Source organism: Cryptomeria japonica, chromosome 10, assembly GCF_030272615.1.
Source record: "Cryptomeria japonica chromosome 10, Sugi_1.0, whole genome shotgun sequence".
Taxonomy (NCBI): Eukaryota; Viridiplantae; Streptophyta; class Pinopsida; order Cupressales; family Cupressaceae; genus Cryptomeria; species Cryptomeria japonica.
In genome coordinates this window covers 628,078,014-628,150,102 of record NC_081414.1, presented here as the reverse complement: position 1 = coordinate 628,150,102, position 72,089 = coordinate 628,078,014, and positions in this window count along the sequence as shown.

Sequence of the window (72,089 nt, the reverse complement as noted above, 5' to 3'; positions counted from 1 at the left end):
TTTGAATACCAGTTGCAATCTCCAAACCAATCTTGTTTATGATTTTGCATTTTCTATCATTAAACTGAAGTTGAAAACCCTTATCAACCAATTGACCAACACTCAAAAGATTATTCTTTAAACCTTCTATATAATAGACATTATCAATATTATGCTTGTCATCCAAAGAAATAATACCTCTACCTTTGATCATACATGCCTTGTCATCTCCAAATCTGACTTGACCACCATTGTATTCTTGTAGGGACATAAATTTCCCTTTATCTCCAGTCATATGATGTGAGCATCCACTATCAATTACCCATTCATCCTTATCTTCAACTTTTGCTACCAGGGCCTTTTCTTCATTTTTGATAAAAGGTTCCCATTCATCTTCTTTCAAAGCATAGAACACTCATTCTTTTCGATTGCCAGATCCACTAGCAGAGTCTTCGGCCGGTTCATCTCCAGAGTCATCAGTTACTCCTTCCTCATCTTCTACGTAGTATTATTTGCTTTTCTTGAATCTATATCTGTTCTGGTTAGGCTTAAAAGATTCCTTAACTCTTTCCTGAAACCTTGCATTCCTTTCAGGACATCTAGATGCAAAATGACCAATCTTATTACATGCAAAACATTTAAAAGGTTCTTTTCCTTCATACTTACTTCCCGTTGGTCTTTTAGGTACTCTTCTAGCAAATAAGGCTTCAAGTTCCTCAAGTTCTTCATCTTCTTTCCTCATGCCTTCCAATTCTTTTGCATATAGGGCTTTCCAATCACTTTTGTTGGTAGATGTTGATGATGATGATGATGTATGAAAAGTAGGTTCAAATTTTACAGCTCCAGAAGATCCAAATTCTTCTAGCTCAAAATTAGATAATTTCCCAATCAGAATGTCTTTGTTAACTGAAGTGTTTGCCATTGTCCTTAACTCATTAATTGCAGTTGCCTTCATCTTGTAAGCCGGTGGAAGGGATCTCAAGACTTTGGAAAGTATTTCATCTTCACTTAGAAATCCTCCACAACATTGAATTCCCATAACAATCTCATTTACTCTTTCCATTAATACAACAATTCTTTCATTATCTTCCATTTTCAAGTTTTCATATCTTACCCGGTAACCATCAAGTTTAGCAATTTTGACAGTAGGATCACCTTCATTCAAAGTTTATAATTTGTCCCACATAACCTTAGCCGATGATTTATTAGTCAATCCCATGATCTGCTGATCAATAAGTGCACACAAGAGGGCTTATCTAGCTCTGTAATGATTTTCAATATTCTTATCCAACTCTACAAGAGCAGGATTGCCAGATGCCGAATCATAAGGCGTGTATCCATTCTCAGTGATCTCCCAAATATCTTTTCCAAGACATCTAAGATGAGTCTCCATTCGAATTTTCCATATCCCATAATTTGTTCCATCAAGCTTAGGGATTTCTCTTCTGAAAATAGTTGCTGGTGGATTAGAAGTGTTACTTGCCATAGGATCTACCTCAAGCGGTTAAGCTTCTGCAAAAGAGGACCAAAGTTATGATACTAATTGCTAGGATAACCAGTGAACAATTGAGAGGGGGGGTGAATCAACTGTTAACAGATTATAAATTTTAATCCACAATACAACCTTAAACAAATCAAGTATCGGTAAAGCACATACAAATGTCGGTAGGAATAGATACTGGTAAACAAAACAACTTAACAATTAACCATATAATCAATGTAAAGAAACCATGCTACATAACACCATGATTTGTACATGGAAAACCCGAAAAGGGAAAAACCACGGTGGGAAGCCTACCCACAGTCAGATTATACTTCTGTAGAAAGTATGTGTTACAATGAGGGACCTGCACTTGCAGGAAGGCGCATTGCCTAGAGCGTACTAATTACAAAAGAGTCTCACTGACTACAGAGAGGCTACAACCATCTCAAGATAAATGGACAACAATCCAATAGAGTGAACTGCCAGAAATAACATCTACCATGCCTGATTACAGTCCCGGTTAAGCTCAATACCGGAGGACTAAATCCTCTTCTGAATCCAATTCGATCACCAATGATTGACCAACTCCTCTGCCTGAATGATATTACAATATTCACACATTACATTCCTTGGCCATGACCTTTTCAATAACCATGATACTTTACAAAGAGTTTCTACCTCTTATTTATACAAGCCCTAAGGCCTAAACCAATTAGGTCGGCCACCTAAAAGATATTATAATAAGATCATTACATCTTTCCATATTACAATGATATGCCATGTTGACTTAAGACCAAAAAAATAATAACAAATCCATAAATCCTTTCGAAACATGCCGGTAACGTGTAGAGTACACGCTAGAATGATACCGATCCATAACCTAGACAGGTACTAGACCTATTCTTGGTCCACCACGCCAAAGAAATATCTTTAAATATTTGAAGCACGATCAAATAACATCTTCAGCATCCTGAAATCCATGAAGAAGCTGCACCAACACCAATTATGCATCCTATCTCGATTCCTCGTTGAAAGCTCTGTCGATAAAGCCTTAAACTAGTGTCGGTAAGGGTTTAATAGAGTGTAAAATAGCATCTGATTACCAAGCCAATACCAAAAAACCAAAACAAGCTCATGGAACATATAACACATGAAATCAAATATACTTCACTGATCCAAACATGTCGGAATTGTCCAACAAATAGTCTCTTGTGCCGGTAACACTAGATCTCCTACCGGTAACAAAAACTTGACTGCCGGTAACCAACCATAAAAGCTAGTGTTGACATCAATGACAAAACATCAATGCAACACATAATCAATTCATTCATTATGCCAACACATCCACAGATACATCTTCTAGTCACGGGGTGGTTGATTTAGATCAGTATGTTATTGCTGGTATCCCTTCACCAAATGATGTAGCAGCTATAGCAGTAGGTGCTATACATATACAGATGTCACAATATTTTTCTAAGGACCTATTACATGCATACCATTTTATTTCATCTCGACTTCAGATAACATTAGCTCATGTTAGAGATGAGATTCTTAGAGACACACAGGCTACTTCATCGACTCATATACCAGGACAATCATAACATTCTCATCACTCTATGTAGCTCCAGATGACCCACCTACAAATCACTCTGTTACTATAGAGGAAGAGATATAGGTTGATGATGTCCATATCACAGATGAGGGATTGGATTCATTTGAGGCGAAACTACGAGATTTGAGCTAGACTGGTTACATGGATATGCTACTAGGTGTATCAGACACTTCATGAAGGCCTAGTCATTTACATATCCCCTTACACTCCTCACTCATTCGTACCACCAGAGAGATAATAAAATGCAACTGACATGGCTGATATGGTCACATGATATGATTAGACTATACAGGCTCTTGATACATAGGTACATGTGCATGTAATTTTTAATCACATGGTGTCCATACAATTTCTATATAATTTAACTAAGTATCATTTATTACATTCAAACTAATATTGAAATACATTTATGTAACATTTACCTCATGTCACTCCTAGCTTGAGCTCAGAGAGTGTATGTAGGCGAGATTCTTACGATGCTACACCTACTAGTGGACATGTTAGTTATGGATTTTGTATATATATGTACATGTTACAGTATATTCTAATAGTCTATTTGATTAAATAATATTCATACATGTAGAGATATTTAATTTATATTCTACTTTTGCAGGGGTTCATTGGACATCCATTAGACAAGGACTCTCACTCAAAGGGTTGCTCTGTTCGTGGCCGACATGATGCAAACTGATCTGCCACTTTATTATAGCATGTGTTTTTTTATATATACATGGAGTTTCATAGACATGTATTGCTACATTCAGACTTACTTTAGATTGAGCTATATTTAGACATATACATTTGGTATACTTTATATGCTTGGCATTTATTATTTACATGTGTGTGTATCTGATATATACTTTATATCACATGTGTGTTTGATTAGATGTTAAGTTCAAGAATATTTTGTGTTCTTAATTTAATATTTAGAATTTCATACTACATAAATGCATATAACTAAATGAATACATGGTCCTAATTTACTTAAATACAAATACAACATGTACAAGTTACGTCCTATAGATTAGATGTTTACTTAAATGAACTCATATATCATTCAAACTTATGTCCTATAGATTAGATGTTTATTTTAAAATTAGATATATATACATTTCTTCAATTTTCTACATGTCCCTTAACACATACATGTATTCAAAATTACACATTTACATACATCTTAATTTAATATTAAAAAATATATAATAAAATGAACACATCCTAATTTACCTAAATACAAATACATGTACTTACGTCCTATAGATTAGATTTTTATTTTGAAATTAGATATATATGCATGTCTTAAATTTTCTACATGTCTCCTTAAGACACACCTATATTCAAATTTACACATTTACATACATCTTAATTTAATATTAAAATTTCATAGTGGACATAAACACATATATAATTAAATGAATACATCCTAATTTACTTAAATACAAATACATGTAGTAATAATTTGAATAACAAGTACAAATTATGAATGTGCACTTAAAATTAGATTGTACACATATATTCAAATTTACACACACGTCCTAATTTAAATCAAATTTCATACAAATGCATTTGTAATTAAATGTTCATACATATGTATGTCCTAATTTACTTTATCTAGATACATGCTAAAAATTTGAATAACTTACAAATTACATGCATGTGCATTTAAAATTAGATATATATATCGTAAGGGGTCATACGACCCCCTTAAGACATCTTCAAATTTACACACATGTCCTAATTTAAATCAAATTTCATACAAATGCATTTTTAATTAACTGAATACAAGCCATATAAAAATCACACTTGAGCCATGTATAACTAAACAATATGGTCTAGAAAAGCCATATGTATAAAAATCACAAATGTATTAAATTCAAACACTTTAATGTATTTAAAAATTTATCCTGGAAGTTTCAAAACAAGTTAAGTTCTAAAGTCTTATTAAATCAATTCATGGGTCAAACACATGTATTTTGGTGTACTAAATAGTTCATGCCACATCAAGTGGTTCAGACTGCTCTTCAATAACACTTAATATTTTCTCATGATCTTCACTATCTAGTCTCCACTTTTGAGACCGTCTGGTATGTGGAACTATATTAATAATTAGGCCAACAACAATGACCAAGTGGCTATACTGATATAACTTGTTCTCAATTTGGTATTCAATGAAATGAATCCCATGTTGAACAATTTTAACTTGTTTGAAATATGTCCCTTGCACTACAACTGAGCCTGCATGAATAAGAAACAACAAATTCCTCTAGGTTCAAAAATTTGTGAAAGTGTATAAAAATTAAAATTTGCATGTGCATAAAATAAATTAATTAATTTATACATGAATTGAAGTTCAAATCTGTGGGAAAGGACATTATGTCATACAATTCAGATTTTGTTAACTTCTTTCTCTCATCTGTGCAACACAATAAATAATAACTAACACCTTCTATATTTCCAGCTTCTGCTATTACTGCAAAAAAATCTCCTCCAATTCAAATTTACACATGTGGAAAATTAAAACTTATAAATAAAATGCACGTGAATAAAAAATTCCATGCAACATTCTGTAAAGGTATATATATAATAATTTTACCTTTTTAAATTCCTGAAATATGATCATAATCAATAGAAATCAAAGGAACGTCTTCAAACATTTCCTCCTCATTTTTTTCGTATGTGTCAGTAACAACTAGTGGCACCAAATTCCATTCACTGACATATCCAAGCTCTTGGTTCTTGCAATTAACTAAGTTTTCCAAAATGCAATCAAAACAAAAACATGAACAATCCCTAGTGTAAAATATCCGTGGGCGATTATCTGTACTCATGACACAATGCAAAGATCTTGTCTTGTCCACACTCTTGCATCCATGCATAGATCTTCTATCGACATCTACAAAATATATGTATGTGTACACTAACATCTTTGTAAAAAATGAACTAAAAATTTAAATTTAATTAAATTTATTTATACTTCTAATCTACAAAATTCCCTTTTTATTTATATATTTTGAACAATTTTTTTTTTTTTGAATAGAAATCGCGTACCTGATATCTCCCAAAACACTCTACATGGAATGGGCTTGTATGTTTCTTGGATGATGAACCAGGATAATTTGGTTGCACAAAGTGTTTCTTACACCATTAAACAAAATCATGTGCATCATATATATGATCTCTTGTATAATTTATTTGATGCTTTCTTAGAGCATGTTTGATACAAGCTCCTGCACCATCATGTTCACCCTATCCATGTCCACTCTAAAAAAAACTCCAAACATTTGGTATTTTGTCTCTTCGATGATATCTACATAGTGTATAAAATGGCCTCAAAGATTTGAATTGCGCCGCACATCCATTAGACCAAACAAAATGTTTAACTATTGTTATGCCCCTCTCTTTCAAATATTCAAAAATTTCTTAAAGCAATGTTGTACAAATTTTTTGTAATGCTCCTTATCATCACTAATATAGAAGTGGTAGTCTTTCTTAATGGCAAGATTTTCTAATTTACTATCGACACCATCCAAATCCATTTGTGCATGTCAACAACACACATGCACCATAATAGTGATTTGCTTTGAAAAGCAATACTCTAATTGAATCTCTTTTTGATGTGCAAAAGAGTAATTTTCTGTGAAGTCCATTATTGATAGAATAGTTCCAGGTGGGAAAATTTCTCTTAATGTTTGAAATTGTTGTGCTTGCCACTTGGCAAAAAAACCATGGCATATGTATTGTTTTATCAACTTATAAAATTTTTCCATAAATGTTCCATTAGGTATCTCCTCTTCTACATAATCTAACCTTGTAGATTCCTTTTTTAAATTTTGTTTCAAATTTTTGGTACTTGTAACTCTTGCAATTTACTATCTTCGTCATGTTAGTATCTTCATCTTTCAAAGGTAATTTATCCAACTCCCCACATGTTCCACAAATTACTTTTATGCAATCTAGTTGACCAGTTGCATTAACATTTGATTTGTCACATAAGATGGATGCTATGAATTGACTTGTTCATTTAGGAGGAGCATTTTCATAACCATCACTATCTTCTCTGATCTTTAGAAACACCTAATAGCATAGATCAAATTCTACGTGATAACAAAAACAACAAGTTTCAAAGACTTTGTTTACCTTGACATAATATGGCCTTAACCTTTCAAACATTGTTTGTCCAATCTTTATATGAGGGTTTGATTTAGTAAACGACACATACAATTCATGTTTTGTTGCATCTAGACAATATTTTACATCGAGATCATAACGATCGGGGCCAATCCTCTGCTTGATAACTTTGATGAAGGATGAGTATTAACATTTCAAAAACTTGTCACCAAGTTCCTATCAACATCTTCAATCCTATCATACCAAGGATCTCTACACATAATTGCTCAATTCCCTTCTGAGGTAGTTTCATCTAAACTCTTTCTCTTAAAAAGATGTCCTAATAAGACAAATTGGGGAGATAGAGAGGGAGAGAGGTCACATAAATTAAAGAATACATTAAGGACCTATTTATAGATAACATAGAGTCTAGGGGTAGAGAGAGAGAAGGGTTTAAAGGAGAGAGTGAGAGAGAGAAAGAGAGAGAGAGGACTAAGACTTGGATTAAAGGGAGAGAGAGGGACCGTAAAGATAAGTTAAATGAATTAAACTAGAGAGGTTCTAAATGAACTTAAGGGGAGAGAGAGAGGGGCACTAAAAAGAAATAAGAGAGAGAGCTAGAGAGAGGTTCTAAAAAGACTTAAGGGGAGGGAGAAAGAGAGAGAGAGTGAAAGAGAAGTTTAAAAATTAAGACAATCTAATATTTTTTTAATACTTAAGGGGAGAGAGAGGGATCCTAATTTAGATAAGTTGAATAATTTAAACTAGAGAGGTCCTAAATAGACTTAAGGGGGGAGAGAGGGACACTAATAAGAAATAAGAGCTCGAGAGAGGTTCTAAATGGAATTAAGGGGAGGAAAAAATAAAGAGAGTGAAAAATAGGTGTTGACTTGAAATGTCCAAGAGTGTAAGTCCAAAATATGTATGTTGTAAAGAGAGAGAGAGAGGTCTTAAACACTTTTAAGGAGAGAGAGAAGGGTTTTAAGGAGAGAGTGATATGGAGAAAGATAGAGAGGACTAAGACTTGGCTTAAAGGGAGAGGGAGGGATCCTAAAGACAAGTTAAATGAATTAAACTAGAGAGGTCCTAAATGAACTTAAGGGGAGAGAGAGGGGAACTAAAAAGAAATAAGAGAGAGAGAGAGCTAGAGAGAGGTTCTAAAAATACTTAAGGGGAGGGAGAAAGAGAGAGAGTGAAAGAGAAGTTAAATTAAGACAATCTAATAATTTTTTAATACTTAAGGGGAGAGAGAGGGATCCTAAAGATATGTTAAATAATTTAAACTAGAGAGGTCCTAATGTTGGCCATTCGATGTAATTGATTATGTGTTGCAACGATGTTTTGTCATTGATGTCAACACTAGCTGTTTGGATGCTTTATCGACACCCTTCTGGTCTCGGTAGGTTGAGTAGTTCTTGGTTAACTTGGATCTGACATGATCTGGTTGACTCCGGTATAATTTGGTGATGTAATTGGCTTGTTCATGATGCTTATACTTATATTTGGTTAGTTGGTTTTGGTCTGGTGATTGGATGCTATCCTGCTTACCTAGAAGATTGGATTCTGGTTTCGGCGAGGGTTTCACCGGCAGAGCTTTTGATGGAGATCTTTGATGCATTTCATAATTGGTGTTGGTGCAGCTTCTGATGGAGTTTCAGAATGCTGTTAGTGATCATGTTCGAGATTTGGTGTTGGGAGATCATTGCTTAAGCGTGTGGACCTAAACTTGGTCCCTATTGATCTAGGTTATGGACCGATATTGATGTAACGCGTGGATAGGAACTATTATTGTATTTTCAAGATGTATTATGTGTGGATATTATTTGTTTTGGTCTAAAGTCGACATGGTTTGTAATTATGTAATTGGTTTATTGTTTGGTGGCTGACCTGATTGATTATGGTCGAGGGTTTGTATAAATAAGATGTAAGATCTCATGGAAGATTATCATGGTTAATGTTAGAGGTCATGGTCGAGGAATGTAATGTGTGAATAATGTAATATCATTCTAGCAGAGGAGTTGGTCAATCATTGGAGATTGAATTGGGTTTATAAGAGGATTTAGTCCTCTGGTATTGAGCCTAACTGGAACTTTACTTAGGCATAGGAGATGCTATCATTTGCAGTTCAACACTTCTCTAGATTGTAGTTTGAATTTGTATGTAGTCAGTGAGACTCCTTTTATGATGATGAGTATTCTCTAGGCTATTGGCCTTCCTGTAAGTGCAAGCCCCTTCATTGTAAATTCACATACTTACTGCAGAAGTATTATCTGACTGTGGGTGGACTTCCCACCATGGTTTTTCCCTTTATAGGGTTTTCCACGTACAAATCTTGGTGTTGTGTGGATGGCTTTTATTATGTGATTATTGTTTATACTTTATTGGATTAACTGCTATTCTGATACTGTTGTTTTGAATTGCTAAAGCTTCCGGTAATCTATGACAACTGACTCACACCCCCCCCCTCTCAGTTGTTTTTTGATTATCTGAATTGTCTAACAATTGGTATCAAAGCTTTGGTCCTCTCTGCAAAAAGCTTAACTGCTTGAGGAAGATCCTATGGTGACTAACAGTTCAAGTTCATCCAGTTATTCTGGAGCTATCTTTTGAAGGGATATACTGAGGCTTGAAGTAACAAATTATACAATATGGAAGATTCAGATGGAGACTCATTTGAGATGTCTTGGCAAGGAGATTTAGGACATCACACAGAATGGTGTCACACCCTATAATCCAAGATCTAGAAACCCTCCTCTGGAAAACCTGGACAAGGAGCTTGAGAATGATCGTAGAGAAAGAGAAGCCCTCTTGTGTGCACTTTCTGATCAACAAATAATGAGATTAATCGACAAATCATCTGGAAAGGCTATATGGGATAAATTGTAGACTCTTAATGAAGGTGACCCTACAATGAAGATTGCTAAACTTGATGGTTATCGAGTAAGATATGAAAACCTGAAGATGGAAGAAGATGAAAGGATTACTGCATTCATGGAAAGGGTAAATGAGATTGTTATGGGAATTCAATGTTGTGGTGGAACTCTGAGCGAAGATGAGATTATTTCTAAAGTCCTGAGAGCCCTACCATCGACTTACAAAATGAAGGCTACTGCTATTAACGAACTGATAACAATGGCTAATACATCTTGCAACATAGATACTTTGGTTGGGAAACTATTTTCTTTTGAGCTTGAGGAATTTGGACCTTCTAGAGCTGTGAAGACTAAACCTGCTTTTCATGCATCTACATCTACAACAAGTAAGCAAGATTGGAGAGCTTTATATGCAAAAGAATTAGAATATATGAAGAGAGAAGATGATGAGTTTGAGCAACTTGAAGCACTATTTGCTAGAAGAGTACCGAAAGGACTGGTAGGAAGTAAGTATGAAGGAAAAGCACCTTTTAAATGTTTTGCATGTAATAAAATTGGCCATTTTGAATCAAGATGTCCTAAAAGGAATTCAAGATTTGAAGAAAGAGTTAAGAGAACATTTAAACCTAACCATGGATATCAAAACAAGTATAAATTCAAGAAAAACATAGATAAATCATGCTACTTAGCGGATGAGGAAGGCATTACTGATTCAAATGATGAATCGACAAATGACTCTACTAGCGGATCCGGTAATGGGAAAGAATGGGTATTCTTGGCTATCAAGGAAGATGATCCAGTACTGGAAGAGAATGTACCTGAGGAGAAGACACTTGCTGCTAAAATTGAGGACAAGGATGAATGGGTAATTGACAGTGGTTGTTCACATCATATGACTGGAGATAAAGGGAAGCTTCTATCATTGCAAGAAATTGATGGTGGAATAGTTAGATTTGGAGATGACAAGGCATGTATGATTAAAGGAAAATGAACTATATCATTGGATGGTAAGAACAATACTGACAATGTTTATTATGTTGAAGGTTTGAAGCATAATCTTTTGAGTGTAGGACAGTTGGTAGATAAGGGATTTCAATTACAGTTCAAGGATAGAAAATGCAAAATCATTAACAGATCTAGCTTGGAGATTGCAACTGGTACATAGACAAAAGGTAACATATTTCATTTGAACTCCAGTGAAAATAGATGTTTGATTACATAGATTGATGAGAGTTGCCTATGGCATAAAAGGTAATCCGGTATGTAAAGAATGTCAAATGGGTAAACAGGTTAGAACCTCTTTTAGGAGTATACAAGATAAATCAAATGATGTTCTTGATCTTATTCATACTGATTTGTGTGGCCCTGCTAGAGTTAAAAGTTTTTATGGTGATAGGTATTTCATGCTAATCATTGATGATTGTTCTAGAATGACGTGGGTTACTTTTTTGCGAGAAAAATATGAAGCATTTGAAAAGTTTCAAATCTTTAAGGCTAAAGTAGAAACTGATACATGATTGAAGATTGAATGTTTGAGATCAGATCATGGTGGAGAATTCACATCTGGTTAGTTTAATAACTTTTGTGACAAGCATGGCATTAGAAGACAATTTTATGCCCCTGGAGATCTTAGCAGAATGGAGTTGTGGAAAGGAAAAACAAAACTATCTTGGATGCTACTAGAACAATGATGATGGAAGCTAATCTACCTCATATTGGAGAGAAGTAGTTCGTACAATGGTTTAAACATTCAACATAGTACATATCAAAGGAGAAACCAATAAGACACCTTATGAATAATGGTTTGGCAACACACCTACAGTTAAGTATTTTAGAATTTTTGTTAGTAAATGTTATATCAAGAGAGATGATACTATTGGTAAATTTGATCTGAGAAGTGATGAAGGCATATTTCTTGGTTATTCTAATGAAAGCAAAGTATATAGATGTTATAACAAGAGATTGCAGAGAGCAGTGGAGAGTGCTAATGTTAAAGTAGATGAGCTGAGCAAAAGTCAAATCAGAACTTATGAGAAGGAACCAACAGTGGAAATGATTATATCTGAACCGGTAGCACCTCTACCGGAACAAAGAGTTGAACCAGTTACTCCGACAACACTAGAGAATTCTACAGTAACTGAAGAATAGGGAAGAGGAACAGAGAGTCATAAGACTCCTAGGTATGTGAGATTAAATAATTCTGAAGATCAAATATTTGGGGATAAGAGCAACAAAGTGATGATAAGAAGAAGATTGGAAACTTATTAGGTATGTTTAATTTCACAAGTTGAACCAGTATCAGTAATTGAAGCATGTAAAGATGAATTTTGGTTAAAAGCTATGGAAGAAGAATTAGATCAGATTGAGAAAAATAACACATGGACTTTGGGTCTTTGACCTAAAAGTAAAAATGTTATTGGAACTAAATGGGTTTTTAGGAATAAGTTGAAACGAGGATGGTAAAGTTGTAAGGAATAAGACTAGATTGGTTTGTAAAGGATATTCTCAAAAGGAAGGAATTGATTATGGAGAAAATTTTGCACCAATAGCTAGGATTGAAGCTGTAAGATTATTTCTTGCCTATGTTGCTTACAAAAACTACAAGGTTTATCAGATGGATGTTAAATGTGCATTCTTGAATGGGGATCTTGATGAGGAAGTTTATATTGAGCAACCTGATGGTTTTTCACTATCAGATGACACTAATATGGTTTGCAGGTTAAGGAAAGCTTTATATGGATTGAAACAAGCACCTAGAGCTTGGTATACAAGGTTGGATAAATACATTTTGAAGCTTGGTTTTACTAAAGGCAGTGCTAACAATAATCTATATTATAAAATCACCGATGATGACATATTTATTGTTGAAGTATTTGTTGATGATATTATTTTTGGAGGTGAAGATAAATTATGCATAGAATTTTCTAAGAACATGGAGAAATAATTTGAGATGTCTATGATTGGCGAGATGAAATTTTTCTTAGGTTTGCAAATTACTCAGACTGACAATGGTATTTTGATCTGTCAAACTAAGTATGCTAAGGAATTATTGAAGAAATTTGGTATGGGAGATTCTAAACCGGTAAGTACACCTATGGTTACAAGTGAGAAATTGACAAGGAAATATGTTTCTACACTGATAAATCCTACGAGATACAAATCTATGATTGGAGGTCTACTTTATTTGAATCAGACTAGGCCTGACATTATGAATGTTGTAAGTATTGTTTCAAGATTTTAGAGTGATTGTAGAGAAAATCATGAGATGGCGGTGAAGAGGATTTTTAGATACTTCCAAGGTACATTAGAATATGGTTTGTGGTATCCTAAGGATGATAACTCTCTTTTATATGCATATACAAATGCTGATTGGACTGGAGATGTTGATGACTAGAAAAGTAATTCTGGTGGAGCTTTATTTCTTGGAAAGAAGTTATTTTCATGGATCAACGAGAAATCGTCATGTACTTCTTTATCTACTGCTGAAGCTGAGTATGTTGTTGCTGCTATTAATTGTACACAAGTTTTATGGATGAGGCAAATTTTGAAGGATATAAAGGTGGATTGTAATGCACCGATAGTTATTCACTGTGATAACTCTACTACTATTGATATATCAAAGAATCTGATATTTCACTCTAAGACAAAGCAAATATCTATCAAGTACAACTTTTTAAAGGAGAAAGTGGAAGCAAAAGAAGTTAAACTAGTTTATGTGAACACTAAATAATATATTGTAGATAGTTTCACTAAACCTTTATCCAAGGAATCATTTGATTACCTGAGAGATAGATTGGGGGTTTCTGGCCCTCCGACAGAGACTTGATTGATGTGGTTTGGTATCAGTCCGACATGTATTATCAGAGATACCATTCATTCCGGCACTGACGAGGGATGCTACTGCTCAGGGGGAGTAGTTAGCTTTGAGATTCAGAGGATTATACTTTGATATTTGTGTCAGATTTTTGGCATTGGTGTCAAAGGGGAGAGATAGTGATGTGAAAAATAATTTCAGAAATTTATAGAGATATTATTCAAATAGAGAGAGTTATTGATATTCAAAGCTACATGCAGGAGATTGTTAGTTGCCTTCCACAGGGGGAGACTTGTTTGGCATTTCTTGGAACTTAGATGTTTTTCACATCTAGTATTTCCATCAATGCCAAAGGGGGAGATTGTTGGCCATTTGAAATAATTTATTATGTGTTGCATCGATGTTTTGTCATTGATGTCAATACTAGCTATTTGGATGCTTTACCAACACCCTTCTAGTCTCAGTAGGTTGAGTAGTTCTTGGTTAACTTGGATATTGAATGATCCGGTTGACTCCAGTATAATCTTGTGATGGAATTGGCTTGTTCATGATGCTTATACTCATATTTGGTCAGTTGGTTTTGGTTTGGTGATAGGATGCTATCCTGCTTACCTAGAAGATCAATTTCTGGTTTCGATGAGGGTTTCACTGACAGAGATTTTGATGAAGATCTTTGATGCATTGCAGAATTGGTGTTAGTGCAGCTTTTGATGGATTTTCAAAATGTTTTTGGTAATCATGTTTGAGACTTGGCATTTGGAGATAATTGCTGAAGCGTGTGGACCTAAACTTGGTCCCGGTTGATCTAGGTTATGGACCGACATTGATGTAACATGTGGATAGGACCTATTGTTGTATTTCTGGGATGTCTTATGTGTGGATATTATTTGTTTTGGTCTAAAGATGACATGCTTTGTAATTATGTAATTGGTTTATTGTTTAGTGGCCGACCTGATTGACTATGGTTGAGGGTTTGTATAAATAAGATGTAAGATCTCATGGTAGATCATCATGGTTAATGTAAGAGGTCATGGTCAAGGAATGTAATGTGCGAATAATGTAATATCATTTTAGCAGAGGAGTTGGTCGATCATTGGAGATTGAATTGGGTTTATAAGAGGATTTAGTCCTCTGATATTGAGCCTAACTGGAACTGTACTCAGACATAAGAGATGCTATCTTTTTCAGTTCAACACTTCTCTGGATTGTAGTCTAGATTTGTATGTAATCAGTGAGTGTCCTTTTGTGATGAGCAGTGTGCTCTAGGCTGTTGGCCTTCCTCCAAGTGCAGGCCCCTTCATTGTAAATTCACATATTTACTGTAGAAGTATTATCTGACTTTGCGTAGACTTCCCACCATGGTTTTTCCCTTTACAGGGTTTTCCATGTACAAATCTTGGTGTTGTGTGGATGGATTTTATTCCGTGATTATTGTTTATACTTTATTGGATTAATTGATATTCCGGTACTATTGTTTTAAATTGCTAAAGCTCCCGGTAATCTGTGACAACTAATTCACCTCCCCCCCCCCCCCTCCTCATTTTTTTTCCGGTTATCTGAACTATCTAACACCTAAATGGACTTAAGGGGGGAGAGACTAGTACTAATAAGAAATAAGAGCTTGAGAGAGGTTCTTAATAGACTTAAGGGAAGGAAAAAAGAAAGAGAGTGAAAGACATGTTGACTTGATATGTCCAAGAGTTTAAGTCCAAAATATGTATGTTGTAAAGAGAGAGAGAGATATTAAACACTTTTAAGGAGAGAAAGATCGACAAAAAGACAAAGAGAGGTAGATTCAAGACATAATTTAAAAGGAGAGAGAAGAGAGAGTGGTAAGAAGAATTAAGCCTGAGTGAGAGACCTAAGTCCTAAAGATCTAATTTAAATTAAAACTATCTATTATTTTTAGTCAGGTCATAAGAGAGAGGTTATGTAATTTAAGGGGAGAGAGGGGGTACTAATAAGAAATAAGAGCTCGAGAGAGGTTCTAAATGGACTTATGGGAAGGAAAAAAGAGAGAGAGTGAAAGATAGATGCTGACTTGAAATGTTTGGAAGAGTGTAAGTCCAAAATATGTACATGTAGAACTAAAGTAAAGTGTGGCTTCCAAAGAAAACCAAATGGGACCCTCAGATGATGGATTTGATACAAGAACCACTTAGTGATCTATGTTGTAACTATACTAGTACTGTATTCGCAAGATATGTGATAAGGACAACAAAGTAAAATTTTGACTCAAGTTTCAAAAATATACATAGGAGGGATTGTGAATGAAGGAAAATGATTGACTATGTGGGACCAAGGATGACCTTAAATTAATACAAGCATATATGCATGGTTCTTGCAGATATCGACAATGTTTGCATGACAAAAAGACAAAACAAACAATGAAGACACAATGTTTTAAGGTGCTTTTGTCAAAATAATTGTAATGTGTATGTTCTATATGTCGAATCAACCCAAATTTCCACGGGTCTAGCACAATCGAAAACACATAAAACACTTGCTTAGCCTAAGGACATTGTTCTCATGGGAATAACCTCAGCCCACAACATGGAATCTCCATCGGCTCAAGTGTAGGGACACCTTGAGGGGTGTATTCACTAATTTTTCCTTTTTCGTGAGTGGACAACTAGGGGCCTCCAGGTTTGGAAGGATGACCCTATCACCCTCTCGTTGTAAAGCTACAAGTAGCTTATGCTAAGCCAAGTATTTTTGTCTCATCCCACGGGAGCCTTATGGTGAGTATCTTGGGGGGAAAACCAGCTATCCCCTTGCAGTAATGATATCATGATGTTTGGTCAAAAAAGGGCGGGCCACTAATCTAAAGGTGTCTAGTCATGTTTCGGGGCACTTGGTGGTTGTACATGCAAAATTTACCTCATGTTAAATAAGGCCTCCCATTTTGCAGAGGTTACACTCTACAATTTTTATCACACCAAATGGCACTATAGGGGACAGATGTCAGTATAACACATCGACACTAGGTGATAAGGGACTTTCATCCAAAACCACAATCTTTTGTATAGCGGTTCGAAACAAAATACCGCTTGGGTCATTCCCTCTCACAAGACGAGAGGAAGGCCCTCTAAATATAATAACAATTTCTCTTACACCCAAGTTCCAATGGAAGGCGAGGGGAGATGATACTTTTGTTATCACCTTGGGTTCGAAACTAAACACAATGTGCCAAAGGCACAAGAAACAATAAGCAAGTTAATTCTGTTGGGATCCAAGAACACTGAGAGGGGTGGGGGGGGCGAATCAGTGTTCTGTCGATTAGATAAGATTTTATCCTTTATACCATACACATATAAACCGGTAAACAAATAAACATATAACCTGAAGCAAATAAACCATCCACATAAATGAACACCATAACACACAAAATTTATACGTGGAAAACCTCAAAGAGGAAAAACTACGGAGGGATTTGTGACCCACAATATCAGTTCACTGCCCATATGAAAAGATATTACATATAATGGGGACCTGCACATGCAGGAAGGAACACTTCCTAGAGTACACTACTCATCACTAAAGAGTCTCACTGACTACAAGCTTCTACTGAAGGAAAATATTGAAAGTGAACTAAAAAATGCATCTGCCATGGCAAATAGAGTCCCGGCTCTAGCTCTGCTGTGTACCGGTTCATAAACCCTAAAAACTAATACCGGTATCTCTTCTCATCCAAGAGTGCTTTCCAAACTATCTACAGATCATTGCATGATATTACATTCATATACAAATGATCTACATGCACATACTTCACATTATACAGTTTTGCTATATTCTCCTATGTCACACACTACAAAATGACCTAGCAGACTACCCTATATACCCATTATAAACAATATGCCTTATGCCGGCTTACAATACATTACAAAGGATATTCAATGTCGGCCTCGACAATAATTACAAAAAAACTTCCTTGATGTCGACTTCCTTGAAGTACTGATGTCGGTGTCAGTGCCAATGCTGGTGTAATCCTGAATACTCCAATTCCGGTGTCTACCGGTAAATGCCTCCTAATGCCAGTATATGACTTCCATCTGATCTTGTTGCCATCAATGACAACAAAATGAATCCGATGAGTGTCAATTTACAACAATCTCCCCCTTTGGCATTGATGGCAACACCAACGTGAAAAATAGATTCCCTGTCGGTTCAACTGAAATATGCTCCCCTTGAGCAATACACTCCTTCTGATATTCTGATATTCTTCTCATATGTTCCTATCTGATATTTTTCACATATATACACTCCCCCTTCAAAATCAATGCCAAAGGCTGGTGAAAGAATTTAAAGAATTCAAAACAAAAGAATGAATAAGTGTTGTTTGTTTTACCGAAGATTGACTATCTTCAAAATTTCCGGGTAAGCCTTATCCAACAACTATAGGTATGTGTCCCAGCCGATCTTGAAAGTTTCAGATATGGATGCTAGTCCACTTAGTAAGTGTGCCAGTGTTTTCTTCTCTTTGACTTCTATAGGTGTGGGTTTAGCAATCATGTCCATACACTCTCTTTTATGTACACCCAGTGAATCCAATCTAGGACTCACTAATCCTCTTAGACTCCTTTCTCTCCTAATGATTTTATCTCTCTCTTTATCAAAAGCAAAAAAATGGTTCTCTAAGGACAAAATTTATCCATCAACAGATGTAGTCAGTGCAGTTAATCCATCAAAAGAATTTGCAATCTTAGTTACCTTATCATGTAATTCCTTTAATCTGCTATCTACATTTGCTGTAAGAATTTCAATGTTATAACAGACCCTGTAGATATTTGTACATTGTTTCAAACAATTCTCAATAAGAATGAGTTTAGCTTCAATTTTCTTTTTCTTTGTTTCAATGATCTGGTCAAAGGCAACTTTCTTAGCTACAGTAAATCTTTCTAATGCTTGCCGGTCTGATATCTGATGTAGTCATTAAAAATTGTTAGATATGTATTCTGTTAGTGTTTTAAGCTTGGGAAGGAAGGGCTTGCTTCATTCTCAATATGAAAATCAGGGATTAATTTATGCAACACTGTAACTGATTGATCTATTATTCCCTTATCTGCAGATCCCTCCTTTAATAGTTTCTGAGTAGCCATCATCATTAACTTAGTTGGACTCATCTCAGTGATTGGTTTCTTCTCAACTTGAGAAGTGTCAGTTTCCAAATCCTTTGTCAGGGAATCAATATGAACTGTCGGTGTAGACTTGATTCCCTTTTCCTTGTCGTCTTTAGCACCGGTGGCTTCGCCACTTGGTGGAGTGTCAATTACTACGGCTGGAGTATTATCCACAATATTCACAGTATCTTGTACATTGCCTTGCTCAAGAATAGTTTGTGCCGGTATAGACTATACACTTTCCTTTACTACCGGTTGTGTTTGTATATCTATAGTTACTACCGATTTAGTCAAAATTGGAGTTGAACTTCCCAAAATACCTTTTCCTTTTGATTTATCTGAAGTGGTGGAAGTTGTTGCCTTAACAAACTCTTCATGAGATGTAAGAAAATCTAGAGTCTTCTGGAAGAATTTGGTACAACCCTTACTAGTCTCATTTATCACCTCATTAACTTTGCCCATCATTAGGCTTATTTGCCAGGGTTTGCTACTAAATATGGTTATGTTTGCAATATCTATGCATCTTTTCATTTCCTCATTGTTTACTGAATGACACATTTCCAAAAGTTCTTCTTCCTTAATTTCTCTGTCCCTCTTTATTGCATCAAGTCTTCTAGCATCTAATTTATTGTATAGTGATAGATGAATTTCCTTCAAAATTTCTACTAAGGCTTTCTTATATATATCCATTTATAACAAAATTGCCTCTTCAATCTCATTTTTCTCATCATCTTCTAAATCTTCATAATAAATGGATAATTTTTTAACATTCCATCCTTGGTTATTTCATCAATCAATTCAACACAGGTCTTTGTGGCCTTACCAGATTCAGTATCACCATTCTTCTTCTTTTTGCTTATGGTTGCCGGAGTAGATGTAACTAGTTTTCTCTTTTGTATAGGCTTCCTTTCCAGAGGTGGCGGTGTAGTAGCTTTAGTTGCCTTTCAAACAAGTCTCCTCCTAGGCTCCACCTTCTTCTGCTCTACCGATGGCTTATCTACTTTCTTAATTTGTACCCTTCTAAAAGCTAGAGGTTCATTGTCCTCAGGGTCAGAATCAGAAGTGATGGTAGAAATGTAACCTTTAGGCTTCTTTACTTCTCCAGTACTAGCCACTATCAGTTCTGCTGCCGGTTTGGACCAAGAACCCAGTTGACTGTCTATCTTATGAATTACATTCTGTATATATGCATACATCTTGTCTATTTTCTTCTCTCTTCTCTTCTTGTTGAAGCCAATTTTGACTTCAAGGGCCTTCTCTTCTGTCGTGCCAAAATGCTCTGTTTTTGTCATCCAATGGGTCATCTAGCAACATTTTTGCATAGAGGTCCAAAATTTTATCATCCACCTCATATCCAAGTTCTTTAACCCATATGGTCCTTCATTCAACTGCTTCCATGAGGGTTTCATTGCTCTTCACCATGAAAGAGATATCACTGTAGTAATTTTCCACAATGTTCTTTGATAACCTCACCCTCTGCCTCATGTTTTCTTGAAATATTTTGAAATAACCCCAAAGTTTCTCATCTCTGCCTATACCAAGACTGGTGATTTCTTCCTTGATCTGCATACCTATCGGTATGTCATGATCCCAACCTAGACCGAGTAGCTCATTCAGGAAGTAAAGCATTAAACAAACAATCAAATTTCTGTATCTAAAAGTTCCTTTCTTAACTTCCTTGATCTTTCCAAGGTTCAACATCAATTCACTCCTCAACCATTCACATAAATCATATTTTACATTATTTCTCAGCATTTGATATGCAACATGAATACAAGAACTAGCAACAAAATTCAATCGATTAGATTGTGTTACCTTATAACCTATTATCATGCTTGCATATTTAACATCAGTGTTGGAAATTTTCTTGCCAGGTTCTTGTCTGACTTTGGGTAAGCCGGTGACTGCTTGAATAGCCTCCTTGGTGATCATGTAAGGCCAATCTAGCCAAATGAACACGTTGTGAACCCTACTCAAAATGCATATGATGATCTCATCTTTGAATTCCGGTTAACCCTAGATCCTCAATTTCTTTGTATTCTAATTTGATGGTTCTGGAGCTACCCAGTATCACGGATTGATACATGCTTTTAATTTCCTGTGTGCCTAGATCCTCCAGGGTACAGTGAATGTATTCCCTCACATATTCAACATACATCACACCGTCAGGAACCCTAGAAAATGCTCCCACAAAGTCTTCTTTCTTACCAATTAGGGGAACCTCCTTGAATATGGGCCTTAGCCTATCCTTAACTTCAACAATGGTTGGATTTGCAATGAAAGTACGAGTTGAAGATCCAGATGCCATTTTTGAAGAATACCTGAAGGTGAATGCTAGTGGAAGGTTTAGTTCTTCTCAGATAACTGCTTGAAATCCTTTTCGAATGCCTTTGCTCACTCTTAATTCATCTGAAATTTGCCTTTACTTCAATCTGAATGCTTGAATGCAGGGTGAGTGAAAATGAATTCACTTTCCCTTTTTATAAGCAAATAAAACCCTAATCTTTCTTTGTCATAAATGCTTCACGATGTACCCTACCAGATGGCAGTTTTGTAGTCTTATGCCGGGTGAACCTTCAACAATGATGAACTCAACTCTCCAGATCTCTTCTGATCTCCTCCAGGGGAATACACAATATTTAAAATGAATTTTCCAACCCCTAAGCCTTATGCCTCAGCTACTAGTGGAATTTCTTGTTAGTGCAGGAATGTTTTGTTCTACTAGTGGAGTTACCAATGTAGATCCATCTCCACTTGGTTCTTCAGACTTTCTAACCCATCTCTTGGTGTGATCTTATTGTATTTCATCTACCTTCTTCTTTCCTTTCTCATTATCTTTATCATTGCTAATCGGTTGAGTATTGTTTCTGTAATACTTAGCAATATGACCTATTTTGTTGCATGCATAACATGTAACATTTTTCTTTTGAATTTCTTTGACATATCTAGTGTCATTCCTTGACCTACAATGATTAGCAAAATGTCCAAACTTTCCACATGCATGACATTTAACATTCATTCTACAATCTTCTGATCTATGACCATATTTCTTGCAATTTGTGCATTGACCGAGAATATAATTGTAGTTTTGATTTGCTTTATTTCTACATTGTTTATCCATATGCCCAAATTTATTGCAAAAAAAACATCTACCATTGAATTTATAAGCATTAGATTGCCTTACCGGTTTCCTCTGTTATGATGATTTATGCATACTGATTATCTGATCTTCATTTGCAGTACCAGAGCTTTCACCTTGTACAAATCCAAGTCCTCTAGAATCATCAATTTGCCTTTGTCTTTTCAATAGGTCATCCAACTGTGCATCACTAATCCTGAATTTTTCTTTATACTCACTTGTAGTAGTGAGATCATCTCTCAAAGTAGTTATTTGTCTTTCAAGTTCTTCTTCATTGTTCCAGGAGTGTGCCAAATTAGTTCTTAACAAATTATTCTGATGAGTCAATCTGCCACATTCATCAAATTTGTTCTTAAGAGATATAACAAGATTATTTTCCTTCTTCTTTTTGTCCTCAATATCTTTTGATAACCTCATAGTCAGATCTTGCATTTCATTCTTAATGAGCATGTTTGTTTGACTTAGTTTCTGACATTGTTCCTTAAGTGCATTCTTCTCCTCATCACCCGGGTTTTGCAAAAGTTCCTTTCTCTTGGCTTGAGTAGATGATAACCTTTCTTGCAAGATAAGAATGAATTTATTTGCAGAATTCAATTCGTCTTGCAATTTCAATTTCTTCATCCTTTCAACATCATAATCCTCAAGATCCATCTCAAGTTGCTTCTCCATAGCCATGCTCAGAGATTCCGATTTCAGGATCTTCCTCAAGCTGTTAAACTTCTTCTGAGGTACCAAGCTCTGATACCAATTGTTGGGATACAAGAACATTGAGAGGGGGGGGGGGGGTGAATCAGTGTTCTGCTGGTAAGATAAGATTTTATCCTTTTATACCATACACATATAAACCGGTAAACAAATAAACATATAACTTGAAGAAAATAAACCATCCACATAAATGAACACCATAACACACATAATTTAATACGTGGAAAAAATCAAAGAGGAAAAAGTACAGAGGGATTTGTGACCCACAATATCAGTTCACTGGCCATATGAAAGGATATTACATATAATGGGGGCTTGCACATGTAGGAAGGCACACTGCCTAGAGCACACTGCTCATCACTAAAGAGTCTCACTGACTACAAGCTTCTGCTAAAGTAAAATATTGAAAGTGAACTAAAAAATGCATCTGCCATGCCAAATAGAGTTCCGGTTCTAGCTCTGCTCTGTATCGGTTCATAAACCCTAAACACTAATATTGGCATCTCTTCTCCTCTAAGAGTGCTTTCCAAACTATCTACAAATCATTGCATGATATAGCATTCACATACAAATGATCTACATGCATATACTTCACATTATATAGTTCTGCTATATTCTCCTATGTCACACACTACAAAATGACCTAGCAGACTAACCTATATACCCATTATAAATAATATGCCTTATGTCAGCTTACAATACATTACAAAGGATATTCAATTTCGGCCTCTAGAATAATTGTAAAATGATTTTCTAAATAAAGCTTCCTTGATGTCGGCTTCCTTGAAGTACTGATGTCAGTGCCGGTGTAATCCTGAATACTCCAATGCCCGTGTCTGCCGGTAAATGCCTCCTAATGCCGGTATATAACTTCCATTTGATCTTGTTTCCATCAATGACAACAAAATGAATCCGATGAGTGTCAATTGCCAACAAATTGCCCTCAACAAACAAAGAAAATGTCAATGAAATCGTGTGAGCCTAATTAGAATAGAAATTTGAAATGCAAATACACACATTATTTATAATTAAAACAAGATTATTTTTAATCCAACCATTTCCAATTTATTTAATGAAAATAACATCATTTATAATTAATTTGGATAGAATTATTACATAAATTATTAATTTAATTAAATTAAAATTATTTAAAATAATTTTCATAAAATTATTACATAATTTTTTTTTAACTAATTTTCAAATAGAGACAATTTTTGGTACGTAATAAATATAAAATTAATAAGAAAATAAAAAATAAAAATACATACATGCATAATGTCTTTGCATTCTTTGTTCTCGATATCTTTGTTTCGTTGAGGGTGAATACTTCCTTGAAATCTTATTTTGCCTTTTCCTCTTGTTCCCCATGCTTTTAAAATAACCTTCAAATATCTTCAAATTGTTGCCCTTAAAATAACTTCTAAATGTCTTCTTTTGTCAAAAAATGCAAATTACTTTGATCATTTGTATTTGAAAAAATAGAAAAAACCATTTCTATTTATATGTGATTGTAAATTATTAAAAAAAAAATTACGTCAACTTGGGTTCATATGAACATTGGCCATTACAAAAGGCTATGTTTGTTCGAATTCGATCTTTATGTGAATGTTTGTGCCATAGGGTGTTCGAGCAAACATGGGTTCGAGCGAGCCCCTTTTGCTCAAACCCATGTTCGCACAAACCGCCTTCCTAGACATCTCTCCCCAAATTCTAAGAAATTCTGAGAAATTTTGGCCTTGAAACCTTTGGTTGAAGGCTCAAATGAAAGAATATTGACAACCCCTAAATGTAAAATTGTAGTTCTCGGAGCAAGCTTTCCAATGACTATAATTTTATTACATTGTGAATTTATTATGATCTTGTTTTTTAAATTTTACGAAATATAGGTTTTTCAATGAACATGAACTTCTCTATTCAACACATTGGGAAAATAGGAAACTAATTCAAAAAAAATATAAACAATATCTAAGACTTCCATATTCATGTCTTCTTTCTAACAAAAAAAAATTGATTTTTGATATATATAAAACAAGTTATGTGTTCAAACGTACACCTATGTCTGAATTATAACTAGTCATACTTCAAAACTTAATAAAATGAAAAATATTCAACATATCACTATCAAACCAACTTCAAGCACTGGATATTGATGTTACAGACTAAAATTCGAAAGAAGTGAGCTTTTATCATTTATAGAAAAAAAGTTGTGTTTCGAGAGGCATATCATTCTTAAAAAATACTGTTCAGTGTTAGAAACTACTTTTTAGGGGAGATGGAAAAATTTTAAAAATAATATTAAGAATCTAAAGACAAAATGCTACAAATCACTAATTTACATCATCTTCAAATTCTTAATAGTTTAAAAATTATAGTTGTTGGAAGGTGAAGATTATTTTAAAAATGTTGAACTCGGTGTTAAAGTTGGGAAAAAAGTGGGAACCATTACTGTGAGTTCACCCTTGGTAGACTCTCAAAGGATTTGCAACATTTTGTCTGTGCTCTTGCAACAATTCAAGCTCTTGTAAATTAGACACTTGTTGTTCCTCATTTGGAATGAGACCTTTCAGTGATTCTCGTAGAGATGGTATTTCCACTTCAACTAGTAATATTACTTCAAACCCGTAGACAAGAGAGTATGGTGTAGCATCTGTAGGCGTGCGAATACTAGTGCGATATGCCCATAAAGAAGGATTTAACTGAACATGTCAATCTTTGCCAGCATCATTGACTATTTTCTTCATAATTTTTAAGATTGTTTTGTTTGATGCTTCTGCCTGACCATTTCCTTGAGGGTAATAAGACGTGGAGAATTTGTGCTGGATCTGGAACTTTTCACAGAGCTCTTGGTTTTTGAATGGCCATCCATTATCAGTGATTATATAGTCATAGGGATTCCATAGCGATAGGATGTAGTTCAAGATGAATGCGGTTATCTGCTTCCCTGTGACATTAGTAACCGACACTACTTTAGTCCACTTCATGAAATACTCAGTAGCTGTGGGTATAAACTTATGACCATTTGAAGAAGGTGGATGGATTTTTGATGCAGAGCATATATCACAAACAATAAAACCTTCATTTAAGGGTATTATTGACCTAAAACTAATACAAGACCTTAAGCTTGAATCAAGAGGCATATAAAAAGATCAACCACTCTTCTCAACTACAAACCAATTTCAAAGGTTGTATTCCATCTCTATAGAAATTCATTCAATATTTCAGATCATAAAATTCACCATAACATGAGAGAACAAATTCTTTATTGCCATGGAATACCCTAGTTCAGGGTTTCATCCTTTAAAAACTGTTTTCACCAAAATAATCACAAATTATTCAATTCTTAACCAAATTAAGTCCGACAAAAAGAAATGGAAAGGGGATTCAAATAAATTTACAATTCATATAGCCTTTCTTAATTATTATCCCTCATGTGACCACACCAAATGTTGCAATCGGACTACTACTGCCTTCACCAGTCTGCTTTTCACCATGAACTGTAGCAAACAATCATTAATAACTTTTTAATATTGATCATAAAGAAAATCTCTCTGGTCAGACTTTATATTACCAAGTTAAAAAACTTCTCTCAAATTTATATCCAGATCCAATAGTTAAATCAAAAGTTATGAGGATGTTTCCAAAAATGGGTAACCCTTGTCAGGGTTTTGACAATTTTTGTAAAAACAAACATATCTTGCCAAATGCTCCACATAAATGTATAAGAAAGGATTCATCTGAAATATATTTCATAAATATATCATTAAAAAACATCTACATATAAAAATTACACCAAATGTGATCCTCCATGGATCTATGACAACCACAGATTCCTTAAAACCTTATGACAATTTGAGGGTTTGATGGATAGTCTTTGTCAAATCCCCTCCAAACTGCTCTACCCCTTTGATTTTGAAAAAAAAATGGTTTTATAAACCATTTCCAACTTTTTACTAACTACTCTAACCACATCATGACCAATGGATTTCATTCTTACACTTTTGTTGCACTTTTTGGCAATGTTGCAACTTTGCATTTTTGACATAAATGACTCTAACCCTTACATGGACACTTTTAACACTTTAAGATGGACCAAATATGATATATTTGGAAAAAATGGCTCATTTATCATTACATATTATGATTCAATGGACTCAAATAACCTTACATTATGAATGAATCAAATACAATAAAATTGCTCATATTATGACTTTTGACCTCTTGGTATGCTTGTGTGCTTAGGTGCCTCTGCACCATACTCCCAACCTTGATAAGTTTCCAAGTCCCTTAGAAATGTGGATACAATGACCTGCAAGAAATATTTTGAGTGAAATTTTCACCTTTCTCTTCATCTTTACCTCTTTATGCTGCTACTTCCTTCTCAAACAATCTCTTTGTGACTCCTACCAATGGAGTTTGTAGTGGCTGCCATCCAAGTGCTTTTACCAACCATAAGTCCACCTCTCCATGCAGCATCACCTCACCAACAACCTCTATGCCTCACCTAGGAGTTCTCCTATTTTTATCTCTCCCTAGTCTTTAGGCAATCAATGGACCATCCCTTTGGCCCTTAACAGACCTTCCTTGTCTGCCCACACAACACCAACTTCCTCATGCAGCTAGATGGACAAGCACTTGGAACCAAAATTCATCCGTAACAAAAAACAAAAACATCTCTCTTAGCCCAAATATTTTGCTGGGCTTTGATTGTTTCTCTCTTAGTCTAGATCTTTTGCTGGGCTCTGATAGTAATTTGATATAGAGCATCTATCACAAACCATAAAACCTTCATTCAAGGGTATTAGTGACCCAAAACTAATACAAGACCTTAAGCTTGAATCAAGAGGCATATAAAAAGGTAAACCACTCTTCTCAAATCCAAACCAGTTTCAAAGGTTGTATTCCATCCCTATAGAACTTCATTCAATATTTAAGATCATAATATTCACCATAACATGAGATAATGAATTCTTTATTGCCATGGAATACCTTAGTTCAGGGTTTCCTCCTTTGAAAAACCGTTTTCACCAAAATACTCACAAATTATTCAATTATTAACCAAATTAAATCAGAAAAAAATAAATGGAAAGGGGATTCATAGAAATTTCCAAAACATATAGCCTTTCTTTATTATTATCCCTCATGTGACCACACCAAGTGCTGCAACCAGAGTGCTACTGCCTTCACCAGTCTTCTTTTCACCATGAACTGTAGCAAATAGTCATTAATAAATTTTTAAATATTGATTATAAATAAAATTGCTTCGGTCAGAATTTATATTACTAAGTTTAAAAACTTCTCAAAAATTTATAGCCAGATCCAATGGCTAAATAAAAATTATGAGGATGTTTCCAAAAATGGCTAACCCTTGTCAGGGTTTTGACAATTTTTGTAAAAACAAACATATCTTGCCAAATGCTCCACAAAAATGCATAAGAAAGGATTCATCTGAAAGATATTTCATAAGTCTATCATAAAAAAATATCTACATATAAAAATTATACCAAGTTTGATCCTCCATGGATCTATGATAGCCACAGATTCCTTAAAACCTTATGACAGTTTGAGGGTTTGATGGATAATCTTTGTCAAATCCCCTCCAAACTGCTCTACCCCCTTGATTTTGACCAAACATGGTTTAAAACCATTTCCAACTCCTTCATAACTACTCTAACTATCTCATGACCAATGGATTTCATTCTTACACTTTTGTTGCACTTTTTGGCAATGTTGCAACTTTGCAATTTTTACAATTTTTGCATTTTTGACATAAATGACTCTAACCCTTACATGGACACTTTTAACACTTCAAGATGGACCAAATATGATATATTTGGACAAAATGGCTCATTTATTATTACATATTATGATTCAATGGACTTAAATAACCTTAATACATTATGAATGATTCAAATACACAAAAATTGCTCATATTATGACTTTTGACCTCTTGATATGCTTGTGTGCTTAGGTGCCTTTGCACCAATTTTCCTTACTAGATCCAAGCCCCATTGATAAAATGACCATGATGTTTCCAAAAAAATGAAGCTCTTGTGCTAGTGCACGCATGAGATCATCGTGGATCTGACATTGTTTGCACTTTTTGGAAAATTAAAAAGAACCTCTTTCCATAGTAGGCCAATAATAACCCAATTGTATGAGTTTCTTTGAAAGAGTGAGACCACTCGAATCAGTACCACATATATCATTATGGAATTCATGTAAATCCTTCTTAGATTCTTCTTTCTCAAGACATATGAGGAGAATACCATCCAGACCTCATCTATATAGAGTATCAGTGACAAGGGTGTAACGAGAGGATTATTGAATGAAATTTCATTTTTGATTCCTTGGTAGGTTAGGAGGAAGGGTAGAATATTTCAAGTAGGTGTAAATTTGGCCATAACTAGAAGAATCGGGTCCTACTAGGTGACATATGAGCTGGGTGTCAGGAAAATCGTAAGCAGGGTGAAACAGTTCTTCCACCAGGAATTTGTAATGGTCTTGGTTTTCCTATGTTTAAAGCAGAGAGGCAATTGTGGCCATGGCATCAACTGCTTTGTTTGTCATTCCTTAGGATTTTCTCAAAATAAATTCCCACAAAGTAATTTATAAAGTCATCAACCATCTTCTTGTAAGGCATTGATTTTTCATCTTTAGTTTGGTACTTTCCATTGACTTGATTGATGACTAGCTAAGAATATCCAAAAACTTGTAAACTTGTAATATTCCATTCTATAGCCATCTTGATTCCTATGACTAATGCCTTATATTCTACCATATTATTGGTGCAAGGGATATTCAAATTGTATGCTTTTGGGATGGTATGACCTCGAGGTGTGACAAGTAGCAAACCTTCCCCCGATCCATGATGTGTAAGAGTCATCAAAATATAACTGCCATGTTTGCTTAGTGACCGTGAGAACATCAACATTTGGAAATTCGACATGTATTAGATGATCATCCTGGAGTGGTGCTTTTGCTAATTGGTCAGTGATCACTTATCCTATTATAGCTTTTCTGTCAATATTGTCAATGTCAAACTCGCTCAGGATCATTACCAATTTTGCTAATCTACCTGTTAAGGTTGCCTTGCTGAGAAAATATTTCAATGGGTCAATTTTGGCTATCATCTTGATTGAATGGGCTAGAAAATAGTGCCTCAACTTTGGGATGCGAACACTTCCACTAAGCATGCCTTTTCGATAGATGAGTAGTTGAGCTCATATCCAACTACGGTCCTACTGATATAGTAAATAGCTCATTCTTTTCCTTCATGATCCAATTGTGCTAATAGAGCTCCTAATGATACATCAGTGGCTGATATGTAACACAATAACAACTTGCCTTCAATTGGTGACATTAGAACATGTGGGTTTGTCAGATATTCTATTGCATGAAAGGATTCTTCACATGTGTCATCCCATCTGAATGGAACATTTTTACACAATAGATGCATGAAAGGATGACATCTATCAGCTAGTTGGGATATAAAGCTTATAATGGATTGGAGTCTTCCTTGAAGCAATCTAAGATGACTGATGTTTTTTGGGTAATTCCATTTCCATGATTTCTTTAACTTTATCTGGATCTACATCAATGCATCGTGCTAAAATAATATATCCTGGAAGTCTGCCTGATGTGACACCAAATACACATTACTTTGGATTTAGCCTTAGTTTGTATTTCTCTAAGCGGTCAAAGATCTTTGCTACGTTTCCACATATGCTTCTCTAGTATGTGACTTAGCCAATAGATCATGAACATAATCTTCCATTAAGGTATGCATCATATTATGAAAAATCATTGTCATTGCTCTTTGATAAGTAGCTCTCGCATTCTTGAGTCCAAAAGCCATTGCATTCCAGCAGAAAGTACCCCATGGAAATGTGAAGGCCGTATTCTCCTAATCTTTTGGTGCTATTTTTATTTGCTTATAGCCTGAGAACTATCCATGAGAGAGAATATTGCATGCCCAACTGTCAAGTCCACAATGATATCTATATTAGGTAAAGGAAAATCATCCTTAGGACATGCCTTATTGAGATCTCTAAAATCTATGCATACCCTAATACTTTTTTAAGTTTAAAAACAAGAACTATATTAGATATCCATTTTGGATATGCTATAGGTCTGATAAATCCTACATCTCCCAATATTTTCAATTATGCTTTGACCAGTAAGGCTATATGAGGATGCATCTTTCTTAGCTTTTGCTTTACTAGTTTTCCTCCGAGAGAAACATTTGAGTGATGCATGATGAGATCCAGATCCAATGTTGGCATATCTGTGTATGACCATGCAAAATTGATTTGCCTTTCTTTGAAAAATGTAATAAAATTATGTTTCTCTTGCTCTGATAATGATGTTGCTGGATGTAAAATCTTTAGCTAATCTGGTGTTCCAATATTGACTACTTTAGTTGGCTCAATCAGTATAGAAGATCTCTTCTGGAAATACTCGGGTAAAGTGTCAAATCTCCCATCCGCTGGTGCCTCAAGGAGGTTTTCGCTATCGTATACGTCATTTCTTTTTACTTTTCCTTGATCTAATGTTTCCATGAACTAGTTTTCAACATTAGACCTGATATTATTTTTTTTCTTATCACTTTTGTGGCTGAGAGATTTGGCACCCCCTCGAGTTGGAATTTTTTTTAGGTTCAATTGCATTGAGGTATAAGGCAACGGTGTGATCATTAGGGAAGGTTTCTATCTCAATGGCTCTTTCATTTTCACAATCAATAAGCTTGGGATACACTAATGGTAAAGGATCATCAGATTGTTGTGTGTTAAGATCACTAAGGCTCATGACAGAGATATCTAAGTCTTCAATGACTATTTATAATTCCAAGATATTACTTTACTCAAAATGACCTCCAACAAGTAGCTCTTGATCGTCCTCAATGGAGTCAAAATTGATCTATTGTAGTTCCCATTCGAGTGGCCTACACTCTGGTGTTTTCCCTTCATACGAGTGGAATACATCGATGTCAACATCTTTTACATAACATGAATCCTCAGAAGGGTTTACAAAATGATATGAATCCCATTCCCATTCATTGGAATCTGTTTCACTAGAAGCTTATAACCTGAAAATTTTCTCATATAGATTGTGAGTGGCTTCTTCTCTCTTTTAATAAATCTCCTCTTGTCTTCTTTCCTTTGATTATTCCTATTTCGTGTGAGCCACTGCTTCTTGTTGATGTTTGTGAATAACCTCTTCTTGTTGTTTACAAATATCTTCCTCTTGTTTCTTACATGCGACTTCTTCTTATCTCTGAATGGAAAGTTCTTCTTGTTATTCATATTCTTCCTCTTGTTGACTATGAGATGGTCCTTCTTATTGTGGATCTATATTACTCTACCCAAAACCTAATATTGGTTTTTCCTTAGGAAGTTGACAAGGAGGTTGTATTGGTTCTGAAATACCTTATTTTCTTTTGCCCACTAGACCACTACCACCATATCCCATCTTTCTCATGATATCATATGCTTTTCCATATTTCTCTACTGGGATACTGACATTATTGACTTCTGGTTGGGATTTTGCCTCAACATCCTTGTCATCAGTCTCCTCAGCTAAGGTATCGGCTTTGACAAATGATCCATCAAGAATTTTAATTGGTTTTCAGACAGGTTGTTGTTTTGAATTTGACGGTTTGCCATATGAGCTTGGAGAGATTGGTAGGTCTAGTAGTGAATATTCCCCTGGACCTTTGTATTTTAATTGTACCTTTTTCTCAAAGCTTGATAAGATTGAAGAAAACATCTTTTCCTTAGACGCTGTAGTAGAAAAGGATGCTTCTCTATTATGCGGAACAATGACCTCTTGAACTGGTTTCAGGTTACTATAATATTGAAATAGATTTGAGTCTGCTGGGATGGTGATATCTTGTTCACTATAGGAAAACTTGAGGCACTGGTGGTAAGTTTAAGGAATAGCTCGCATGTCGTGGATCCATGGTTTTCTTAGTAGTATGTTGTAAGAAAAATTAATGTCCAACACTTGACATATTGTATCTTTTTGCGTAGGTCCAACTCTGATTGGAAACACTACAATCCATTTGGAGGAATGGTCTTCTTCATCATATGCTTTGATTGTTATCATTTTGTGAGGATCAACTGCATTTGTATGATAGCCTAAGGCATGGACGAGACTTAATGAATAAATATTTAGTCCAGATCCTCCATCTATTAAGACACATTTTACATGCGTTTAGTGAATTAAGACTTCGATATGCAAAGGAGGATTATGTGGATGTTGCAAGGATATGTAATCATCCTCCATGAAGGATAAGAAATGAGGTGCTATGAGATGTCCTACCATGGTTTGGAATTGATCAATGACCAAGTCTTTGGGGACCGTGGTATCTACTACAACCTTTTCTAGGATCTTTTTGTGCGTGGGTGAATTTTCGGGAGTTCTAATATTGATATTTGCACAAGGGTCTTCCGTAATTGGTCCACTATGTTGTATTGTTTAGAAGTGTTGGGTGCATTCATTGTAGGTCCCAGTAAAGTGACCTTAGCTTTAATACATGTGATAGCATGTGTAGGTTCTAGTTGGGATTTTCTTTGATTGCAATGGCATTGACCACATTATCATACGTGTGAGCATAATTAACCTTTTCCTTACCTTTTCTATCTCTAGTTGTTGAAATCTCACCTTTCTCATTGTTTGGTAACATAGTTTTAAATATTATGTGTGATTCATTTGTTGTATGCGCATCTACTATTATTACCTAGTTATCTATCAAATCTTGAATGACGTACTTTAATAAGTGACAATCATTTGTTTGGCCTCGTTATCTATCAAATCTTGAATGACGTTCTTTAATCATTGACAATCATTTGTTTGGTGTCCTTTACTTTGATGATAATTACAGTAATGATTGTCATTCCACAAAGGAGGTTTAACTTTTGGTTAAAAGTCTCTTACTTCTGATAAGGTAATCAATTTGTGTAATGCCCTGCCAGGAAACCCCGAAGGGATAAGCCAAAATACAAGATTAGAGTGCAATAATTTTTTTTTAAAAAAAAAAAAAAGTTACACCACATTAAGATACAACAAGATATCAAAGATTCAGATTACAAAGTGGAAGACATCAACTAACACCTAAAGAGTTTCCCAACGAGATTACTTAAATTTCACAATTCACTAACTCACACAATTAATCCAACAAGCGGATTATCTTAACAATGAGACAATTCTTAATCAGGATAATTTCTTTCAGAAGATGGAAATATAAATCACAAGCAAAGGTTCATCCATTAAGATCTAATCATAATCTTCATTCAAGCTTTTCATAAGAATTACAAGCCATACATCTAATATTCTATCACAGTAGAATTTCATCATAAACATATGAGATCTTTTCAAGCATACTTAATTTCCCTAACAACAACTGAATATATTCCATTACTCTAAGTTACATTCTTTCATATTCCAATCTACTGCATTTTAAAAGATGATTGCATACATGCATCCACAATAAATCTCATCTAAACCACTTAGGCATTCGATCAAAATGGCATTCGAGAAAGGACTGCATAAAAGCATTTAAAGTTAATTTCATTTATCCACTTATCCATTCTAACATAAGCTAATCATACATGATAAAACTGAAGAAAGGAAACATAAGAGAATAACATCACATAACACCATAATGATCTCGAAGTTCACCCCTAAAGGGCTACATCTCTGGGTCTGCTCAACTGCAAGACCCCTCTGATAATTAATAAAGTTAAGAATACAAGAGGTTACACCATTACAATCCGGCCATCAAGGCGAAACATAAACAATATACAAGCGACCACATCAGCCAATTAATACATAAACGATCCCTGAAAAGAACAGGATCTAGCTGAACATAATCAAGCTAATACAAAGGTCCAAAAGAGCATCCATAAAACTGAGTCATCACCACCCAAGGTCTAACATGAAACCGATACTCACAAGGGTAGAGACAAAAGGATGACCCACAAAGGTACTCCTAACAGGACAAAACGACAACACACTAGCGAACGTAGGGACAAGTGTCATCACACAACCTGGTATGGTTACCATGGCAGGTCTTCATAGGTCCCGACCCCATACACTGGGTTACCCTGGTAACCTAATCCGAGCCTCCGGCCCATCCAAGCCTCATGTGGACCCACACATCCTCTCGTGAAGACAAGGATGGTGGTTTGCCATTTCAGGCCTTCTCACAGCATGCCGAATCTATGATAGCACTCGTCCCATGTGTGAGGCACAATTATCTTACTTAGAGATTACATTCTAATCTACTGTTAGGTTATCACTTATTAGACTCACTTTCGGCGGGTTACCCAGCAGCCACTTTGGGCGCGGCCCCCAATCGAAAGCCACTTTCCCATACGACACTAGACTATACTCAGACGAACTCAAAACCCAAGGAAAACACATGGTCAGACGAACAGAGTTCAAGAAGGGAGAAACAACTATCTTGTCAAACACGACTCAAAGATGAACACTTACAAACGGTACTCTAACTAGAGACCTAACAAACTAAGGTCAACCACAAATCATCATTCGACTCACACAAAGAGGATATGACCAAAAATGACACTACCACAAAACAACAGTCAACTCAAAACCGAGGACAGAAACAGGTACCCCAAATCATTCCATACGACAGGGACCTATCAAACAAAGCACTCTTGCCATTTCATAATAAAAGCGAATACAGAAATTAAACTCGCAAAGGCAACATTCAACAGATACAATCTTTCTCCAAATTAATCTAGACATTAAATGTCGATCAAGATTTCTACAAGATCTATATTAGATTGCAGTTATCTACCTCATCTAGGTATAGGTTGTTCTTGGTTTTCTAACTCACTGATGTTCATAGCATCGAACAGACATATTAAGCCATAATGAGTTCTTTAACCAATTTCACAAGAATATAACATAAACAACCATTAACTAACTAATTTAAAATTTCCGAAAGCACATTGATTAAATTCAATTATCCAACGATAAAAATATTACACTTACTTCTCAATCAGACAAATACCCAAATAAGCTATTGATTAAGGTATGTATCTATTTCTCCAAGATAAATCAAATATAACCCATTATCATATAATTGCGAAAAATTGGCAACTCTAGCTTTAATTTGAAACAGTACACTAATCATACAATGAAATCGAATATTAATTTAACATAATTATTCCCTCATACCATTGCTTAATATCCAATTTATCATTATTTATACACTCACGCCACATTAATCATAAATAAACTCAAGAAAATTTAACATTTGATAATATTAAAATATTATATATATATTTTTTGAACAATAAAAAAAAATATATAAAAAAAAACATTTTTAAAAACTAATTTAAAATAAAACCATTTAAAAAGGGCGGCAAAGGCGGGGCCCACCTTCCAACGTGGATGACTGGGCGCCCAAACCCTAGCCGCAGGTGACTCCCGCGCGGGCGGCGCCACTGTGGTGCCCGCAGGTCCCGCGGCGCCTTGCGGCCACTGCGGCCCCTACGGCCACCGCAGTGTGTCTGCGGCCACAACGAGCGGGGAAAGATGCGGGGGACGGCCATAGCGAGCGGGGAAAGATGCGGGGGACAAGTGGGGGAGGGGAGGAGGAGGCGGGTGGAGCTCCGCTCCCCGCCCTCCAAACCCCAAACCCCGAGTTTTATAAACGATTCCCCCCCCTATTTTTTTTTTTAATAAATTATCACAGTTCGAAAATAATAAAAACGCCACACCCAATATGAATGTAAATTTTGATTTAATATAGACTTGGTTTAAAAGAACAATGTTTTGGAATCACATTTTCTTTGATGGCATTCATCCTTTCCAAACACAAAGGGGTTTCAAACACAAATGGGTTTCAACATCCAAAATAGATTGAGGAACAACAAAGCCCCAAATTTGGTTTTCATTTAATCCCTATTTTTTTTTAAAACTTCAACCAGATTTTCATAAACTCCAAAACGATTTTCTTTATGCAAGAAACCAAGAAATAACCAGAAGCCTACCTGATTTAGCAATCCTGGCAAGATCAGAGGAGAGCCCCAACCTGCAAGCTCCAAGCAAAATCCTTCCAAAATCCCCAAATCTCCTCCAAAAACATTCTCCAACCCAATATTTTCCAAAAGTGTCCATCCCCAAAATTTTTCCAAAATTTAGGTTATAATGGAGAGTTGACCAAAAATTCCATTTTTGGATTTAAAATTTTTATTTAAAAATAATTCTCAAAAAAATAATTCTTTTCTAACTTTAACAACAAATTAAATTGCTTTTCAATCCAAAATCGATTTTCTCATTTAATTCAATTTAACCTTTCAAATTTAAAAAGCCAACAGAATACAATTAAATCTATTGCAATTAAATACAAAACTTTCCTTTTTAACAACATATACAAAATGCATTTAATATTCAAAATCAGTCATTTAATTGAACTTACTCCCAAATTAAAACGAGCAATCCAATATCGATAAAAAAAAATCGCATAACGAAATCCCGATTAATTTAGTCCATTAATCTCTAATGCACAAATACATATTTAATCAAAATAATTACTAAGGACTAATTAATCAATTTAACCATACACACCAAGCACGCAAATCGAGAAGGTCAACCAAACAGACGACTCGCAAACCCAAACAAGAAGGGAACACCGACGACGGCTAACGATGCTCACTTGAGCACGACGAAGGTCAACTAGGGTCTTACGACCACCTAATCCAACTCTAAGGATAAAAGAGGTACACTCAAACCTGCAAATCCAGGTGAAGACGAAGCTCGCACTCATGCGGCGTTGTACCTGAAATTTCTTGCAACCAAGAGTCATACATGCATACATATATAAACTTAATGAAAGCGTTAGCTCGATATTAATACCACGAAATAGGTACACTAAACAACTTGCATACAACTAGTGTGAAAACCACATCAACAGCTATGCGTTAAATCAAACATCTGACTATAACATTATATTAAGATAAACTAACCAAGATTAAACTGAGATTAGAAATTGATTAGGGCAGGGGTACTACAATTTGTTTGCAATGAGTCTTTAATGCTGATTCAAGTGGTTCACCAATATGTGTGAATTTTCTATGAAAGTTGTTGGAGGGTAACCTTGGTTTGTTATTATCCTGATTGGTTGTGGAGGTATGACTTGATAGGTAAAATATGGGCTTCTTGGGTTTCATGGTGTTAGCATCCACAATCCCGTTGTTCACAATGTTTCTATTTATATTCCAAAATTTGAGTTTATATTTTTATTAGTATTGTTGGAAGAATTAATCCCTTCTTTATGAAGCTTCAATAATCCTTTCTTGACCAAGGCTTCTTAAATTTTGATCCCATTTTCAACCATCTTCTCAAAACTTGGGGGACATTGTAGTTTAAGCACGTAACTCATTTTATAATTTAAGTTGTCAATGCAAATGCCCATCTTTTCATTATCTAGGACCAGACGTGGATACCTTGCAAATAGTCTTCTCCATCTTTATAAAAATGGCATGAAGGGTTCTTCGTTCTTTTGTTTTGTGTCACACAGGTCTAACATGGTGATCTCATGCTGAATGTTATATGAATATTGGGATACAAACTTACTCACCAGTTCTTAAATTTTTTTGATGCCTGGTGGGAGTTTAGGAATCCACTCCATAGCTTGGCCACTCAAACTCTTAGGAAATAGTCTCATTAGGGGCGTGTCTTCTTGTCCGAATTCCATACTCATTTGCAAAAATCTCTAACAAGATCTTCCGGATCGGTTCTCCCATTATATTTGTCATATTTAGGGATTTCACAATTTGGAGGGAATGGTATCATATTGAGACTTCTGCAAATGGATAAGGGCAAATGTCTTATAGTGAATATCTCTTGGTAGTTCCCCTTGGCATATCTTGAAGTTGTATTTGAAGTTCTTGAATTTGTTGAGTAAGAACCAAAAGGGGATTATCATCATTCCTTGGTTCGCTATCTAAATTGTTCCAACTCCTTTCATTATGGGTCTCATTGGTACATTTTGATTTTCACTAGTTCTCTCACCTTGTCTTAATCTTGTGATATCAAAATCAATAGGCAACTTGACACCTTGACATGCTAACATAAGAAAATAATTCTCTTTGTCCATCTCAAGGACCTTTTTCATGAATTTACTAAACTTTGGATCTTATTGAGTCTCTTTGATTGTTTCTTCCATTATTTCTTCATCATCATTGTTTTGACTTTGGATCCATATTGATGAAAGAAAGGGTTCTCTTCTGCCATTGTGGATTTTTGCTTTTGTTTTTGTTTCTTCAGTCTCCTTCTTTGATTCCTCATCAAAACTAGCATACAAGTGATCTAATTGTTTCAAAAGGTTTGATTTTTCTAAAATGCTTCTGAATAGGTGATGAGTTGTTGAGGTAAATAAGATAGGTTAATTCAACCACCTTGATTTATATGTGATAATGCAGATCTTTGTTGCATGGCACACATTCTCAAAGGTTCTTTCTCAAATTCATTTCCTCTACCACACAAATAATTTTGATAGCAATGTAAAAATATGTGATGTTTCAATAAGATTTTGTGATTTATGTAGAGAAATTTCTCCTTTTCAAGATTGCCTTGTGACTAAGTTTCTTCTTCTTCAAACAACACGAAATAGTCATCCAGTTATTTGAAAATTGATAAGTTTTTTTATCTTGGTTTGAAGTGCAAATTATTTTAATGATATGACCAAGTCAAATAGGAAAGATATATATCCTATTTAGATAACTAGGTCAATATGATCCAACGTTGTAGTTTCAAGATGAAAGATGATAGATCCTGATAAGAAACCATGTCTAAAAGATTAGATTATCAGAGAAATTTGATTATGCACCTTGAGATGTTATATCTTAAACTTGTTGGAGATGAATACTTGAAAACATTAGTGTGTCTAGTTTTGAATTTTCTTTGACATAAGATAACTTGATTGAGCATCTCAAAGAGTTGACCTAAGACTATGTTTCACTACTTGAAAAAGGGTGTTTCAGTTTTCTAATTTTGATGCAATTTTCCCCAAAATACTGAGAGGACCAGAAACACTAATGTTTATACCAAAAACAATAATGTTAAGACCAGAAATTTTGATATTTAGACTAACAATGCTGGTTTGCAAACCAGGAACTCTAATTCTTATACGAAGAACACTGATATTTAAACCAGGAACTCTAAAGTTCAGACTAATTCTGATTTTTAGACCAAGAACTTTAAAGTTTATACAAAGAACTCTTATTTTTATACCAAGAACTCTAAAGTTCAGACCAAGAATATTGATATTTAGACTAGGAACTCTAATGTTCAGTCCAAGAACTCTAATGTTTATACCAAGAACTCTAAAGTTTATACCAAGAACTCTAATTTTTGGACTAAAAGAGCTAATCTACTGTGAAATGTGTAATCTCAACTGTTTGATGTTTGAGGTTGAAAATTTTGTGTTATCAATGGATGATATGTCTGATTTACCATCTAAAAACACAAAAGACAGAATTTCAAAAAGTTGTCTTGTTGTCCCTAGGATCTAAACATTAAGTGTATGTTCGAAAGGCTCACAAAAATCCCGGATTTCCATGGGTATTGCACAAATAAAGACACTTCAAGTAGATCTATCCTAAGGAATCGGTAGCAATGCGATAACTCAACCCACAACCCAAAATCTCCATGACACAAGTGTAAAAACCCTCAAGGGGATGTCCACTTTTGCCATTGTCGAGAGGTGGCAGATAGGAGCCTCCAGGACTGGAAGGATGACCCAATCACCCTCTCCCCGGAGGCTACACATAGCCTATGTAAAGTTGAGGATTTCTACCTCTCCTCCAAGGAGCCAAATGGTATCTTGGGGGGTGTTGAGAAAAATGACGTATCAACCTTGCATTTACATGAGGTTACTATTTATAGTAAGTTTTCATTTGAGCACTAAATGGTGTGAAATTATCCTTGAAGCTTCTGATTGGCTAGATAAGAATTTCAGTAAAGTTATGTCGCAAGATCACAACTAGTTTTGAATATATTAAATTTTCCGTTTCAGAGGGGTGCAATGAAAGGTTTAAATTTTATTTTGATGACTTTAGAGGCCCCAAAATTCCTTGAAAAATGGGCATAAGTGGTGTAGTGGCTTACAAGGAAATAGATCACTTCACAAGCTTTCTGGCGCTTCAAACGGTTTGTTAGTAGGACACACGGTTCTCAAGTTATGGCCTCCAAAATTTTGTACTCTTGAAATAGGAGATATAAAATACATTGGACACATAATTGAGCTATAAAAGGGAGGGATGCATGTTGATGAGTGTTTTAACACATCATAGGAAATCTAGAAGGGAGATAAGATCGACTACACCTTATTGGGTGGTTTTAGCGCATTGTTTTGTAAAACCGTTTGACGATTTCTTGTATTGTATCTCCTATATATGAGGTGCATGAGATAAAGGTTGTGTATAAGAGTCTTATGGCTATTGAATTACCTCTGAATCTCTAATTAGTGGTACTCCTATGAAGAGATTTCTCTACAAGTATATTGTAATCTATTTTGATTACTGAATAATATATTGGGTGACTTTTGGAGTGTGGGGTTTTTCTCCTGAAAGGGCTTTCCCCATGTAAATCACTGTGTTATGGTTTGAATTTTATTATGTCTATTTCTATTTTTTGTAACTGTTGTGATGATCTGTAAATTTTTTTGCATTACCCTCCTCTCAAGATTAGTGTAGGAAATTGTTCTACTACTTCACTTCCTTACTAGTGGTATCAGAGCTTGATCACCTTTAGTTTCAGTTGTGGGTTGTTGAGTTGTTTGAACTAATCCCAATTTTAGTGGGAGCTTGTGAAGAAGATTCTTTTTGATCTTGTTGCAAGAATTTTCAAATGGCAAGTTCTTCAGGGAGAATAAAGGTGGAGAAATTTAATGGAACGTATTTTGAGATGTGGAAGTTAAAGATGGAAGATCTGCTAATAGATCAAGATCTATGGGATGTTGTTGATGAAAATATCCAAAGACCCTCAGATCCTACTGCGGTGACTCAGTATAATATTATGGATTGAAAAGCTAAGGGTCTAATCAAGATGTGCTTGATAGACTTTATTCTGATCAATTCCCACGAAGAAAACTCTGCAAAGAAGCGATAGACTAAGCTTGGTGAAATGTATCAAGCAAAATCTTTATTAAATCAAATTTTCTCAAGGAAGAAATTGTATGATGTAGAGAATCATGAAAATATAACCAAGAACCTCAAATCATTTGTGAAGTTCAATTATCAACACAAATCTTCCAACATGTTAGAGGCATTGTCATATATTTCCCAACAAAATCATCAATCGAATAACCATTATCAAATATTCTCTGTAGATATAAATCCATCATGATTGTAGATCCATATATTATGCATTAAATATGAATCATTTAAACCCTTCATCTATTCATTTCTTGCAAATGAAAACCAGGAATTTTCCCAAACTATGAAATTTACTCTATTCTGGTCATGAAATTACAGTCATGAACAGTCATTAATAACTATTAAAATATTAATCACCAGGACAATCTCTCCAGTAGAATTCTAGAAATGATAGTTATAGAAATTTTCTCTAATTTATAGAAATATCCAACAGTTAAATCCAAAGTTATGATGATTTTTCCAAAACTGGTCGCCGTGAATCAGGGTTTTGGGCAGTTCCAAACGGTTTTCACCAAAACACTCATAACTTTTTCAAAAATGAATGAAATCAACTCAAACCAAAAGAAATGGAAGTATGATTCAATATAATACACTATCATTGTATAAATACACTTTTTTCTAGGCTGTACATGGCCGTACTAGGCCTGGAAACAAGAGGAAAAACTTTCAAGACCACAAAACAAGAGATTGAAAACAATGAAAATATGATAGCAAAATGTTTCCAATGCTTTTCAATTCCTTCTCCAATTTTTACATCCTCTTATAAACAACCATTAAAGAGGTTTTATATACTTTTCATCTTCACATGGAAGTTACAACTACCCAACTTCCTCTTATGACCATACAACTTCCCATTTTGGTCTTTTTACAACTTTTGAAAAGTTGCATTTTATAATTTTTACAACTTTTGACTCAAATGAATTTAAACCTTCAAAAGAACCTTCAAAAAATATTAAGATGGAATACTAATTTATTTTTGTCACCACTTTACCCCTCCAAGGTTATTTTATACAAATTTTACCAAATGACTAATTCAAGACCTTATTGGGACAACTCATTACAATGGGCTCTTTTAGCCTTACATAATGATTCATATTGACTCAAAATGACATTACAAATGGAAATGTAATTGAATATACTTATGAATTGATTTTTATCCTCTTATAGACTCCTTTTGTGCCTTTGTGTTAGGTGCTCCCGCACCATTGTATTCCTTGAAGATGGAAGAGGGTGGAAGAATTGTAGACCACCTGGAAGCATTCAATATGTTGGTGGATCAATTGGTATTTGTCGGTGTTAAGATGGAGTAAGAGGAGAAATACCAAATCTTGCTTTGTTATTTTCCTGATTTGTGGGATTCTCTTGTTATGGCTATCGATATTACTTCTATTGTTTTGAAATTTGAATATGTGGTGGGTGCCCTACTTGGTGAAGAGATGTGGAAGAAGGTATCCATCATTTCAAAAGAAGCCCAAACTGTTCATTGAAGGCCTAAGGAGAAAGGAAAGAAGAATGAGAAGTGTAATAAGTCCAAATCCAGAGAGAGATCAAAATCTCCTGGAAAGTCCAAAGTCATTTGCTAGAATTGTGGTAAACTGGGTCACATCTGTAAGGACTACAAAGAAGAAAAGAAGAAGTAAAAGAAAAAGTTTGATTTTGATTCCAAGTCTGAGAAGGAAGATGGTGATGCATTCATTGCATCTTTGGTGACTCGTGCAAGTAATGATGCCTAGTTAATTGAATCAGGTGTATCTTTTAATATGACTTCCAATACAGATTGGTTTTCTAAATATGAAGAATTTAATGGAGGTAAGGTGTACTTGGGTGATGATTCATATTTAGACATTGTTGGTCGAGGTAAAGCTAGAATCAAGTTTTTTGGATGGTAGAATAAAAATGATTAATGGTGTGTTGCATATCCCTAGATTAAAATGAAATATGTTAGCTGTGAGAAAACTGATAGATACGGGTGTGCAGGTAGTCTTTTCTGAAGCAAGATGCAAGATGATTAAGGGTGATACGGTAATTGCTAGAGGTGTCAGGTTATCTATGGATACTTCATCAAAAGATTTGAGGGTTTCACCTTTCGTAGATGGAAATGGCTTTTGGGTACCTAAGGGTGCTCTTTCTTCTGAAGCAAAGTTACCTACATATAAGACTATTTTATGGCACTAGAGGCTTGGCCACATTGAAGAAAAAGGTTTAAGTACCTTGAAAAATAAAAACCTTGTTGAAGGTTTGAATGATTGTAATCTTGACTTTGAGTTTTGTGAGCATCACATTTATGGAAAACAAAATTGCATTTAGTTTTACTCGAGTTCTCATAAAACTTGTGGTATTTTCGATCTTATTTATTCTGATGTGTTTGGTCTTGTAGATATTCCTTTGATTGAAAAATCCATATATTATGTTTCATTTATTGATGATTTTAGTAGAAGGACATGGGTATATTTTTTAAAGAGTAAATATGAAGTTTTCAGTTGATTTAAAGAATTTAAAGCAATGGTTGAGTTGCAGATTGGAAAGAAAATTAAATGTTTGAGGATTGATAATGGCAGTGAATTTTGCTCTAATTATTGTGTTAGATTATGTAAAGATTGTGGAATTAACAAACATATGGCAACTCCTTATTCTCCACAATAGAATGGAGCTGCAGAAGAATGAACGAGACACTAATGGATAAGGCTAGGAGTATGTTGAGTGGTGCTGGTCTAGAACAATTTTTTTGGGCTGAAGTTGTTTCCACTGCTTGCTACCTGATTAACAAGTCTCCTACATCAACTCTTGTTGATAAAAGACCTATGGAAGCATGGTTAGGTCACAAGCCTTCATCGATACATCTTAGAGTTTTTGGTTGTGATGCATATGCACATGTGCCGAAGGAGAAGTAGACAAAGTTGGAGAACAAGATTGTGAAATGTATCTTCATCAGGTATAGTTATGGTGTGAAAGGATACAAGATTTGGGACACTGTTGCACAAAAGGTAATTCATAGTAGAAGTGTTATTTTTAGATAAATTATGTCTCCTTCTGTTACATTGCAGCCATAATAGACTAAAAAGGAAGATGTAATTCAATTCCCTTCTACACCTGAAAGAGTTGAATTGAGACCCCTAGATAGGCAAGAAGTTGATGAGAGCTCATCTATCTCTAAATCTTCAAAAGAGGAGGAAGAACTTCCAACTCAACTTGCTTGAAGGTCTACAAGACATAGACAACCACCTGAAAGGTATTCACTTAATGATTGGATGTGTATTTTTCCTTTGAATACTAATGTGGATGAGCTGAAATATGTATGAGTCATTAGGTATGAATTATGGATAATCTTGGAAGATTTCTATGGAAGCAGAAATGCCAGCTTTAAAAAAGAATGATATATGGGATATTGTACCATTGCTTGAAGGACGAAAGCCTGATGGTTACAAAGAGGTGTTCAAGAAAAAGATTGGTTCAGATGGAAGCATTAAACAGTATAAAGCAAGGTTGGTTGCAAAAGGCTACTCTCAAGTTGAGGGTGTTGATTATGGTGAGATATTTTCCCTTGTTGCCAAAATGACATCTGTATATGGTGAAAATGGATAACCATAATAACGATATTGAAAGGCTAAATGAATTCAACCACAAAACCCTAGCCTAACAACAACAAAGATCCACCATAACATATGAAGATTACTTAAGACAATGCAAATCAAATGGAATCACAAAGATTATACCATCATATGTCCAATAGGGTTTGGATCTCCACTCTTCCTATCTCCATTGATCTTGTTTGATGTATTTTCTCTCAGATTTTATGTGCACAAGAGCTCAACAAAGAACGGAATGTGGTTGCAAGTAGGATCGCATATGCCAAGTAGTCCATTGATCAAGTAATTAGAATGATTGATTAGGGTTTGATAATGAAGGAAGTATCTCCTTATATAGAAGAAACAATATGAAATGGAGGGATAAGATTGAGAGGTGTAAAAGGAGGTCGGCTATGATTAGAGGGTAGGTAAAAGAAATAATAAAATAATGAAAGGGGTAGGTAGTGTATGAATTAAGAGATGAATGACATGTGTCATGGGTAGAAAAGGTTAATGAAGTAATTAAATAAATAAAGATTTATTTAATTAATAGAAGGAGTGAGATCAATTAAATAAATAAGATATTTATTTAATTTAGGAAAAGGATAATTTAAATAAATAAATGTATTTATTTAAATGAGAAATAAGGCTAGAAGAGGATAAATGAATTAATTAAATAAATAAAGATTTATTTAATTAATAGAAGAATTAAGCTTAGATAATTAAATAAATAAATAAAATATTTATTTAATTAGATTGGACAATTTTGGGTGTCTACATTTTGCCCCTCTTTGAGACAATGCGGCTTGTCGCGTTGTTTCAAAGAAGATAATATGAACTGATACAGAGTTGCCCCAAGATGGGAATGATATGCCCCCTCGAGAGATTGGATGAAAATGTGTGAAAAGATTGCAGACAATCTCTCGATAAGAAAGAAAGGCTAGAATGGACTAACCGGATAAAGTGATAGAGTCACGGGATAATGAAGACTGACTTGGGAAACGAGGGCTAGGGCAGTCTATAAGATAGACCACGAGGGAAATACATCCTCATTGTCATCTACACATCCAAGAGATCAGAGTGCAGAGCGAGATAGAGCAACAACAGTCAGCAGCGATGGCAATTGTTCACAGATTCAATCGCGTTCGCCGATTTCAGAGGCCAACAGAGGCAGGAGAGCCAGTAAGTACCACAAAACCTCCTTGTACTTTGATGCATTTATTATTGTCATTAATGCATACTAGGTAATGTAATAAATGCGCGTTTATGTCAAGAAAGCGTGTTTGTGTCCAGAAATGTGAATTTGTGTCTTCTAGGTCAAATCGGCAGTTCTGTGATGAACATACGCTGTCGATTGGATAAGCTGCTAAGAGGATACACTCAAGTAGGTCCTCTAGGGAAGACTAGGATAACAAACAGGGCTAGGATTGACAATTCTGTGATAGAACATACATTGCCAATTAGGAAACTACTCAAGAGGATTCACTCAAGCATAGGCCCTAGGATAAGATAGATCAAGGCACTTTGTGATGAACAGGGAGTACCAAGACATAGTACTTTGTGATGAACAGTGAGTACTCAAAGAGTAGCACTTTGTGATGAACAGCGAGTGCAAAACACGTAGTACTTTGTGATGAATAGGGAGTACCACTAGGATAGAAGCAACACTTTGTGATGAACAGTGAGTGTTACTAGGACTGAGATGATTGATTTGTGTGACTGCAGGAGTATTGCCTATGCTAGAGTCACGGGAGAGATTCCCATCGACTTAGAGGTTGTGACCTGAGTTGACAGCCGAGGACCAAGTTGTGATTGAGGCTATGGGATTGAAACATATTCTGTATGTGCCTAAGTTTCGGGCAAACATGGGATTGCTGACTGCACTGGCAGAGAGGTGGCACTCTGAGACTTGCACTTTTCATTTGTCGATGGGGGAGATGACAGTCACCCTGGAGGATGTATACAGGATTTTAGGGATACCGATTGATGGGGACTTGATTCCGTATGATCGAGATGGAGATAGGGATGCCCTTAGACAAGTGTTCTAGGATCTGAGACTCGAGATGAGGGTGGGACACGTGGCATGGGATACCATGACATGGACAGGATTAGCACTACCAATAGGGTTGGCAGGAGTTATCAGTGGGTTCCTCTATCCGGATAGGGCGACACGAGGGGTGGCTACAAAGGACACAGGGGCTAGGAAAGATGATCTTGGGGCGGGTCCTTCTAGGGCTCAGACTCCGTCGAGGCCAGCCCAGCTCTGAGGGAGGGAGTTCATCGTAGCCGTAGAGGGCTCCCTATGTATCATTATTGTACCATTTTTATATGATGATGTAGACACCTGTGGGTGATTGTAGCCATATGATTTTGACATCATTGTATCATGACACTTTATATATATATATATGAGATTATTCATCTTTGCGGCAACTATATGCATGTGTACCTATGTGATGAGATGTTCTTATGTGATGCTTACGATATGGATGCAAATATGTATATGATGCAATGCAATATATATATTTTTTTGTTCTTTTATGTTTTATATGTGTATGCATGATGCAAATGTGAATGTATGTAATGCAGATGAATATGATAATGCAAATGTAAATTGTGCTAATAGGTGTTGTGTGCAAGATGTGATGCAGTTGTGATATCTATATGTATGTATGAAATGCTTATATGTGGTAATGCAGGTGCAACTACATGAAATGCAAATGTTTTTGGTGTGTCATTATACTCAGTCATGTTATAGCAGGATACGTGGACTCGAGAAGGATGATGTAAGTCAATCAAGAAAGGGGGATGAAAGATAGAAGATATGAAAGTGAAAGAGCTTCTTGTGCATTATCATCATTGAGCTTTATTATGGCAAGTAGGTTATGACAATCGAGACATATGTTCGACCCAGAAAGTCATTGTACCTGTTTGCATGGAGATAAGACAGTTGCAAACAAGGAATGCCCCAGTTCACACTAGACTCTCAGTGTCCTCATATCTGTGGACAAGTCATAGCATTACTAAAAGACAATCCATAGACAGCAAATACAAATAGGTGACGATACCCCATCCTTTCCTTTCTAGTCAAAGACATCCTAGAGATAAAATCTCTAGTCAGAGACATCCTCGAAAAGCTAAAAGACATGTCACCAAAAACATAAAAATCAAAAGAAAACCAAGACTCGACACCAACATCCACTGTAATCCTTAAGTTTAGTGTCTCTTGTCACTTGTATAAGTCTTATTTGATTGTGGTCACAATGTTTACTTTCACAAAAAGGATAGATAGCACAGAACCATATGTTGTCTGAGTCTGTTGAAAGATTTGATTTGTTGAAGCCCATTGTTGCTGCTGTGTCTCATCTGAAACTGACTGAATCCATGAAACTGATACTTTATTGCGGAGAAGATGAAACTTTATTGTGGATCTGTGATACAAATGTTGCTTTATTGCGGATTGTGCACGGATAGACTGAAGGAAGCTGGAAGTAACTGTACTCCTTGAAACATGTGATGTTCTTAGTTCCACACCCATCACTAGATGTAGGATTTGCCTTAGCCATAGATAGGATCTGATTTATTATGGATGGAAAGGGAGGTGAAAAGAGAGGTTTATTATGAATGGCTAACCAATCTTGGGTAGATCAATAACAAGCCATGATGAGAATGGGTAAGTTTATTATGAACGAATAGGTTGTGAGTGTGTGCAAAGTGAAAGGATGAAAGTGAATCCTAAAGGCGGGAGGAGCAATGTCTCTACGCATGGTGCTGGTGACCCAGTTTTCACCATGGTACTTGCCCAGGGCGCCACCGAAGTGGTTTTCACCATTGGAGAAAATTATTTCTCTTTACTTTTTTTGATTTTTCAATGTTTTTTGTGTCACAAGGCGCCTGTTTGCCAGGTTTTCACCAAGTAACGATTTTTTTTATTTTTATTTTTTAATTTTTGATTTTTTTGTATTTTTGAATTAGGATATTCCAAAGAGCTATGTGTAGAACCTGCAAAGGTGCATGCTGTTGATAGGATCCTCCAAAGGTTCACCTTCTGTAGTTGAGAGCTGATATGCCCCAGATCCATATGCTGCTGTAATGATGTAAGGATCAAGCCAATTTGGTTCGAACTTGCCCTTCTTCTCTTTGTCTTGTTGATTTTTAGGATTTTCTCTGAGAACTAAGTCGCCTACCTCAAATGTATGAGACTTTACCTTGTGATTGTAGCTGCATTGTTCCTTGACTGAATGATGTGTAGCTTGAGTGACTGTCTTCCTTGATGAAGGAACTGAGATAGAATTACTAGTGTGTGGACTACGTAGGCCCATATGCATGTCACCTGAAGAAGTTTTGGCATCCCTGATAACAAAGTCCCTTGAGGAAGCTCCATTAAAGGTCCACGATGTATTGCCAGAAGGGAATGGATGTGTGGAACAAGTGGATGAGTGATGAAGGCTTATGATAGTGAAAAGAAGTGAAAGTAGGATAGCATGATGGAGACTTAGGATCAACAAGTATGCATTTTGACTTGAAATTTTAGAACTTTTGCCCCCAGTTATTTTGGTATTAGGGGAGATCAACTCTTTCTCTTTTTGCTTCATAGGATTTTTATCCTTGACTTTGATTTTTGCAGAGTCCAATAGCTTTTGATTTTGATTTAGACTAAAGGACTTTTGTTTATTTTTGAATTTTAGATTTTTCTTTTCAAAGCTTGATTTTTGATCCCCAATAAGTAAGGGCTTTTGTGATTCTTGTTGATCCAAGTCTGGAAGTGGAGTGGAAATGGAATGAGTGGATGAAATGGTAAGGCTATGTGAGTTCTCAAGAAGGTTGGTGATGCACTCAATAAATTCTTCGCTAGAACCACTCTTAGGACTATTGATATCAAGAGATGCTTGCACCACTAGAGGAGATTTGCATTTAGACTTAGTAGCCACAACACTAGGTGGTTCATACCCAATTCCTTGGTATTGCAAATTGTTTTTAGGTTGTTCTTGTCGATTGAATGTGTTAGAAGATAGTGGGAGTTGATCAACATGAAAGATATACTCACCACATCCTAGGTCTTTAATCTTGAACTTTTCTTTTAGCTCTGCTTGTTTTGATGTAGAAGCTTTCAAGGATTCTGGATCCACATATGCTGAAGAAGGAATAGCTTGTCGATTGACTGGGATTGTTATTTCTGATCTAGGTCATAGATTGTTGCAATATATGAATGGATTTGGGTCAGCTTTGACAGTCACTTCAACTCCAATGTGTGAAAACTCGATGCATCGATGATATGTAGATGGTACTGCGCTCATCTCATGAATCCAAGGACATCCAAAAAGTATGTTGTATGTGAGATCTAAATCAAGGACTTGACAAACCACATCCTTTGTAACTGGTCCAGCTTTGAGGGGCAAGGTGACTGTGCCTTTGGATGATCGCTCTTCATCATCATATGCCTTGATGGTAATTTTGTTTGTAGAATTCACAGCTTTATCAGAATATCCCAATTGTTTAATGGTGCTCAATGTACAAATGTTTAGACCTGTTCCTCCATCTATCAGGACTCATTTTATTTGATGTTTGTGTATGAAGGCTTCAATGTGTAATGGTGCATTATGTGGTTGACTTACGGAGGCGTCATCGGCTTCTGTGAATGTAAGGGAGTGTGGAATGGAAAGGTATCCCACCATGGCTTGAAACTGGTCCACGTTCAGATCAGTAGGGATAGGAGTGTCTCTCAAGATTTTGTCAAGAATGGCTTTATGTGCAAGAGATATGCGTAAGAGCTCAAGGATGGAGATGAGCGTGGGTGTCTTCCCTAACTGTTCTACAAGGTCATACTCAGGCTTAGTTGATGAAGAAGTGGTGTTCTTGGCTGGAGCACCTTGCAAAGTGATTTTACCTCGACAGGTTGTAACATGACATTCAGAGGTAGGTTCGGAAGAAGATCCAACACCTTTTAGGACAATCTTGGGTCTCCGGGTAGAATTCTCAGGGTTTTTGTCCTTGATGATAATGGTAGAGACATAATTGTCCATTGAAATGTGATTGATAGTTGAATCATAGTTATAGGTTGCTCTGGTATAGTTGGTTTGGTCATCTATGGCTTTAGCTTTTCCCTTGTCATGTTTTGGGAATGGTTCTTTAAACATCTCATGTTCTTGATTGGATGAGTGTCCTTCAATCTCAATGTCACCTCTATCAATAAGATCTTGTATGATGTTCTTCAGTCGATGGCAATTTCCTATCTTATGACCCTTGCTCTTATGAAATTCACAATATTCATCATCATTCCACCAATTTGGTTTAACCTTTGGTTCATATGGAGGAAAATCTGGAATTGTGATTACTTTGTTTGCCACTAGCTTCTTGAAAACTAACTCAAGTGGTTCTCCCAATGGAATATACTTCCTTTGTGATTTAGAAGTTGTTTGAGTATTCACCTGATTTGATCCGGAAAAAATGAATTTGGGTCGCACTGTATTGGCATCAACAACACCATCATTGACTGTGTTCTTGTTTTTATTCCAAAATCTTGGCTTGTCTTTTCCTTTAAAGTCATCTTTGTTTTCCTTGAATATCTTAATGACTCCTTGTTCAATTAGGACCTTTTCTGTCGCTAAGCCTTTTTCAATGACATCCTTAAAGGTGGACAAACAAGCTTTTCTTAAATCATAACCAATGTCTTTGTTAACATTCTGGGTGAACATCTCTACCATTTGTTTTTGTGGAATTTCACAAGAGCATTTGCTGGCTAGATTCCTCCATCTTTGTAAAAATTATGCAAAAGACTCTCCCTCTTTTTGCTTGGTGTTGCACAAAGTAGTAACTGATATGTATGTCTCTATATTGTAGGAGAAATGTTGAATAAATGCCTCTGCTAAGTCACCCCATGACTTAATACCAGGTGGAAGTTGGGAGAACCATTCCATAGCTTGATCACTTAGGCTTTGTGGGAATAATCTCATCAAATATGTCTCTTCTGCTGCTATCTCAATGCAAGCTATGAAAAACTGTCTTATGTGTGCCTTAGGATCCCCTTTTCCTCTATACTTATCAAACTTAGGTGTCACAAAGTGTGTAGGAAAAGGAGGCATTGGAATGATCTTGTCAAATGGATAAGGACATATGTCTCTCATTGTGTATGTTGGCTTCGGTGTATTTATGTCCTCCATTTTCTTTTGTAAGTCCCTGATTTGTTGATCCAAATTGCTCTTAGGTGGAGATCGACTTCTTGGACCATACCCCGTGCTTGAGGCACCAATTGGAGGAGGAGCATGTTGCATATATGGATGATATTGATCATACACATGTTCATATGGAGGAGGTCTATAGTGATGCTGCGTATATGGACCACTTGGTATAGATTCATGTTGAGGAATGAAATTTCTATTTTGTCCATGTATACCATACTCTACAGGCATGTCATGTTCTAATGTGTTGCCCCCAAATTTGACACGGGGTTTCCTTGTGTCCAAATTTTGAGCATGCCTTTGAATATCCAATTGCTTTGGTGGTTGATCCTTAGCATTGATATGTGATTGAGCATATTTCTCTGCATAAGACTTCCATAATGGTCTGCGAAGGTGAGTATCATATGCTTGACCATGTGTGTATGGGACCTCTGGTTTTTGAAACAAAGATGATGGTGATTCAGGTACCATATGTGGTCCTCTATTGCCTCCACTATTAGGCCTTCTTTGATCCATGTTGGAGTGAGTTTGTTGCAAAGGCGGATTTTCCATTATTTGAGACATATCAAAATCATGAGGTATCTTGGCTCCACTTTGTGCCATCATTTGTAAGAAGTATTGTCTATCCCTCCTCATTATTTCCTCAACCAATCGATTGAAACGGGGATCCATAATGGATTCTTCCACATCTGCTGAATGTACTGAAAAGTTGTCCATATCATCATTGTGTGTATCATTGTTGTTTGTAGTGTCCATGTTCTCAACATTTGGAATGTTTCTATAGCCATCCATGTCAAGTAATGTAGTATGATCAGAATTGAAAAAGATATCATTGTCATACTCATAAGAACTCATGTTTGCGGACTCTTGAGCCTCTTTAGTTTCTCTCCTAGATTTTTGGGAACGAGTTTCAACCATGATCTAGGTATTGATCGAGATGTGTGAGACTAGATGAAAATGGAAAAAGTATGGAAGACCAAGAGTTGGATGGAATGTAAATGAATCTGAGGTGTACTTGCAATGTCCAAAGTGTAAGACCAAGTATGTATGTAGTAGAGTAGGTGTGACTTCCAAAGAGAGGATAGTTTCTCTTGATGAGGTAAGTTGACCTTGACTCTAAGTAAGACCAAATGAGACCCAAAGGTGATAGACCTTGATGAGGGACCACTTAGCAAAATGTTGTTGTATGTAGTGTGTTGACAAAGTATGATGAGGACAAGCAAGTGACCTTTTGACTCAAGTTTAGACAAATGTAAATTTAATGCAAGATGTAAAGCAATGATGGACTTTGTAAGACCCAAAGACAAGTTGAATGCTAGATGAAAACTTGGAGAAATAACCTAGGAAGCTCAAGAATTCTGAAACTGATTGCTCTTGTTTGTTGGACTGTAAAATTTTTCCAATTTGTGAAGTTGTTGGTTGTGACCACATCTGAATGTTTGACTGTTTTTCGTGACAAGAGGACACAATGTTGATGAGGACTCAATGTTTGCAAGTGTTTAGACTCAAAATGACTCCAAGAAAAGTGTGTTGTTTGATGTAAAAATGTTTTGCATACACTTGAAGACACAAAAGACACAATGTTTTGTTGTTTGGTCTTGAATGTTTTGAATGTTTAAAATAAGTCAAGCACAATTCTTATGGCTGGCCAAGACAATAGTTGTTGATCCCACATGAGGTTTTACCCTCGAGGCTACGCTATTCAGAGCAGATATTTAGATGCTTGACCTCACTGGCTCCACCCTCGGCACTCACTTCTCGGGTCAGCCAAGCATCAGTCCCCATGAAAAATCCTCGTGGTGAACTTTGTATCTCTACTAGGAACCGTATGTGTGTGGGCCGCTACCAGAGGTCCGACCTCCTACCCCAACAACTAGAAGGATTTGGGCTTCTAAAACAAAAAGGTGCTAGTAAGAGCATCTGCTCATGTGGCCATACATACGACACTTTCAGCTCTGTAAATACAGAAGGCTCCTAGTCGGTAGGGGTTACGCCCTACAAATGATCAAATAAATTTGATCAAACGGGTTTATGGGGAGACATAGTGTCGGTATGAACTAATCAGCACACATTATTCATAGTTTTCACCGTGAATACAGTTATTTATAGTGGTTTGGAAGAAGATGGCTTTTTTTTTTCTACCACTTGGGTCGTTCTCTTCTCACTAGTAGTCCTAATGACCACACGGGAAGACATGCCCTCTAAAGATTAAACAAAAAGAGCCTATTGCTCAAGACACAAAAGACAATGATTCAATTTTAGTGCACCAATTGAAGTGTTTGCCAGTCTATGAAAACAAGACACACAATAAAAATCCAAAAACCCTTGCCAAGGATCTGCAACAAAGATTTATTAGTAGTTTGGATTGTTTCAAATGATCACCCCTTCCTGCAAGCACACAAGTTAGGTAAATTTTAGATCCAAAAGACTTTGTGAAATAGGGGCCTCCAACAATGCGTTTTGTTGACCAATTCAAAGATATGATTCATCATAAAAAAAAGACCACCTGTAAAATTTCAAGAGATTTCCAGAAATGTAAGAAAATCCAAAACATTTGCTAATTTGCTCCAAAAATTAATTTTTTATGAAAAATCATAAAAAATTCATATAAAATGCAAAATCGATCCAAAAAATCTAAAATTTTTACTGGAGAGTTCTGATTGTCTTCCAAACCTACATAAAAAAATTTCTGCAACAAATCCAAACAGTTTGTGAGATATGAGTAAAATAATGCAAAACCCTAATTTTCAAAGATCTTATTTTTGAGGATTAATTTTGCATCAAATTTGAAATAAAAAACAACCGATCCTATGTATAATTCTGAGATATTTCCAAAAATGTAACAAAATCCCCAAAATTCGCTAATTTTCTCTCAAAATTAATTTTTTATGAAAAATCATAAAAAATTCATATAAATTGACAAAATGATTCAAAAAATATGAAATTCTTATTTAATCCTTCTAATAATTTTTTTGACCTACACAAAAAGTTTTATGTCAAAATTTGAAGCCGTTTGTGAGATCTGATCAAAATAAGGAAAAACCCTAATTTTTAAAGATCCGATTTTTAGTGAAATATTTTGCATCAAAATTAAAATCACAAAGAACAGATCCTATGTATAATTATGAGAGATTTCCAAAAATATAAGAAAATCTGAAAAATTCTCTCATTTTCTCTCAAAATTAATTTTTTATGAAAAATCATAAATAATTCATAGAAAATGAAAATGTGCTCCAAAAATTCTGAATTTTGTATTGAGAGCTTTTGATACTTTCTTCAACCTGCAAAAAAATTTTGGTGCAAAATTTCCTAGCCGTTTGTGAGATATGATCGAATCTCTCCAAGATCTTGATTTTGTGTCCAAAACCCTAGCTGCACAAGATTATCCTCCAAATTGTTTTACAAAACAACAATATAAGGTTAGAAAAATCTGCAAAAAAAACACGGATCTAAAAAAAATCCATGTCCCACGGGGCGTGCCAAAATGTATATGGTGAAAATGGATAACCATAATAACGATATTGAAAGGCTAAATGAATTCAACCACAAAACCCTGGCCTAACAACAACAAAGATCTACCATAACATATGAAGATTACTTAAGACAATGCAAATCAAATGAAATCACAAAGATTATACCATCACATGTCCAATAGGGTTTGGATCTCCATTCTTCCTATCTCCATTGATCTTGTTTGATGTATTTTCTCTCAGATTTTATGTGCACAAGAGCTCAACAAAGAACAAAATGTGGTTGCAAGTAGGATCGCATATGCCAAGTAGTCCATTGATCAAGTAATTAGAATGATTGATTAGGGTTTGATAATGAAGGAAGTATCTCCTTATATAGAAGAAACAATATGAAATGGAGGGATAAGATTGAGAGGTGTAAAAGGAGGTCGTCTATGATTAGAGGGTAGGTAAAAGAAATAATAAAATAATGAAAGGGGTAGGTAGTGTATGAATTAAGAGATGAATGACATGTGTCATGGGTAGAAAAGGTTAATGAATTAATTAAATAAATAAAGATTTATTTAATTAATAGAAGGAGTGAGATCAATTAAATAAATAAGATATTTATTTAATTTAGGAAAAAGATAATTTAAATAAATAAATGTATTTATTTAAATGAGAAATAAGGCTAGAAGAGGATAAATGAATTAATTAAATAAATAAAGATTTATTTAATTAATAGAAGAATTAAGCTTAGATAATTAAATAAATAAATAAAATATTTATTTAATTAGACTGGACAATTTTGGGTGTCTACAACATCCATTAGATTTTTGCTTTCTATTGCTGGTGCTTATGATTTAGAGGTTGAGAAAATGGATGTAAAAACTACTTTCCTTCATGATGATTTGGAGGAGGATATTTGTTTGACACAACCATATCACTATGTGGTGAAAGGTAAACTAATTTGGTCTATAAATTAAAAAAATCTTTGTCTGGCCTCAAATAGAGTCCTAGGATGTGGTACCAGAAATTTGATACATATGTGTGGAATTTAGGATTTGAATGTTCTAAATCAAATCACTGTGTTTATTATAAATCTGATGGTGATGATTTCTTGTACATTGCATTGCATGTTGATGATATGTTATTCATTGGTAAAGGGAAATGCATGATTTTAGACCTAAAGTCTCAGCTTGCTGCTAAATTTGAAATGAAAGATCTTTGTGCAATGAAACACATTCTTGGGATGAAAATTAGAAGAGATAGAGTGAACATAAATCTATGGTTAGGCCAGAGTAGGTATGTGAATTTCGTGTTACAAAGGCTCAACATGCAAAATTGTAGACCATTGTGTGTTCCTTTTGCAGTTGGAACAAAATTATCTAATGCAGATTGTTCTACATCCCCATTAGAGATGGAAGACATGAGAAAAGTTCCTTACCAAAGTGTAGTTGGAAGTTTGATGTATGCTATGGTCTGTACTAGACTAGACATTGCCCAAGTAGTGGGAGTTCTGTCCAGATCTATGTCTAATCCTGGTAGAGTTCGTTGGGATGCATTTAAAAAATTCTTCAGATATTTGAAGGGTACCTTAGATTATTCTTTGTGTTATGATGGTAATTTAGTTGGAGATGTGATTTCCCTTGATATTCATGGTCATGTAGATTCAAACTGGGCAAGTGACATTGATAGAAGAAGATCCACAAGTGCTTATGTGTTTACTTTATTTGGTGGTGCAATTAGTTGGATGAGTAAGCAACAAACTGTGGTTGCTTTGTCCACTACTGAAGCAGAGTATATGGAAGCTACTCATGCCTATAAAGAGGTCATTTGGCTTAAGATTCTGTATTTAAATATTGGAATAAAACAAGGAGTGACAATATATTGTGACAGTCAGAGTGTGATTTGCCTAGCTAAGAACCCGACATTTCATGCCCAGACCAAGCACATTGATGTTCAGTATCATTTTGTTAGAGATATGGTCAAAGATGGCAAGGTGAAGCTGGTTAAGGTAGAAACTTTGATGAATGTTGTAGATTCTTTAACTAAGGTTGTGAGCATAGAAAAGTTTAGATGGTATTCAGATCTATGGGCCTCATGTCCCCTAGAAATTGATTCATTGTGTTGATACTCCCTTTTCTATTGCAAGGTGTTCAACAAGTGGGAGAATGTTGGGAAAAATAGTGTCTCAACCTTGTATTTACATGAGGTTAATAATTATATTAAGTTTTTATTTGAGCATGAAATGGTGCGAAATTCTACCGAAAGCTTCTGGCTGGCTAGATAAGAATTCTGGTGCGGTTATGTTGCAAGATCACAACTAATTTTGAATATATTATTTTTTTTTTGTTTTGGAGGGGTGAAATGAAAGGTTTAAATTTAATTTTATGGACTTTAGAGGCCTTGAAACACTTAAAACAATTTGTCAATAGGACACACGGTTCTCAAGTTATGGCCTCCAAAAGTTTGTACTCCTGAAATAGGAAATATAAAATACATTAGACACATAAATGAGTTGTAAAAGGGAGGGACATGTGTTGATGAGTGTTTTAACATGTCATAGGGCATCTAGAAGGCAGATAAGGTTGGCTACACCTTATTGGGTGGTTTTAGCCCATAGTTTTGTAATACCATTTGATGGTTTCTTGTATTGTATCTCCTATATATGAGGTACGTGAGATAGCGGTTGTGTGTAAGAGTCTTATGGCTATTGAGTTACCTCTGAATCTCTGATTAGTGGTACTCCTATGAAGAGATTTCTCTACAAGTATATTGTAATCTATTTTGATTGCTGAATAATATATTGGGTGTCTTTTGGAGTGTGGGGTTTTTCTCCCGAAAGGGTTTTCTCCACGTAAATCATTGTGTTATGGTTTGAATGTTATATTTCTATTTTTGTTTTTTGTAACTGTTGTGACGATTTGTAAATTTTTTTGCATTACCCTCCTCTCAAGGTTAGTGTAGGAATTTGTTCCGCTACTTAACTTCCTTATAGGGAGAAAACCTTCTATCCCCTTGCAATGAAATTATCACACTGAGGCTAAAAAGGGTGGCTTCTAATATTTCTTTATGCATTGGTGAGAGTTTTAAGATCTCTAGAACTAATATTTGCATGGGGGTTTTCTATAACTGATCCACTATGTTATACTACCTCGAGGTATATGTTGCATCATTTGTCACACCTGGGAATGTTACCTTAGCCTCACTTTGATTAATGGCATGTGTTGGCTCTATTTCCTTTGACGATAATGACATTTACCTTGTTGTCATAGGCATGAGCATAGTTAAACTTTGCAATCCCTTTGCCATCTTGAGTATTTGATGGTTCACCTTTTTTATAGTTGGGTAGGGGAGTATTGAAGGCCATATGCAATTCATTTGTTTTGTGACCATCCACTATGATGATGTCATTGTCAATTAAATCCTGTATAATATGTTTAATTCTTTGACAATCATTGGTTTGATGCCCTTTGTTCTGACGAAATCACATAAATGATTATCATTCCACCAACTTGGTTTAACTTTGGGCTCAAAATCACTTGCTTCTGGTAGTGTGATTAATTTGTTTGCAAGAAGAGTTTTTAAAGCCGAGTGCAATGGTTCACCAATGTTGGTAAATTTTCTGTGAGCATTGGGAATGAATGGTTTTGATTTAGCATTATTGTCTTGATTACTCAATGGTACCCTACTTGATGGATTGAAAATAGGTTTCTATGGTTTAACATTGTTGGTATTAACTACTCTATCATTCACAACATTTCTATTTCTTGCTCAAAAATTTAGTTTATCATTATTGTGATTGTTGTTGTTGTTGTTGTTGTTGTTGTTGTTATTGTTGGATAAGCTGGAGGAATTATTTCCTTCTTTGTAGAGTTTCAATTCTCCTTTCTTAACCATAGAATCCTCTATTTTGAGACCATTTTCAATCATCTTTGTAAAATTAGGAGGACATTGTAATTTGAGCCTATAACTCATTTCACTTGTGAGATTATCAATGAATATGTCCATCTTTTCATGATTTGGCAATTGTATAGGATATTTGTTGAATAAAAATCTCCATCTCTGTAAGAAGATCATGAAAGAATCCCCATTTTTTTGTTTAATGTTGCACAAATTCAACATAGTTATCTCATGGTGTATGTTATAAGAGTATCGTGAAATGAATTTATTCACAATCTCTTCAAATGATCTAATCCCAGGTGGTAATTTAGAGAACCACTCCATTGATTGTCTACTCAAACTTTTGGGTACTAATCACATGAGATATGTTTTATTATGAGAAAATTCCATGCTCATTATACAAAACTCTCTGATGTGATCTTGTGGATCAGTTTTTCCATCATATTTATCATATTTTGGGATCTCACAATGTTGTTGAAACAACACCATGTTCAAACTCTTGTCAAAAGGATATGGACAAATGTCTTCTAATGAATACCTTTTGGCACTTGTTCTATTCTACATATCTTGAATCTTTTGTTGTATAATTTGTATTTGTTGGGTGAGATTTAAAAGAGGATCATTAACTTGATTTCTTCTCATATCATCATGAGTTCTTGTGTCATCATGTTTCCTCCTTGTGACTATTCATTCGATTTAGAGTTTCATCATTTTGATCATTATTATTGCGAGTATCATTTGATCCTTCCCTTTGTCTTAAGTTGTTTATGTCAAAATATTGGTGAAGTTTAGCACCAGATTTTGCTAACATTAGGAAGTATTCATCCTTTTCACGCTCTAATATTTTCTCCATAAATTTAGGATCTTTTTGGATTTCTCTAATGTTTTTTTCAGTTACCACTTCCTCCACTTCATCTTCTTGTACCATTCTCTCGGATAAAGTATTATCTTCTACTATTTCAGGTGTTTCTATTTCCTTTCTAATACATTTGACTCCAAATTCTGATGAAAGTTTGTCTAAATTTTGATGAATGTTCATTGCTTTTTCGACGGAACACCCAAAAAAAATTTGTCGCTTCTTTCGACAAAATTTGTTTTGGCAAACTTTCGTTTGATAGTGGAACTATGTTTTCCTCGATAAATCAATGAAAAGTTCGTCCAAAATAATCACAAAATATTGTCATTTATTTAGTCATTAATTGTTGTTAACTGGTCATTTATTTAGTCATGCATGTCATTTATTTAGTCATTGATTGAGTTTTGGGTTTGTAGGTTTGTGTTATATATTTGCTGATTAATATCTTCTTTCTCTTTTAGATAGATAGAAGCTAAGCTTTGGACTGTGTGTATATATATATTTAAAAACATATTAAAGTTTACATAATTTTTAACTTAAACTATTGAAATTTAATATAAAAAATTAGACTTCAAATTTTAAATTTGAATTTGAATTTGAATAAAATATGCTTGTTGTAATAAATAAAGCACCTGTTCATCTAGAGAAATTTTGACCTTCAACATGTGAATATGAACGCTTATAACATCAAACTCATAGATAAATTTAAAACACACACACACACACACACACACACACACACACACACACACACACACACACACACACACACACACATGAAAATAAAAAAAAAATCATTTTGATCTAGTTATTGTGTATATGCATATATGTGTGTGTGTGTGTGTAATATATATAATACTATATATACTATATATAATATTACATAAAATAATATATAATATTACATAAAATAATATATAATATTATATATTATTATATGTAATATTATATAATATTATATAGTATTATATAATATTATATATATAATTTTTTTAAAAAAATAAAAAATAAAAAATATTTTAAAAAATTTGCAAACGAGGGATTGCGGCACCCCCATGGCCGTGTCACAGCCTCCATGGGACTGCGACACCCCCATGGGGGATGTTGCAACCCCCATGGACTGCGGCACCCCCATGGGAGATGTCGCAACCCCCATGAACTGCGGCACCCCCATGGGGGTGTCGCAGCCTCCATGGGATTGCGACACCCCCATGGGGGATGTCTCAACCTCCATGGACTATGGCACCCTCATGGGGGTGTCACAACATCCATGGGATTGTGGCACCCCCTTGGGGATGTCACAACCCTTTCAAAATAGAAAAAAAATGAAAAATAACTATATAGCTGCCATATTTTTGCAGATCTCATTTCTTCTGCCATTTTTTTTTCTGCAACTCTCATTTCTTTTGGATCTATTCCTAGATGCCTCTAAAAACAAAATAAAACAAAAAGAAGAGACACATTAGATCTAGGGTTTTCTTTGAGAAAAGGAAATAAGAACCAGATGCTTCATACGAAATAAAAAGAAAACTAAAACTAATAAGAGGAAAACAAGAATATTCAAACTGCAAACAAAACCCTAGAAAGAGGGCAAGCAACCTGCAAACAAAATTCCAATTTTTTTTATTAGCATATGAATTAGAAAATAAATTGTGAAAAAACAATCTCCAATGGACTTTGCATGAGCAACAAATTACCATGACTCTCTTCTTAGATCAATCCCTCTTCAAAACCCCAATCATGCCTCCAAGGAGAGGAATGTTGCTACAACCTGCAAAAATAAAGTTAGGGTTTGAACTCCTTTCCCTTTTTGTTGTTTGATTTTAAGTTTCTTTGTAGCCCTAGAATCCAACGGTGGAGTTTGAATTCATCCTATGGATGAGATTCAATGCACATTCCATTAGTGGGAAAATTTAGTGGGAAAATTGAATGCTAACTTTTGTAATTTTTAGTGGGAAAATTTAATGGAAAAATTAGTGGGAAAATTCAATCCTAACTTTTATGTAGTTTTTAAAAATAATTTAGTGGGAAAATTGTTAAAAGCATAATGTATTTGAAACAATTAAAAAATAACCTTTGAGACAATTATATATATAAATTAAATATGTATATTTAATTAATTTATATATAAATTAAATATGTATGTATGTATGTGTATATATATGTTTATTTAACTAATATGTATATATATTCACTTATTAGTTAAATATACATATATATATATATTTAATTAATATATATAGATATATATATTAATATGCCATTGAATAAAAAAACTCAATGTTTTTATAAAATAATAAAAAAATAAAAAAATAAAAAAAATTGTACAGCCTGAGTTGGCCTAGTGGTAGAGAACTTGTGCTCTTAAAAGAGAGGTCACAAGTTCAAATCCCAAAAGGGGGGTGAGGTATGTACAAAAAGATTAAAAAATTTATCAAAAAACTTTTCCGACGAAAGTTCGTCAAAATTTTGACGAACTTTCGTTGAAATTCAGACGAACATCGTGCATAAATTTAAAAAAATTAAAAGGAATCCGACAAAACAACAAATTCATTCACTTTCGTTGAAAACTTTCGTCAAAAAATTTAGTCGGAAACTTTCGTCGGATTTTGGAGTCAAATGCATTAGTGAATTTTCTTTGAATTTTTGCCTCTGAGCCCTGGTTAAAACAAGCATACAAGTGATTTGAATGTTTTGCAGGGTTTTGTTTTTCTAAAATGTGTCTCAATAAGTGATCAATTGTTGAGGTAAATATGATAAATTTATGCGACCACCTCTATTGAGAGATTGAGATAACCTTGATCTTTGTTGCAAGGCCCACGTTCTCAAAGGTTCATTTTCAAACTCATTTCCATGACTACGTAGATAATCACGATAGTGGTGTAAGAATACATGATGTTTCAATAAGAGTTTGTGGTTTATGAAGAGAAATATTCTCTTTCTCAAGACCGCTTTCTGACTAAACTTCCTCTTTTTCAGACGACAGAAAATGGTCATGTAAGTATTAGAGAGTTTGCAAGTTTTTGATCCTTGTTTGGAGTGCAATTTTTTTTGTGATTTTGATATGACCAAGTCCAATATGAACGATATATCCTATGTAGAGAATGAGGTTGGTCTGATCAGGCGTTGTAGTTTTGTGATAAAGGATGACAAATCCTGACGAGAAACTATGTTTGAGAGATCATTTTATCAAAGAAAATGAGATTATACACTTTGAGATGTTGGATCTTAAACTTTTTGGAGATGAAATACTTGAAAACCTTAATGTGTCTAGATTTGAATTTATTGTGATAGAAGATGACTTTATTGAGTGTTTCGAGAAGATGACCCAACACTATGTTTTACTATCTGAAAAAAGGGTTGTCTTTGTTCTCTGATTTTGGTGCAGTTTACCAAAAACTTTGACAGAATGATCGAAAACGTTGTTATACTGACCAAAAATGCTGCCAAAATGACTAGGAACTCTACTCTGCTGACTGAAACCTATTGGCAATTGACACTCATCCAGGTTCTAGGTTTTGTCATTGTTGGCAACACACTTCATGAGAGATCTGACAATCAAGGTAACTGGCATTCACTTCACCGACATTCAGGGAACTGACAGGCATGTTACCGGTATTCTAAGGCTGACATAGGAGTTTGATCTGACAAAGCTAAGCTGATAGAAGAAATAAAAAGGATTGATGAAGCACTTCACCAATGTAGTCGTATATACTGGTCTTGCACTAACACAACCAAACTAACAACAAACCTGGACAATAAAATTAAGGAGGATAAGGACAAGTTGGAACAACTTGTAGTTAGTTTTAATGGTACCGAGTCATTGACCAACACTGTTGATGGCCAAATTTTGATTTTGGAGTTAGAAATTTTCAGCCCCGGAGAAGGAAAAGGACAAGTTAATCCAGCGGGCCAGAGAATTAAGAGGTTTGGTAAGTCCCTGACTTAATACTTTGTTACTTCATAAGTGAGAATGTATGAAATAAATGAATATGCCCACACCAACAATCCTATCAGAAAAATAATTTCATGCTTACATTCTAAATGGGTTTGTACCAATTTTGGGAACTTTAAAATCCGTATGGGATACTTATTTGGCATTTTTGAAGGGTGCTTATCTGGATATTTTCAAGTAAATCTAGATACGGTAATCACAATTTTGGTTTGTACAGAATTTCATTCATTTCTTATTCTTTTCATCGGCCTTTAGAATTGTTGTCAAAGGGGGAGAGATTGGATGTGAAAAATGGTAAGGGATATAAGAAGTAATTTATAGGTTAGGGGGAGCAGCCTTCTGAGACCAGTTTTGGGAGATCAGATTTTGGACAGGAACCGGTACAACACTTCAACGATCCATTTTTCACATGAGTATTGTCATCAATGCCAAAGGGGGAGATTGTTGGCAATTGACACTCATTCGAGTTCTAGGTGTTGTCATTGATGGTAACACACTTCATGGGAGATCTGATAATGAAGGTAATCGACATTCACTTCATCAACATTCAGGAAACTGGTAGGCATGCAACCGGTATTCTAAGGCTGACATAGGAGTTTGATCCAAAAAATGTGGAAGCGACAATGGTCATATAGTTTTATGTTTATATTTTGTCTGGGCCGACATGTCTCTTATCTTTTGGAATATGATTGTAAGCTGACATAAGGCATTTATGTTTATACATCTAAATGGGTATAAAAGTTAGTCTAGTTAGATCATTTTGGATATAGTGATGCGATAGGTTATGTGATATCATGTGAACGAGATCTTGATCGACAGAATCCAATTGCAAATATATGTAGTCGGTCTTGGTTATTTGTCTAAAGGATTGGGAAGTGATCTAAGTTATCGGTAAGGGAGGTTACAATATAAACCGGTACAGACAGTTCTTAAAACAAAACTCATCCATAACAGATGCACAATCATAGTTCAGATCTTATTTGTAATTTAGTATTACATATATGTAGTCAGTGAGGCTCCTTTTATGATGAGTAGTGCGCTCTAGGTAGTGTGCCTTCCTTCATGTGCATGCCCCTCTTGTAATATTTATTCATTTGGCCAGTGGATAGATATTGTGGGTCACCAATCCCACCGTGGTTTTTCCTCTTTGAGGTTTTCCATGCATAAATATCTATGTTATGGTGTTGATTCTTGTGGTTGAATTACTATTACTTGTTGTTACTTCCTTTTATGCATACCGGTTAATAAGGCTAAAAATATTCTAACCGACAGAACACTGATTCACGCCCCCTCTTAGTGTTCTTGGATTCCAACAAAACCACTATGTAATTGACCATAAACATTGTGAAAGGGACCCAAAATGTAATGAAATTGACCCGAAGAGCTAAAGTTGGGACTGGAAGAGTTGCTGTTTGGATTGAAAGAGATACTGTGTGGACTAAAAGAGTTGTTGTTTGGATTGAAAGAGCTGCTCTGCTGTTTGGACCAAGAACTCTGATGTTTAGACTAGGAACTCTAATATTTAGTCCAAGAACTCTACAATTTAGACCAAGAACTCTACAGTTTAGACTAAAAGAGCTAATCTGTTGTCAAAAGTGTAAATCTGATAGTTTGATGTTTGAGTTTGAAGTTTTTGTGTTATCAATGGATGATGTGTTTCATTTATTGTCTGAAAAATACATAAGATTGAATTCCAAACAGTTGTCTTGTTGTCCCTAGGATCTAAACATCAAGTGTATGTTCCAAAGGCTCACAAAAAGCCTAGATTTCCATAGGTTTTGCACAAATAAGACACTTCAACTAGATCTATCCTAAGGAATTGGTGACAATGTGATAAATCAACCCACAACTCAGAATCTTTGTGGCGTAAGTGTAAACACCCTAAAGGGGATGTCGACTTTGCTGTTGTCAAGAGGTGGCAGATAGGGGCCTCTAAGACTAGAAGGATGACCTAATCACACTCTCCCGGAAGGCTACAAGTAGCCTATGCAAAGACGAGGATTCCCACCTCTCCTTCAAGGAGACAAATAGTGAGTGTCTTTGGGGGAAAACTTGCTATCCCCTTGGACTAAAATTATCACACCAAGGCTAAAAAGAGTGGCTTCTAACTAAGAAGGTACTAGTAAGGGCACCGTTTGAGTGGTCATAATTAGTAGTGTTTTCCACTCTGTTAAAAGAGGCTTCCCAACCTACAGAGGTTATAGGTACTAAGTGAAACGTGATGGATGATAGCATGCAACACTCGTCATTTGTAACTTTTGTCACAAACATATTTTTTTATAGTGGCTTGGATTGCTTGGCTTTAGCTACTGCCACTTGGGTCGTTTCCCTCTCACCCGACTTTATGGGCTACTAAGGAAGGTAGGCCTGCTAAGGATTATTGCACTACTAAAAGAAAAGTGATGAGTCTAGCTTTCTGATCACCTCATGAAGGTGAGAGTATACATGCCTATCATCAAAGACACACAAGACATGATGGCTCTTTTCCTTCCTAATTAGTCTAGGTGCCTATTTTAATAAAAAACACATAATGCAATATCTTGTAGTTTCACCAAATGTTAGTAGTTTGTAATTTTGTCTTTGGAGGTGAAAGGGTTTATAAATATGGTCTTTGATAGCGAATAAGGTACCTACAAAACAACAAACTGCAAATCAAATTTGGGAAAATGATAGTTTAGAAGCAAAATTGAAAAATACAGAATAAAATATAAAAAAGAAGAATTCAAAACCCAAAATGTTGGAATAGCTACTAAAAACACTTCTCTGTCATCCAAAAATGTAGTTTTGTGTATCAGAAGCTCTTTTCCATGTACCATAAACTTTGTTCTAGCAACCAGAATCATTGTTTTGTTTACCAGAAATGCTGATCTGTTTACCAGAAACACTGAAACACAGATTGAAAATGTTGAAATACAGACTAAAAATGTTGAAAGATATACTAAAAATGCTAAAACAAAGAAAAGGAAAAACAAAGCCAAATCCTTTGTGTTCAGTTCTCGAGAATCATGGGAACACCATTTGAGGTTACGATACGCTAAAACAGAGACCAGAAACATAAAAATTCAGTCTGAAAGTGCTAATCTGTGCTTCCAGACCACTACTTTGTGTGAGAACCTATCAAGAAAATTTTGTTCAAGTGAATTTGTTGAAAAATTTGGGGCTAGACCCTAGGGTGGGTGCCAATAAATGTGTTGTTTAAAATGTTTGTCAATTATAAAACCAAATAAACAAACACATAGATGAGACAATTAATAAAAAGGGAAAGCAAATAAAGATTAAGAAATACAAACTAATGTTTTCTTGAAATGTCACATCTTCCTCTAATCTCAAGGACCTTGGAGGTATTAGATGTGGCTCTTAGAAAGCAATGATCATCAAGATGACAACTTGAGATATGAGTAGCTACATGATTCTATGCTAAAATGCGTGATTATGGCAATATGATACTAAGATTATGCTAGATATGCTGTGATAAATGCTAATTGCTAATTGCTAAATTGAAGATAATGACAATGCAAATTAAGCTAAGATGTAGGGATCCTTATTGCTCCAAAATAAGAGATATTTATAGGAATTCATAGGCCAAGGTTGAGGTGGCAAAAAATGACGGTCAAGATTCGATCTGGAGATATCAATGTTTGAGATTAGGGAAGTTGGAGAAGAGGTTGGAGGGAGGGACACATGTAATCTCTATAGTGACAAGTGTCAAGGAATCTTTCTCATGAGAGAGAAAGTGTTCAAGGGAAGAAGACGTGGAAAAGGAACCAAGTGTTTCCAAGAGGGAATATCCAACCCACAAGAGGTTAGGATAAGGAGGTTAGGATGTGCAAGAAGGGATATGGTTAGTTAAAACCAGGATTAGACTTAATGGTTTAGGTTAGAAGGTGGTTAGAAGTTAGGAGCCATGTGCTCATTTGAATCTAGAAATTCAAATAAATTGGAAAATGTTAATTAAATTCAACAAATTAGGAATTTGTTAACTTTAATAAAAAGGGACTAGAAGAATGAATTTAATAGGGGGAGTAATTAATTAATTTGGATTAAATAATTAAAGTGGGGATTAATTTAATGGGGGGAAGAAGAGGTTTTCAAATGAGAAGTTATTGATGAAGAGAATGCCTTACCTCATCGTGGATGTTTGACGTAACCCTAGGATGACTCCTTATAAGTTCATGGATCTATAGATGTTGAGGATGTGTACAATGAGATTGACAAAACAACATGATTGAGTACACTTTTAGAGCTATGCAATATAGTTGATGGCACTTGTACAAATATTTGCATAGTTGAGATTATTAATATACCTTTAGATGATGTGTATGTTGAAAGATAAAGGGATTATGTCTTCAAACTAACTAATAATGATGATTCTTCATCTCATTTTAGTGTTGGTAAAACAAGTTCCTTTGAGTTTGACTACCAAAACAAGCCTATGGATAGAGATGCTTATGATAATCTCATTGATAGTAAGATGGAGAGCAACTTATTCAGAAAGGAAACCAATCATGAAGAGCATAATTAACACTTATTCTCTAACCAAAGTAATCAACCCTTTTACACATGGGATTTGGCTGTTTTGTCACCTAAGTATGATAAGGATCCACATTGGGATGAATTTCCTTTTGATTATAATGATGTCTTTGCTTCATCTTGGGAGTCATGCATAGAGAAAGCAATTAAGAAAGGTGAAGTTGAAAAGGATAGTCTTGTATGCAATTCAGAAAACTAAATGGATGAAGTTGAAATTGATCATGGGTCAAATGATGACCAGTCAAGCTTTGAAATAGAGGTTATTGAGACTTGGGACAACCATGGAGTCACTACCAAAATGTATGACAAAGATTCTAGTTCTAATTTTCAACATAGTAGTAATTTACTATATTTGCTCGAACTTGATTGGAAAAATCAGTTTTTGGTGTCTATTGTAATTTAAGTGCACACATTATCTAGATTGCATGGAATAATAAGACTTATTGATAAATTAATCCTCTTGAAACCAAGAAACCAATATAAGCAAAGTGTTCCCCTTGCTGATTTGCACATGATGAAGGGAAGTATGGAGGGAATAACTTCAAATTTATTTTACATGATGCATGATAGAGATGTAGCCACAATTTTGGTGGATGAATATGTATGAGTATCTAGTTAAGGTGAAAGGTTAGTGAGATTATTGATGAGCTAGATTCCATGAAGTTTTCTTTGGAAATTACCCAAGAGGCAATTCTTCATGAAAATGAACTCTATGAGGTGAAACAATCCAGAGATGAGGAGAATAAAGAAAGTACTAGGGAAATCAAAAAGGTAATGGAGGAGCTTGATTGCATTCATGAGGAGTTTCAAATAGCGCATCATCCCAAGAGATTATAAAATGTAATTTTGGAGAAGTAGGATATTAAGATGCAATGTAAGGATGATGATAATCTTCAATTGATTTATAATCCACTTTTCGAGGTGAGAGTTGGTTGGACATTTGATAATCCACTTTTCGAGTTGCATGATGGTGTTCTTCTTGATTCCAGTGATGAGATTGGAGTTGATCATAGGATTTGGGGCCTAGGTGTAATTCCCCACTATGAGGTGTTGTCTCAGGATTATAGTAGTGAGTAAAATTCCAGAGTTTGTATTATTTCCCCCTTTCTAGTTAGTTTACTCCAATTTACAATTCATGACAAACAAATGAGTTAGATGGCTTCATCAAACCAACAATTGAGTACTATATGGTTGCACTAGTACATTTGGTGCGTTTTTCTGACGACTATTCATCGGAACTCAGACAACTAAACATCAAAATTCTAACGTATTTGTTTGTTGCTATTTTTTCGTCAGTGATTTCGATGATGGGATTCACGTCGATATTCAAATGACACCACGTCAAAAATTTCTTTGCACTCGCGACATGTTTTTTTGATGAGGAGACATCAAAATTTCGACCTCGTTGCATCCTTTATCGCTGTAACCTTTATCGATGACCCTTTATTTATCGTCGTAACCTTTGCCAATGCATTTTACTTTGGCACTGTCCATAGAGATAAGTCTTACCGATAGACTCATCGGCTATCGACAAGACATGATTTCTGACCTCATTGCATCCTTTATCGTCATAACCTTTGCCAATGCATTTTACTTTTGCCAGTTTCCATCAAGATAAGTCTTACCAGTAGCCTCATCGGCTATCGACAATACATGATTTTTCCACTACTGCTAGTGTGTGTTATGTCGATGGACCATCTTCAAGGAGATGTTAGAATTTTGATGATTACGACAACAGACGAGGCTGCATCCTATGACGTTGTTGTCGTCGCAGGTATGGAAACATCGTCGGTTGTCTTGTGGTGTTCATCAGAATTTCAACCTTCCAACGATAGATGAGGCTTCTTCCTGCGATGTTTTTGTCATCATTGGTATGGCAACCTCATCGGTTGTCTTGTGGTGTTCATCAAAAATTTGACCTTCCCCAACATTTAAAAAAATAAAAAATTCTGACTGCTTTTGTCTACACCGATGACTATTTATCGCCGTAACCTTTGCCAGTGCATTTTACTTTTGGTAGTGTCCATTGGGATAAGTCATACCGATAGCCTCATCGGCTATCGACAAGACAAGATTTGTCCATTGCTGCTAGTGTGTGTTTTGTCGATGGACTTAAATGATGTATGCTATCCTAATCACACGCTTCTACTTGTTGGTGTTACCATTGGGTTGACTTTTACCAATTACAAAGGATTAATATCAACAACGTTAATATCAGTGAGCTTACAAAGGATTAAGCACAATGGGCACTTCATTATCAAGAAGATAAAGATGAAATAGCAACAAGAATGCATGAGAAGACTTATCATAAGGAATCATAATAGTAAATGCCAAAAATGTCTTTTAGCTAGTACATAAAGCATTCATAAATAGTCATATTGTTGTTTAAAAATACTATCAAAGGATGATATTATAAAGATAGAGACCTAGAATTCAGTATGCAGTGATGGATAACAATGTAGGGTTAGGTATAGTCCTAGACCTTGTTTAAAGGGAAACATGTGATAGTGCACGTGCCTAAGGAAAAATCTACAAAATAGTGAGCAACAAGACTATCAAGAACAATATTTCAGTCTTAGGCATACACAACTCAAGGAGATAATTATTAACAAAGAAAGTGTAGACGT